The 70,913-nt window shown below is 44.7% G+C and overlaps 3 protein-coding genes across 3 annotated transcripts in view; 2 read left to right on the top strand and 1 right to left on the bottom strand.

The window, feature by feature from the left end:
* Nucleotides 1–550: 550 nt before the first annotated feature.
* Nucleotides 551–23,514, top strand: P2RX7 (purinergic receptor P2X 7). Its single transcript, XM_065417870.1, has 13 exons — nucleotides 551–675; nucleotides 1,714–1,846; nucleotides 2,481–2,552; nucleotides 4,577–4,649; nucleotides 6,802–6,898; nucleotides 10,087–10,167; nucleotides 11,219–11,348; nucleotides 13,462–13,592; nucleotides 19,077–19,170; nucleotides 20,295–20,360; nucleotides 20,456–20,569; nucleotides 21,764–21,862; nucleotides 23,023–23,514. The coding sequence occupies exons 1-13, from the start codon at nucleotides 551–553 to the stop codon at nucleotides 23,512–23,514; spliced, it is 1,707 nt and encodes a 568-aa protein (XP_065273942.1).
* Nucleotides 23,515–27,025: 3,511 nt separating this feature from the next.
* P2RX4 (purinergic receptor P2X 4) lies at nucleotides 27,026–43,119 on the top strand. The gene is made up of 12 exons (XM_065417871.1): nucleotides 27,026–27,165; nucleotides 33,266–33,413; nucleotides 35,015–35,086; nucleotides 35,241–35,313; nucleotides 36,224–36,320; nucleotides 37,319–37,399; nucleotides 37,562–37,703; nucleotides 38,727–38,863; nucleotides 40,762–40,855; nucleotides 40,964–41,029; nucleotides 41,121–41,216; nucleotides 42,146–43,119. Exons 1-12 carry the CDS (start codon nucleotides 27,026–27,028, stop codon nucleotides 42,176–42,178), a joined length of 1,179 nt encoding a protein of 392 aa, XP_065273943.1. The 3' UTR covers nucleotides 42,179–43,119.
* Nucleotides 43,120–47,600: 4,481 nt separating this feature from the next.
* CAMKK2 (calcium/calmodulin dependent protein kinase kinase 2) overlaps nucleotides 47,601–70,913 on the bottom strand; it is a 27,136-nt gene continuing 3,823 nt past the window's right edge. The window contains exons 5-16 of the mRNA XM_065417643.1: nucleotides 70,383–70,434; nucleotides 69,321–69,454; nucleotides 67,081–67,117; nucleotides 63,197–63,218; nucleotides 58,217–58,305; nucleotides 57,765–57,964; nucleotides 57,605–57,658; nucleotides 56,276–56,349; nucleotides 55,337–55,424; nucleotides 54,208–54,336; nucleotides 51,410–51,510; nucleotides 47,601–47,676 (exon numbers count right to left, since the gene is read on the bottom strand). Of these exons, the coding sequence (XP_065273715.1) occupies nucleotides 47,601–47,676; nucleotides 51,410–51,510; nucleotides 54,208–54,336; nucleotides 55,337–55,424; nucleotides 56,276–56,349; nucleotides 57,605–57,658; nucleotides 57,765–57,964; nucleotides 58,217–58,305; nucleotides 63,197–63,218; nucleotides 67,081–67,117; nucleotides 69,321–69,454; nucleotides 70,383–70,434 (1,056 nt within the window). The remainder of the gene's footprint in view (nucleotides 47,677–51,409; nucleotides 51,511–54,207; nucleotides 54,337–55,336; nucleotides 55,425–56,275; nucleotides 56,350–57,604; nucleotides 57,659–57,764; nucleotides 57,965–58,216; nucleotides 58,306–63,196; nucleotides 63,219–67,080; nucleotides 67,118–69,320; nucleotides 69,455–70,382; nucleotides 70,435–70,913) is intronic.

A 70,913-nucleotide genomic window follows, 5' to 3' on the forward strand; every position in this document is an offset into this window, starting at 1 on the left:
ATCGATATGAATAGCCAGGTTATTTGGAGGACATCACAGGAGTATTAATGCATCTGACACTTATGTTTTTGCTTTTTAAAAATCCTGAATATTCAAAATGTTAAAGCATATTTGCAATGTCCAATCAAAAGGAATTCCAGAAATATTCCTCCTCTGAAAACTGTCTTTGTCCAACATAGTGTGGGTGGCTGTGGACCATTGTATTTTAGTCAACAAATGGTCCTAATTCATCCCTTGCGTAATTCCTTTGATTTTAATGAAGATACAACAGGGATTAATATGGCTCTTTGTATTTTGTTTGCCCATAGGTAAAGCAGATGGCACGCTTTAACCCATTTTCTTGCTACTGATTAACAATAACGAATGATCTTTCTTTAAAGAGCATAACATACTCAGTTTCTCTTATTCAGCTTCCATGCTAGTAATGCAAACGGTTTTCTTACTGTGCCTTTAAGTGGTGTGGCCTGCCTAAGGGAGTTGTGGGGGTGGAAGTAGACAGAATCAAGTGGCTACAGTTCTGCAGAGGGAGATTCCAGAGGAAGTGATAACAATGGGTGCATTTTGCAGTTTGAAGAATTTGTGTGAATATGAAACTTCTAAAGTTGTCCGTTTTCAGAGCGTTTCCTATGGGAGTTTGAAATGGACCTTCCATATGGTTGTCTTCCTGTATGTTTGGTAAGTTAAAAGTGACTAGATGAGCAAATGTGTTTCTTATGTGGGTGATTGTCTGCATGCTTAGGACTCAGCCTTCAACAAGTACAGAGAACTTTTTCACTCTGTGCTAGAGGACCAACATAAATCAGTTGTTTAGCTGTTTTTTAAAGGCTGGTCAGTATTGTATGGTAACGGGAGGGAGGTGGGGTGAGTGGGGTGAGTGGCTATTTCTTTCTTTCCAAACAACTACACCTCTACCTCGATATAACGCTGTCCTGGGGAGCCAAAAAATCTTACTGCGTTACAGGTGAAACCGTGTTATATTGAACTTGCTTTGATCCACCGGAGTGCGCAGCCCCCCCCCCTCCCCCGGAGCACTGCTTTACCGCGTTATATCCGAATTCATGTTCTATCGGGTCGCGTTATATCGAGGTAGCGGTGTATTTAGCTGGAGTGTGATAGCTTTATATTGGCCTTAGATTTTATAAAAACTTGTTTTTACACCATGCAAATATTAGGCCAAGTTTAAGTTGGCGGTGACCCTTTAAGAATAACAGTAGCATACGGAAAGCCTGATTTTACTTGAAAGAGAAGCCTTTCAAATTGACCTTTTAACACATGAAGATGACAGTAAGCAATTTGAAGAGACTTGTAAGCTGCGATTGGTACTGCTTTTAATGGGTCCCTTGTCATGTGCCCTTTGCACGAGAGGGAATGCAAAGGGAGCTGTTTCAAGCCCCCTTGAAATTAGTGGGGAACTTTGCCATTGATTTCAGTGGGGCCAGGATTTCACCCTAATAGTCCACAACTACACTATACAATGTCTCTTACATACATCAGTGCAATCCCATCAGAGTCAATGGGATTGCGGTGGTATCACTGAGGGAGATGTTGGCCTAACAAATGCATTCAACGCATGATAAGATCCCAAATTCCTTGAACAAATTTAATATGGCTTTTAATTTACAGTACACTTTTTCTAATAATGATGCCAAGAAATGACTGTCATTTCAACCCGTTTCAGTGGGTTCATTTGTGCTTTCCATTTTGTTTGGTTAGTTATGTGCTTGTCACTGACAAACGGTATCAGAAAAAGGACTCTGTGATCAGCTCAGTTCATACTAAAGTGAAAGGAGTAGTTCAGACTGACTCAAGAATCTGGGACACAGCCGAATACACTATTCCCATGCAGGTGAGTCTCAGTTTAAGGTCAGCGCAGCGTCCGTCTTCCATTGATCAGTGCTGTTGCTTTGCTGGCATGTGTCTTTGTCCTACTGCACAGTGATTTTAACATATCGACGAGATGCAGTTGTATTTGTGAGCGTGAATTAAGAAGGTTGTAAATTAGAAGCAGTAACTTTTAAGCATGGAAAAAAATATTTAAAAATGTCTTTTATGGGATTTTAAGAAACTTGATGTTTCTACCACAAGTAATTTTTGATTTTAGTAAAAGAATGTGTAGGAAAAAATTCAGTCCTGGTGTAATTCCACTGAAGTTAATAGAATTATTCCTGATTTACACTAGCATCACTGAGATCCAAATATGGATCCTTCACCAGTTTTACAGTGGAAGAACTTTATTGAGTTCAATGGAGTTACTCCTGATTTACGCTGGTGTGAGTGAGATTAGAACCAGGCCCATGTGTCTTTAGTGGTGTCCTTCCGGATTAACACAGGGGTGACTGAGATCAGAACTAACAGACTAACACGGCTAACACTGAGATCAGAACTAGCAGACTAACACGGCTGCTACTCTGAAACCTGAGATCAGAATGTGGCACATAGTATTTTATTGAGACTTACTGTTTTCTTTTCTCTCTGTATAGGGAATAGACTCTTTTTTCGTGATAACCAACATAATTATGACGGAAAACCAGTTTCAAAGTGTTTGCCCTGAGGTAACTGCATTTTGTAAGTGATTTCCCACCTGCATAACGTAGCATTCTTTGGCAGAAGTAATCCATAGCAGCCGCAAATATTAATTAGTGGCTCATGACTATGGCAATTTTGCACAAGTGAACATTGCTTTGTCTTCCTCTGCTTCTTTATTTCGTTCAGCAACATGCAACAACTAGTCTAGTTACACTCCTTTTTTCCCCTCTGCTCTTTTGCTTTTCCTCAGTGAATCAACTGGCATTGGTGTGATGTACCACACCAAAGACCCTGCAGCTAAACGTGCGCCTGGGTCACACTCTCCCCATGCATTTGTGCCTCTTGTTCAACACAGTTGGATTCCCTGCTGGTATAAAGTGCAACTAGGAGGACCAGTGGGGTTAGAGAATTGTTGCCAGCTTCTCTGCAATAATCTGCTGTGCTGTAATTCTAAGCTTGATCATGCTTGGGTCTTTTTCTTTTATCTGTGGTCAAAATTTGTAGCCACTTGCAGTTCTCCTATGCGTTCATTCATATAGTTATTAGAAGAGACCTGAGTTCACAGCAATGAGTTGACTGTCATTGGCTACAGCGTGTACGTGCTCTTAACAAACAAGGAACTAAACAATCCACTGTCAGACTGGCTTGGTGAGACTCAGTGTTCGCCAAATGGAAAAGGATACAAATGATAGGGAAAGAAATGTTACTGCAAACCAAGGAAAGTTAAAAAATCAAAAGCTACCAGAGGCTCTTTACCTCATCTGTTCTGTTTTACAGTTTTGATGTATAAAACAAATACAGTAGTTAGTTAATAAATAAGGACCAAATTTGTATGGACAGAGACCTGAGGCACAGAGACACAAAAATGCATGCAGATTTAATCACTTTCATCACAACATAGAGACCACACTTGTCTTTGCAAATCAAGTATTTGCACATGCAACTGGGTATTTAGATAGGCAGTTGTGATCATTGGGTATGAAAATGTGGGCACACAAATGCATGCACATTTTTGAATGTGCAAGCTGGCCTCAACTATTAAATTTTTTTTTTTTAAACAAGCATACATAAAACCAGGGCTTTGGAGCGGAGCGCAGAGCTGGAGCGCGGAGCAGCTCTGGAGCAGTGGAGCTGCAGGTTTTTGCCTGGAGCTGGAGCGGAGCCGGAGCACAGCTCCAAAGCCCTGCCTAAAACACATATCAATCTACTCTTGATGAGTGTGAAACAGACAGAAATAAATTCCATGCCACTGATAGACATAGCAATATCTTACAGTACATGTCCAAGCTTGTCAAAAGATTATATTCTATTCTCTGTCTGTACCCTAAATCACTGATGCCAAAGCATCAGAGTGATACCAGAGAATTGCAGAGAGAGAGAGATGGATGATAAAAAACAGCCTATTTGCTATTTGTGCATTGAGGGGGATTTGATGAGGAGAACTCAGCAAACCTGCTTATGTTCTGCAGGTCTATATGGAACAGGACCATGAATATTTTCTTGAATTCTTTTGTGGCTGCAACTTGAATCCCTCAGAAGCCTTTGGTTTATTCTGATACTCAGTTTTTTAAAATATTTGATATGTAAAGTAATTAAATTGATTAATCAAAATCCTCAGCTGCAATCCTATTGGCAATGAAGGGAGAAAGTGGCATGGGTGTAAGCAAAACTGAATTTGATGTATTGTCCCAGAAACTCAGGGCGCTTAGGTACAACTTCCTTGCATTTCCTATATCATTGGTGTGTTTTTTTTTTAAATCAGATTCACTGGACAAATCAATCCATGGGCTAACTCCAGTGAAGCCAAGAGATTACACTTGAGATGAATTTGTCCCATTCAGTCTTTGCTTGTACTGACCTTCTCAAAAACTGAGGTCACATTAAGCACCATGCTGAGTGAATGGGTTACGGAAGAGGGCTGCACTTCCTCTGTTCTGCCTCTCGCTTTGTGATTTCATCTTACTGTTTGCCATTTCTGTGCAGAACATTTTACAATAGCAATAGAGAGGTAGATATTTTTAATGGTCTTTTATATTGATGTCTTTTTCAGTACCCCATTGCCAAAGCTGTCTGCTCTTCAGATGTGAGCTGTGAAAAAGGACACATGAACCCCCAGAGTAATGGTACATGGATTCCACATTCAGATTTTAAAACTCATAGCAGGTGGTGAAATGCAACTGTCTTTTAGTTAATAATTATTAGATGGTTAAAGAAATTATGAGGTACCAGTCTTGGAGAATTTGCAACTGTAGAGCCAAATTCTGCTCTGAGATATACTGGTGCAACACCCACTGGCAATTGTGTATGCAGATCTATCTGACTAGGGAGATGAACTTCCAAGCACAGTGGGTGGTGAGGAGGGAGGCATAAAGACAAGAGTGGGAGATGGAAACAAAAGGAGCAACAAGGAGAATGACATGACATTTGTATTCACTCACCTGGATTTTTTCCACCCTGTGGAGAATTTTAACAAAAAGGTGGGAATGGGCGGGGGGGGGGGGGGGGCACAGAAAGGTGGATGTAGGGGGGGATGCAAATCAGATACCACATATTGAGCCCACTCCTGCAGTGCTTTCTAGGGTGTAATTCACATTGCAGTCAGTGACAGTTCAGCATGTAGAGTGACTGCAAGATTGTAACGATGCTGGTTCTGGTGGGACACTTCTAAGAGTGTCAATTCAGGACAAATTGCTTAGAGCAGAGCAGTTACAGCCCAAAGCTGGAGTTCCTTTACTATTAAGGCAAACCAAACCAGCCAAACAGAGAGGACTTTGGTTTTACCCCACTGGCTAACCATAAGTCACACAAGCAATTCCCTTAGACACTCCAGTTTCCCAGTATCACCACCAGTACCACTCATTATGGGGATGAATGGTTATGAAAACCAATACCCCAGTAAAAGAAAAAGGTTCTCCCAATCCCAAAGGATCAAGCCCCAGACCCAGGTCAATACACAAATCAGATCTTACCCACAAATCACGCTGTTGCCAATCCTTTAGAATCTAAAATCTAAAGGTTTATTCATAAAAGGAAAAGGATATAGATGAGAGCTAGATTTGGTTAACTGGAATCAATTACATATAGTAATGGCAAAGTTCTTGGTTCAGGCTTGTAGCAGTGATAGAACAAACTGCAGGTTCAAATCAAGTCTCTGGAGTACATCCACAGCTGGGATGGGTCATTCAGTCCTTTGTTCGGAGCTTTGTTTTGTAGCCAAGTTCCTCCAGAGGCAAGAAGCAGGATTGAAGACAAAATGGAGGATTTTTCAGGGCCTTTTATATACTCTGCTCTGTGGAAGATCACAGCAGCAAGATGGAGCCTGGAGTCACATGGGCAAACCACATGTCCATGCATGACTCAGTTCTTTACAGGTGGCAGCCATTGCTCACATGCTATCTTGAACATCCCCAGGAAGACTTCTTATGTGTATTGGAGTCTTCCAAGGTCTATTGTCAGTTAAGTGTTTCTTGATTGGGCACTTAACTTGCAAATTCCTTTCTCAAGAAGCTGACCAAATGCTTTACTAAGGCTACTTAGAACCAAAATACAAGTACATAGCCAATATTCATAACTTCAGCTACAAAAATGATACACACATACAGCTAGCATAATCATAATCAGCAAATCATAACCTTTCCATAGACACCTCACACAACAACCTTTGTACAATATTTGCTGCAAATATATAACAGTGGTTGCAACAAGGATCTATACTGTTATACTTCATATTAATAATGTCACAAAGATCAAGCTCTATTTAAGGCTATGTTGTCTTTGATACCCTCAGAAAGGTTAATTAGTTCTAAACATTTGTCCTACCTTCTAGGACACTGATAGCTAATAGGAGTTGTCTCTGATGGTGTAATAGTTAGCTTGTGTTTCATTGTCTGAGTGACATCTTGCTGACAGTGCTGTGGGGTGAAGTTCTTGCTCTAATTTGCTCATATTGTTGAATTAAGCCCTACAAACTCTTAAATATTGTTACTCCGGCACAACTATGGAGAAAATCCTTCACCCACATCCAATGTGCAGTATTGACAGGGGCAAGGGGAGGAGTTAAGCACTGTGCTTGTGTAGTGGAAGCATGGATCTGATAACCCCTCCTACAGCTACTTCAGCCCACAAAGAGGTGCGAAAATCAAAACCTTGACTCTGAGTTTAAAGTCTCTGTCCTACCTGTGTGTAGAGACCCACCAATACTTTGAGACTGTTTATCCAAAGGACTCAGTCAAACCGTGTGTGAGCTCAATAATAGCAAACTTTTCTTCTGTTCAGGAATTCAGACAGGAAGATGTGTGAAGTATAATGCAACAATTAAAACCTGTGAAGTCTCTGCCTGGTGCCCTGTGGAATCAATGAAAGGTGCCCCAGTGTAAGTAAAAGTGTTCACATTTTTATGTAATCAATAAGGGCCGGATCCTGCAAGACAATAGGATCTGACGGTGCTCAGCACCTGGCAGAGGGCCCTTGGTACCTTTGTTTGTAAAACATTTGTTTCCAACCCAACTTTTATTATTATTAACTCTTATTTTTATAAATTAAGTACCATCAATTTGCTTGTAGCGGCTTCTCTTTCTCTCTGATCTTGTGGTGAAGTAATAAATCCAAGCTTGTGACATCACAGTCTGTTGCCATGAGAACAATTCTAGATGTCACAAATTTGTCATGGATTCACTACAGGCATTTTGATAATTAATGAGGATGGCAAGGAAAAATGTGGCAAACCTGATAAGTCTCATGGGAAACATTTGCTAATTCTGACTGTGGATCAGTCCAAGGGAAGTCATGAAAGGCCTAGTGCTGGTAACACGTACAATTGGGTTGAACTAAGCTCTATAAAATATACTGGAGTAGACTATAACACCTAGTAGCTCTCTTCCACATCTAATTTGTATGATCCCATGATTGTAAAGTGTTCTGTGATGTAAGGGTTCCACTTTAACATGTAGTTACCCATTTGTATCAGGCAAAAAATGTAAATATGGTTATAATAAAACATTTGATTTCATTCACATGTGCAATGCAAAAGTATTCTCCACTTGAAGCCCCAGGATATAATATTGCTTCTACCAAACCCTGATATGTAGCAGCTTTTGAACTATGTCTCTTGTACTAAACTAGCCCTTGCTGCTTAGAAAAGATATACAGGGCAAATTCTCTGCTAGAGTAAATTGGTGCAGCTCCTTTGACTTAAATGGAGCCGTGCCACTACACTAGCCGTGTATTTAGCCCATGATATGGTTTTGCTTTCTTCTCCCCTCACTACCACTGCATGTGGTTTGGTAGGCTTACCCACAGAGACTAGGCTAGTGTTTAATAGTCCACCTGCTGAACTGATGTGTCCACACCACAAAACCCAGCAGTCCAATGAATATTGATTTGCCCACTTGTTGGCAGTTCCAGCGGAGATACCAAGGACTAAATAGGCCAGGGAAACTAAACTAAAACTAAACATATCCCAAGGGGTCGGCCCTCCAGGTTGTGAGGCAGGCACAGGGGAAGCTGCCAGTGCTGTCTTTGCTCCATTGATAGAGGATCCCACGATTGGCTTAACTCTTCTCTCCTTGAAGTCAGTGGTAAAAGTCTCATTGGGGGCTGAGGCCTGAGCCCTTTTGAAAATCCCACTTTAGGGCTCCAACCCCGCATGCTGCTGAGTACTCTCAATTCCTATTGGCATCAATGGAAGTCAAGGCTGGTTAACACCTTGCAAGGTCAAGTCCCAAATTCACATAAAAAATCAAGAGATTTCTTGTGACGGTCATGCAGGGCAGCTTAATGAACACCCACGTTGTTAAACCTCTTGGTTTTGTTTCAGTGTAACTGCAGTGAATATTTAATATTTTCAAACGTTGCACTGCGCAAGCTGGTAGCTGCACACAGCAGTAAAGAGATTTTGCCTTTATTTACCTTGCACAATTGGCAGAGTGTCCATATTGTTGTCCAATTTTCCTCTAATGTATCAGCGATTGGTCAGTGCCAGGAGACCAAAACCGATGAACCAATATTCGGAGCCAGGATGGCAAATCACATGTATGAGAATTCTTCACAAAATCCACTGGCAAGAGTTCATGGCAGTCACTAAATGGGTAATATGAGTGTTTCTCTGCAACTTGAATGAATAAGCGAAACAACCTGTATGGAAGTCTGTAGCCTGGTGCCTTCAAATATCGACTTCTGGCAGAACAATGCTGGTTCTCAGCTATACCCGCAATTGGCTTTTCTGTGCAAGTTCTGTTCATTATAAAGAGCACTTCCCTTCCCTTCCCTTCCCTTTTGTGATGGTTGAAACTGAACAAAACTGTAAACTTCTTGTCAAGACGCTTCCCTTTCTTTTGTTTTGATTGGTCTCCAGCTCTGTGCAATGCCAGGCAAAGTGACCTGGATAAACTTACCTAAGGACAAATGTTTACAGCACCCTCATAGAAGAGGTCTGGAGAGATTCCCAGGTGTCTGTCCTGAAAGCATAAGCAGTTTAAAATTTTTTGATTAATCTGTTTTTAGTTTGTTAAAGTTCAACATACATTATTCATTTCTTGACCATTATAAACTGAAGACTGGTTAGAAATTCTAATTGTTCAGATGATGTCCCAAAATGTTTAAGTTTGGGTTGCAGCCAACACCTGCTTTTTCAATTTCCTTAGGAGACATGCTGAAAAGTCTGTCATTGACACTGTCTCAGCTTGCTGAAGTATTTCCTGTCCTTGCAGGTCTTTGGCTCAGAGACTCTGCTGCTAATACAATGATGTACTAAGGAGAATGCTCTGAAGTACTGTCCTTTGGATGGGTCGCTGCTTCAGGGACCATTTGTGCCCACCTGTGGGGGCTTTCTAGGTGAAAATCAAAGCTCTCCTGGCCCATTTTGAAAAGAGAATGGGAGAAGCCAGTGTCTTGGCTGACATCCTCTCGCAATAAGTTATTTTTCAAAGCTAATTTTGTGCTGGTGCCAGGTTGACAATGCTGGAAGTTGAATTCCTCTATTTTCCACCAAACAGGGATGACCTGGGTAGTAGCAGAGCAAGCTTTCTTCACATGGTCCAGCTGATGTGACTGAACTCTGACCTGGAGGGACACCTCCATGGAGGAGAATGTAGTTCAACATCTCATTTTTATAATCTGTGCCATCTGTCTACTGGGAACTGCAATGAACACACCAGCTAATTTCCCATAAGCCACAGCCATCACATGATAACATCAGTCACTACTGATCAATGACCAGATTTCAAATTAACAATCCCCTATTATTATTTATTTGTATTACAATAGCATCTGGGGACCCCAGTCAGAATCAGGCCCCATTGTGTAGCTACTATACAAACAAGTCTAAAAGACAGTCCCTGCCCCCAGAGAACTGACAATTTAAGTTTATAAGTAAAACCAAGAAAGCTATGTATTCTATTCTCAACCCCCTGAGCCATCTAACTCATTATTCTCAGTATCATGTTCTCCTACTGACAATTTCCCAGGTAATAGCAAAATAGTGTAGCATTAATTGATGTATTTAACTAAAGGAAGATAGTTGGTTTAATAGCTTTCACTGTACTTGATATGTTCCTCTTTTAGGCCTGCCGTTCTGAAGAGCGCTGAAAACTTCACAGTGCTAATAAAGAACAATATCCACTTCCCAAAATTAAATCACACTGCGTAAGTGCAAACATTCATCCATCTCCTCTTAAAGAGCAGTTCTACTCCAAAAATGAATGTGTAAATAAAGCACCTTCAGTCTGCAGCTTCTCTGTGTATTTAGGGCTGTATCTGCTATGCTGAGTGACAAAAATCAGGTTTGATTGCTCTTTATTTTTAACCTTGCAGGACCCAATACAGCTATAGGACAGTGAGACGGACTCTATTCCTTCTCATGCATTAGTAACAAAATTACTAAGTTCTAATTGGCTACACCAGGGTAAAACCACTGAAGGCATAGGATAACATAAGTGTCACTGAGGGCATAATTTGAAGAGAATTGGGTTGCACGGGTGTCACTGAGGGAATAATTTGATCTGCAAAGCCTTTGTTACTGGTGATGATGCCCAAGAACTAAAGGGCCCAGCTTGACTCTCAGACCCCACGTGGAATTTGCAGAGCTGATAGTTACAAAGTCCCCCCATATTCTACTAATAAACTGAGCACATTTGATCATAGGTGCCAACTTCTACTGGCACCAGTGGATGCTCGACCCCTCTCTGCCCCTGGCCCCGCCCCAACTCCACCCCTGTCCTGCCCTCTCCCACCCCCATTCCAATCCCTTCCCCAAAGTCCCTGCCCCCTCCCTGCCCCTATTCCAACTCCTTCCCCAAATCCCCGCCCCGGCCCCGCCTCTTCCCTGCCTCCTCCCCTGAGCGTGCCACGTTCCTGCTCCTCCCCCCTCCCTCCCGGAGCTTGCTACAGCTGTTTGGCGGCGGCAAGTGCTGGGAGGCAGGCGGAGGAGCGGGGACACGGCACGCTCAGGGGAGGAGGCAGAGGAGGTGATGAGGTGGGGCAGGGCAGCGAGCTTGGCTGCCGGTGGGTGCAGAGCACCCACTAATTTTTCCCCGTGGGTGCTCCAGCCCCGGAACACCCACGGAGTTGGCGCCTGTGCATTTGATACAGGTTCAGGGACGAGCAATGAGCAGGGAGCCCCTCGATAGCATTTGTAGATGCTTTTTCAGGGAAGAGCTCACGTTTATGTTTTCAAATAACTTGTGGTTCTTTGCAGAAGAAACTTTTCACCAAAATTGAATATTTCGTGCACATTCAACAAGATAACTGCACCAGCCTGCCCAATTTTCCAGCTGGGAGATATTCTCCGAACAACAGGAGAAAATTTTTCAGAGATGGCAATTCAGGTCTGTGGCATGATTTTTGTCTTCCATTCAGAATACCTCCATAGTATTTCTTGTTCATTTTAATTGTTAAACGTTGCAAACAATGGAATTGTTCCAGTTTTAAGGGCTGATCCTGGGAGGTACTGGGCACCCTCAACTCTGCAGAGTTTAATGAGAATTGAGGGTGCCGCAACATCTTCTAGGATTGGGCCCATATTGATTTAATACACGTTGGATTTCATTGTCAGTAGTTAAACAGTCTTCTCAGGCCAGTCAACTCTTCCTCTCCGCAGGATTCTGTTAAAGGGCACCTTGAGCCATGTATTCGGGGGAAAGATTCCCCCCCACCTCCGCAAATGTTAGGCTGGCACAAGAATTCTTCTGACGACCTAGCTCTGTCTACACTGGGGGTTAGGTTGGGTTAATGACGTCTCTCAGGGGTATGGATTTTTCACACCCCTGAGAGAGAGAACCATGGCAATGTAACTTTTCAGTGTAGACCAGCTTTGAGGGTCTGTCTTCGCTGCTGTGAGAGGTGTGACTGCAGCATAGACATAGAAATACCTGTGCTAGCTTTGATCCACCTAGCCCAAATAACAATAGCAGTGAAGTCCTGGCAGCACAAGGCTAGCCACATACTCAGGCTCCCATTGTGTAGCCCGGGTTGCTGCAGTGTCACTGTTGTGGTTAGTCAAACTAGCTAGATCAAAGCTAGCTTGGGTGTATCTACAGTCCCACCTCTCATTGCAGTGTGGATGTACCCTAAGACCATGTCTACACTATAAACTTTTGCTGCCACAAGTTATGTCGACATACAGCCGGTGCAGTTAGTATGTGCGCATGCAAAAACCATTCTGTGCACGTTAAAAGCAAGTAAATAAATTAATGGAACAGAAGTTAACAAGAGGAAGGAACATTCATGTCTATTTTCACTAAACTTATAGCTACCATGCCTCTCACAGGTCAGTATACATGAAGCAGTGGTGGGCCTTACAGTCCCCTGGTGTGGAGTGGTAGGGGTAAGGATGCAGCCCCTGATGCCATGTGGAATGTTGACGGGGGTTTAGGGAGCTGCTGTAATTGAGTTCTCCACGCAGTGCAAAGGGAGGTGAGCCTGTGGTTGGTGACGCTGTAGGTCCACAAGAGTCTGCAGCATCTGTGTTTGCTGCTGGAGAAGCCCCATTATGTCCTGGTGCATCTTCCTCTCCTTTTCCTGCTGGGACTTCTTGGCCTTTCTCCCATCCACTCTTCATTAATCAATATCATTAATACAAAATCTATAGATCAGGCTACGATTGTCACCAGAGTGGTCAGTGTCAGGCTTTGTGGGACAACTGCTGGAGGACTGTTAGGGTCAGTTGACATAGTGTCTACACCTGTGCTGCATTGACCTCAGTACATCTACCATGGCTCAACACCACTCTGGGAAGTGGTGTTACTGCGTTGCCATAACGGGGCACTTTACATCTGTGAGAGACAAATTTAAGTGTAGACATGTGCGCAACTCGGTCAATGCAAGGCGCCTTACGTCGACCTAACTTGTAGAGTAGCTTCTGCCTCACAACGCCTCTGTAAGATTGATAATTACAGATGGGTGAAATGGAGATACAGAAATATGAAGTGATTTGCTCAGAGCCAGAAACCAAACCCAGTTCTCCTGAGGTCCCAGTCCGCAATACCATCAAAGCTGCAACATTCAGCTCTGGATCCCAGATCCCCTGCAAAATTAATGGGAGTTTGCGTTTGGGATTTTAGTTTGAGCCCATCTTTAGCTTAATTGAATGAAATGGCAATCAGAAAGTGGCAATGAAGTTGGAATTTTTGTTGGTAGGATGAGAAATTGGCCAAAAAATAAGAGATGCCTTAAGAATCTGAATGAATTCTAGCTTGTAGCTAGTTTGATCTGTGCAGTTAATGAAGTCACTTAGAAGGAAGTCTTTGCTAGAGGTAGAAATACAACTTAAGTATAAGTGTATTTATAGGTGTGATCCTGCCATTGGGCCACGTTCAAATCTCCTCTGATTTCAATGGGAGTTTGGTGCACAGCAATTTCAGAACCAGGCCTGGCACAGTCTTTTTTTTTTTGTCGTGCTCCTGAATGCATTTAAAGTGTGTTTTCCCTTTCTGTGTCAAGGGCGGAATCATGGGCATTGAGATTAACTGGGATTGTAACCTGGACAAATGGTTCCACCGCTGCAGTCCAAAGTACAGTTTTCGTCGCCTTGATGACAAAACGACGACTGAATACCCTGGTTACAACTTCAGGTAAAAGATATTTTTAAAATCATACATAGAAAAGCAGTGTATTGTCTGTATTGCTTGAGTGATATGGATGTGCAGGTGGAATCAGGTAGGTGGAAACCGAGGGGTTTGTAGCTAGAGTGCTGGAGCCCTGGCTGTTATTCTTGACTATGCCACAGGTTTCTGCTGTGATCTTTCTTTTTTATAATAGCCAATGTTGTACTGATGAACCTAACTTGCATGCACAGTTACTACAGTTGCCTGTGCATTATCAGTCGGACTTGTCACACACACAAGCAACCACTCATGCATGCAACTGGTCATTTGTGCTTGCATTTACCGAGGCTATGTGCATAGTTCTAGTGAATGTATGTGCAACTTAAGATCCGAATCCTGCAAGCTGTTCCATGCAAATGGATCTTTGTTTCCGCATGGAGCTCCATTGAGTGAGGCTATGTATAGCACAGGAGTCTGCCTGCCTGCCTGAAACAGCTCATATGATCGGGGACCTAGCTGTGCACACACTGTTCTGAGCCTGACCCCGAAAATCCCTTCTCTTTCCCCCTGGGTTGTAGTCTTCCTTTATTTGACTTGTGTGTGACTTTTATTACGTTGTGGGTTTGAATGGAATTACCATCGTGCTTAGGAGCCCCAGCCATGGGCCAGCACCCCGTTGTGCTGGGCGCTGTACAAACAGCGGTGGGGAGGGATAGCTCAGTGGTTTGAGCATTGGCCTGCTAAACCCAGGGTTGTGAGTTCAGTCCTTGAGGGGGCCATTTAGGGATCTGGGGCAAAAATCTGTTTGAGGATTGGTCCTGCTTTGGGCAGGGGGTTGGACTAGATGACCTCCTGAGGTCCCTTCCAACCCTGGTATTCTATGATTCTATGAACACAAAACAAAAAGAGCTTACAATCTAAGACAAAAGGCAACAAGTGGATACTGCCAGACAGACAGATAGACAGACGGGGGACCACAAGGAAACCATGAGACAGTGCGGATCAGCATGGTGGGCAAATGGTTTCAGTGTGATGGAATGCTAAAAGTGTCTTATAACATTCAATCACTAGATGGTACAGTGTGTAACATACCGTACCTGAGCAGGTAACAGCCATACCTGGCAGTGCATTAAAATATCTTAAAGAGAATACGTCTTGTGTATCGCTCTCCATGATGGGCCCTCTGTGGCCAGTCCAGATCTAGGACTGAAGCCTAGTAGCAGCTTTCCAACCTACCGTGTGCAAGGAAGACATGACATGACATGAGTAAATGACACCAGCGCCCTAAGTGTTGTCAAATTTTTGTAGACATCACAGAAGGGTTTTGAAGGACAGCAAGGTTGCTTTGTGAATGTTTATATTTGTTATCAAATGAATGGGCAGTGCACCTCGGCAGGAGGGCACTTTATAAAGAACATTATTTGAATATATAAAAACACAGATCTGTAGCGAGATCGTTTTGCTACAGTTCAGCACAGTTAGCTCTGCTCAAGGGAAGCCCAGCCCTGGCATTGTGGAAGTGTGGCCAGTCAGGGCTTAAGAAACATAGAATGGCATGCCTGTTTGGAGAAGTCATGTGATGACTGGCTAGTGCTACTTCTGTTCATCAGTTGCTTCCATGAGCATTGAAAATCCCCCACCCAACCCCCACCACTTTCTCAAAGAATAAAAAGAAAGGAAGAAGAGCATTTGTGTGCAGCAGTTTAACATCAACAATGTGTAATTTAAAATTACAAAGCAGGGAAGTGAAGATTAATGGGCAGTGAGTCCTTGGATTGGTTAGATCCTAATAGCAAATTGGCCCATCTGACAAGACTAATTAAAACAAGAAGAAAAAGAAACCCTGCACAAAATCCACTTCTTTTCGGAGCATGCTGTTTTTTCCAAGCACATTTACAATTTTGAAGGAAAAAGTGCCATTGTTCTTCTGAGAATAACTCAGCCCAGGATTAATTTTTTCCTGGTGAAGGGGCTGAATTCTGCTCTCAATTACACTGGTGAAAATTGGGAGTAATTCCACTGACTCCACTGGAACTCCTCCAGATTTGCACTGGCATAATAAGGGAGACCAGAGTCTGTCCCACAGGCACTCTTTTCCTGTGCACATGTCAGGAGAGCTTTTTCTGTAAAGATGCTGCAAAACCGTTGCACATGTCAGTAAGATTTACTTATATAGTGTAGCTGCATTGACTTCAGTATGACTACTCGGGTGAGTAAGGGTTGCAGGATTGGGCCCTGCCCTCAACTGATTGTGACTGAATCAAACTAATTTTATATGTGGTAGAATGTCACATGGCAAAGTGCAAAATAAAACATATTAAATATCTTGTGCATTCCTGGGTAGGTCTGGGGAGCAATAGGTCCTTGTAGGATGTCCAGGGAGCCTTTGTCACAGGAGAGTGAGGCTACGTAAGGGTAATCCTAAGGGGAATACATTTCAGGGACCTTTTTATCATCTGAGTGAGGATAAAGTTCTGGAAGTCAAGTTATTGTCCAAGGCCCTGACCATGCAAACTGTTCTGTGTGGGTGAACATCAGCGCCTGCGTGCAGCTCCGTTGACTTCAGCTGAGTTTCAAAGGGAGTTTTGCCATAGACTTAAAAGGCATCAGGATTAGGCTACAAATGCGAAGCACCATTTGAGGTGCAATGGGCCACTGCACAGCAGGTCATCAATGACGCTCTTAATATATCAAATCAGAGCACGAAGCTGCTGCAAAGGAGAAAGTTTCTGTGACGTCCTCAGCAAATGTAAAGTGACTTCTCCTCCTGGGGATAGAACACCTGTGTGTGGGGAATACTATCTGATCCTGAATACATAGGTAAAACCTGAAAATAGAACGTCACAGAGCTGCAGGCATCAACGCAGGCTCAGCCAAGTGCTGGCCAGGAAAACATGCCTCAGCTAGAGATCATAGAAACATTGAACACAAGATGTTTCGTGTCTGTGCAGCCAGGAAAAGCAGAACCTATTACACTGTGCGTTGCTGAGTGACTCACTCACTGCCTTAAGAACAGATCTCAGCAAAGGGGAAGTTAATGAACACAAGCCATGGAATGCAGATTAAAAGCACTTCAGAGTTCTGCAGAACTGAGATGGGAGGGAGCGGTGCTGCAGCAGGTGGGACTGAGTGAAAGCTGGCTGATGGCTGATTTGCTGGTATCAAGGCGATGACAGAGACACTCACTGCCTGCCATGTACAGCTTTAGGAAACATTGTCTTTTTGGGTCCTACCCCAAATAGGAGCAGGTGCTCTCGACTCCCACTGACTGCAGGAAGTGGGTGGCACTCAGCACCTTGCGGGAGCGGGCCCAGCAGTTACAGGCAGTCCTGAGATTTCTGACGAGAAACTGCTGTGCTGGGTAAAATGCTCCTCGAAGTGTGGTGCTTGAATGCTCAGGAGCGTTGGGCCAAATCCACTGCTCCTGCCTCAGTTTTTGTTCAGGCCTTAAACTTGCCCTGACAGCCATTTGCCTGACTAAGGATTGTGTAAAAACTGAGCCCAGGGGCCAGTTGCCTCCCTCTGAGGGAAGACCCATGGGAGGGGCTAAGGGAAGAAATTTGCATAGGATTCCTCCCATGAACAGACCACGGGGCCCACACATCGATTCGAGGGCATTAGCAGGAGGCCAGGGGCACCTGTGCAAAGACCCTTTGCCTCTGTGTCCACCTAGCAGCCCTGTGTCCCCCTCACCCCAACTCTCTGGCACTGGGGCTCTACCGGAGCCATGCTGACAAGGCTTCCGTAGCCAGCAGCTGCCCTTGGGTCCTGCCTTTCAAGGGGTATCCCCCACGTAAAGTGGGAAGCAGGAATGACAGGAAGATAATACAGGCTGGGTGGGGTTGTACTACTTCTCTCTCGGGAACTCCTCCTGCCTCAGGTGGTTGTTCTTGCTTGGATCCACAGAGACTAGGGTGAAGGGGAAACAATGCTGCTCAGCCGTCCTGCTGTGTCCTTGGCAGCATAGTCACTGCAGTGCAGCATGAGTCGCAGAGCAGTCTCCTGATTGGATACGTACAAGGAATTGAGGGAAGCATACTGCAGAGTTCAGCGACTCCCTGGTTTTGGTGCCAAATCCAGCCAGACCCCCACCTCCGCAGTGAACCCACAGAGGGGCTTCTATGAGATTGGGCACCAAACCATGGAGACAGCCCCCCTGCCCCTCTTTTTGCTAGCTGTTTTTGGGTTCCAGTGAGTTTGCCTCCTCTCGGGTAGAATATGGCCCGTGGAGAGCAGTTCCAAACTGGATTGTTGGGTCGTTCAGTGGTTCTGGCAGACGTGGCTCTGGATACTGATGAGGGGCAAGATTAATTGAAACCTGGGAAGGAGGGAAAACTGTATTTCCCTCGATGCTTTCATGCCATCTGTGAGATGAGCAATTAGAGAGCAGAGGACTGAGCTGATGGCCTGGCATTTGGGGCCATTTCCCATTGAGCACCACCTGTTTTTACCAGAGATTTTGGTTACTACACAGGAGACTAACCACTAAATAAAATCGGCATCCGCAGTGACATTGCGACCTTGAATTACTTTCTCTCCACAAAGCTGACACCTGTTTACCCCACTAAAAAAATTACAGTCAGAATTACTAGGCTAAATGAATCCACAGAGAACACACATTAGAAAATACTGAAGTAAACTGATCAAGAACAGGACAGTGCTTTCAGCAAGAGCCCAGCGCACTGACATGAGTGATACGAATGTTAGTATTGGAGTTAAGATTTTAATGTCATTGAACATTTCTCAGTAAGTCTCTCAGCATCAGGTGGGAGCGTTCTCTTTGTTCTATGTTCACAGTGTCCCTGTTTGCTGATCCTTATGCTGGTGTTATCAGTGGAATTTCTCATGGTAATTGACTTTGGGGATGAGGAGAAGGAGTGTTGTGTAGTGAGTAGAATAAGGGGCCGGGTTTCAGGAGTTGTGGGGTCAGTTTTCTCACTTCTGCAACTGAGGTGGTGTGTGACCCTGTCCCAGGCAGCTACATGAGTTATAAAGCTGCCCTTTATCCCTGCAGCTAATACTCTCATAGATGCTTTGAAACAGAGCAGCAGAAAGTGACTATAAAAACCAGTGGAAGAAAGGGACCCCAAGAGCTCAGAGTAGGTGCAGACAACACAGCGGTAAAAGCACTGGTGCCTGGGAGACACTAGTGTTCCCACCATTGCCAGCTGCTAAAATCTTCCTGGGTTTTTCTTTCTGCTTTTCCCGTAGGTGACTGCCTCTCTAGAGCCGCTAAAAGTAACCCTTTGATTCAGGACAGCAGATCCCTTCCTGGGCATTGCTCTGATTTTTCTAAGCTGGGTGAAATGCTGTTCATCAAAGTGACCCACAATCTGTGGCAGCACTCCTGGGTCCTGGGAGAGGAAGAGCTTTGACTTCTTGACTGAGGGTACAATACTAAACAGGCAGAGAGGGGAGGAGGCAGTAGAACCAAAACCCCATTTTATTCTCTAGCCCAGAGGCATTGAATTCCCCTGACATGATGCATGGATCCTTGTTTGGTTTTGACAGATTCGCGAAGTACTACAAACGGCCCAATGGGCAAGAGGAGCGGACGCTGATCAAAGCCTATGGGATACGATTCGATATCCTCGTCTTCGGCACAGTAAGTGCAACCCTGTTTTCTCATCACCGCTGCAAACCTGTCTGCTTCCAAAAAGAAATGAGAATTTCTGGCCCTTTGGCAAAAATAACTCCAGTAATAACAACGGTGTAGCCCTTCCGGGAGGCAGCACTGCCTAGTGATTACAGCATAGGACCGTGGCAGGGACCTGGTTACGATCTTGGTCCTGACAGTGATTTTCTGTGTGACCTTGGACAAGTCTCTTCCGCTCTTTGTGGCTCAGTTCCCCTGCCTGTAAAACGGAGGCCGTGCTTGGTGCCTACGGCAGGGTGGGGCTTGTGACACTTGCTGTTCGTAACATGCACTGAGGTCACTGGAGGGGAGGTGCTGTAGAAGGGCATGGTTTTATGGTTACGTACTGTCCCTGGTAGACAGTGTTTGACATCTACAAAGCACTACGGAAATGAAGGGCCTGATTTTGCCAGTGGGGGTCCCAGTGGGAGGGGAGGATCCTGGGCACTTTGCAGGATCGAGTCTTATCAAATGAATCTTCAAACAAATGGCAGGACTTGGCCTTGCCATGCTGTGGGATCAGAGATCAAGGCTTGGTCCCTCATTCCCGGCCTGGCAGGTACCACCCTCAGCTCCGAGGATGAGGGAGGAGGGGGATAATGCCCTGGGGCCCTTGTTAGGGTGGAACGATGTACCTGGAAGGGAGCGCTGCTTCTTTCCTGCTGTTGGAGGCGGAGGGGAAGGACGCTCCTGCTGAAGGGAGAGAATAGGTGAAGTGGGAGCCTTTGTGCCATTGCTTAATATTGTACAGATGAGGACTTGCTCCCTGTCTCTGGTTCCCCTTTCAGCTGGGAAGGAGAGCTTGGGGAAAGCGACTGGCTCTGATTGGAAGAAGACAAGGGATCCTTCCAGCAGGAGCTAGCACGGCTAAAAGGGAACCCTTAGTTCCCAGCTGGGTGCAGCAAAACTACCCTTTAATTTAAACACATTCCACCTAGTTAGGTGCTTTAAGTCGGATCATGTCAGAAGAGCTAGAAATCTTGCACATGACAGCAATTTGGCTGGGCCTGATCATGCAGCAATTGTTGCCGTTCTTCTGCAAACGGAAGGAAATTATCTGAATTCTCAAATGACTCTCTTCTGCTTTGCCTAAGGCTGGACGGTTTAACAACTTTGAGCTGCTGGTGTACATCGGGTCTGTGCTGTCCTACTTTGGCTTGGTAAGAGATTTATTTCCTGTACTGATGGAGCTGCTTCGGGAGACGCAGTCTCATTAAGAAAATGGAATCACTGCTCACTTTTGTTTTGCATGCAGGCTCAGTTCGTTATTGATTTTCTTATTACTTCATACACTTATCCCTGCTGCAAAGCATCCATCAAGGAATATTACTTCAGGAAGAAGTGCGAGTCTGCTCTGGGGCCAAAATGGGTAAGGGATGCAATTAGCTGCTTAAAGTAGTAGGAGAATCCAGTGTATCGGGCCCTTCATTGTGTCTTTCATCAGCTCTCTGTGGATTTGTTCCCAATACACCGCTGGTCTGAGTTCTCCTGCCCCCAGTGCGCACCTTGCAGGAATGGGTTGCATGCTGGGGAGTGGTGTGAGTGCAGGAGCGGATCTTAGCACTGCAGGACTCCTTGCAGCTACACAGAAAAGTGGCCAATGGGTCCCTATAGTTATGGGTCCACACTTCCTCCCCCAGCCAGCCATTACCCAAAATCCTTCAGGCAGGGGCCTCTGGGAAACCCCACAGAGCTGTGCTCTGCAGTGCATGGAAGCTGTGGACCCAAGGCCTGAGCCCTCTGAATGCTGCTCCTCTGCACAGGTCTACTACAGCCAGGACCTTTGACAGCTGCAGGAGGCGACAGCTGCAGGAGGCAGGTTTCACCCTTTAGAGAGCAGTGGAAAGATGCTGTAGAGCAGTGGTTCTCAACCTATTTACCATTGTGGGCCACATATGCAGCTCTCTATGTGTTATGTAGGCCACATGCACACAATATATATGCGCTACCTGTATGGGCCTGAGGATGTCACATGGGCTGCAGCTGTGTAAGGATTGGGTCACGGGTTGAGAGAGAGGCATTCCTCAGAGCTTCTCCCCCTCCCCCCCACGGTTGAGGGCATTTGCATGAAAATAGTTTTGTTTCTCTCAAGTCCATCAGCTCCAGTCCACATTCAGCTCCAGAGTCTCCTTCTCTCTAGAAATTCATGCTGCACACATCACTGTGGCATGCTGAACAGCTGAACTTCTAGGCTGGGATTTCAAAGGAGTCCAAGGGAGTTAGGTGTCCAAACCTCAGCTCAAAAGCTTATCTCTAAAGCCTTGTACAATCCATCTCTCTCCTACAGCTCCAACCTCCTCTCTTCCTGCTCCCTGGGCTAACACCTGACTGTTCCCTTTGTCTCCCTCACCTGCTCCCAATGCCCGGCCTTCCTCCATGCTGCCCCCTATGTCAGGAACAGCCTCCCAATGAACATGCACCTTCAGAGAGATTTTTATCTGAATAAGGAATGCAGGATCTGGGCCCTGAGGACCCTAGTTATGGGTCAAATCAATACAGTGTAAATCCTGAGTATTCTAAATAAATACTCCAGCTGAGGATGCTAATGCCTTTTGTTGCACAGACCCTGATGTACGTGTCATATGTTGATGACCCGCACATTATTCTGGTAGACAAACCGTTGAGCACAAGTCTGCAGAATGTTAAAGGCGAGATTGTTCAGGTAAGTTCAAGTATTTACTGTTATGACTTTTTGTGGATTTATTTCCTGAGTGACTTGATTTTGTTCTTCCTAAGTTTCTAGCTAGGTTTTGGAAGGGCCACGCTTGTGATCCTGGGAAACGCCTGAAGTTGACTGTGTTGGGAACTCGAGACTGTTTTTTCTAGAGTAAAACTAAAAGATCTCATTACCGCCCAGTGGGTGTCCTTAGGCCTGCGTGAAACAACTTGGGGTACATCTACACTGCACTAACAAACCCATAGCACAGAGTCTCAGAGCCTGGGTCAATTGATTCGGGCTTGTGGGGATAAAAATAGCAGTGTCGACTTTCAGGCTCAGGCTGGAGCCCAGGTTTTGAGACTCTCCCCCCTTGAGGGGTTTCAGAGCCTGGGCTCCAGCCTGAACGTCTACACAGCAGTTTTTAGCCCTGCAGCCTGAGTCCTGTGAGCCTGAGTCAGCTGACCCAAACCAGCCGCGGCCATGCCACAGATCTTTTATTGCAGTGTTTACATACGTAGCCCAGCTCCCATTGGAATGGGTGTTCCCATCACAGAAAGACAACCATTATAATTGGCACTCATTGGGTCCCTTCTTGGCTGTCTCTGGAGACAAACCAAAGACCATGAAATTGACTTACCCATCCAGTGCTAAAGATACATAATACAAGGATTAAGGAACATGGGCAGGGAAGTATGGGGGAAGTTTCTATTACTATTGCCTGTGCTGTGACTGCTATGTGGAAAAAGGACTCCTGTCACTCACCGTGTGTCTCTATTATCCTGGGACTGACACAGTTACAACTACACTGCATAGAATCCTGTCACTAATACAGTCGATCACGGGGTATAAACTTACAAAACAGATTTAAAAGAATATTCTGATCCTGTCCCATATAGAGTGGGAATGAACCAACAGCTCCCTGGGTTTGTTCCGCATTAGGATTCAAAGCCAGTAACCATTTGTTTTCCTGATCTGCCTCTTTACTGTTGTATTATACGGTCCTGCTGCATTAAATGTGAAGCTTGAGCAATTAGAATCAAATCGGGGAATACAGAGGGATTCTCTAATGACAGATAAGTGCAGATGTAGACACAGAGCAAAGTAAATGCTACATTTTCTTGTTTTCACCCTGACTCCTCTGATTATGTGTTTGGAAATTTTAGTTGCCGAGAGACAATGGGGCTTTTACTGACACGACCAAGCTCGCAGCACAATGTTCCAACCGGGTCCCTGTCTTAGCAAAAGCCCATGAGATGCAACCCCTTAAAAGCGAAGGGCAAACTTCTCCATCCCACGACCGCCCTTCTTGGTGCTGCTGTGGGAAATGCCACCAAACACAGGCTTTCCGGGAGCAGCTCTGCTGCCGAAGAAAAGAAGGGTCATGCATTACAACCTCGGCTTTGTTCGAGCAGCTCGTTCTTTCCAGATCAGCACTGGAGTTTATCCTGCTTTACAAAGAGCCCTTGTTGGACTTGAATTCTGAGACCCTCAATAACCAGCTTCGTCACTGTGCTTACAGACAGTATATTCACTGGCGTTTTGGCTCTGCTGAGGTGGAGAGCAGTGCCCTGATACCAAGTTGCTGCAGGTGGAAGATCAGAGAAACGTATCCCAGTGAGGACGGCAAGTATACTGGTTTAGAGAGGAAGAACTAACCTTTATTAAGCCTCTATTATATAGCTCCAGAACCACAATGCAGCTTATTTCTCACAGTTAAACCCCTTCATTTATCTCCGGAGACATTTTTAAAAGAAAAGCATATGATTTCTCAGAATCCACTGCCGTATGACTGAATTCCGTATTCTGTGTTGTTAATGAGGCAGTATTAGCTAATGATTAGTGCAGGAGGCTGGGAGTCAGGAGTCTTGGGTTCTGTTCCTCACTCCACCGCTGACTCTCTCTGTGACCTCAGACAGGGCACATAGCCCGTAGCTTTCAAATCTTGCCCCAATTTTTGCATGCCCAGTATTGGACACCTTGTCCCTGATGTTCAGAGGTGCTGAGTACTCAACATTTCAGCTGAAAACTAGACTGCACCAACAGCTACCTCAAGGTGAGAACCCAAACATTCAGGGAACCAAAAGTAGAGGACATTTGAAAATTTGACCCTTAACTTCTTGGTGTCTCAGTTTCTCCATCTGTCAAATGGGGATAATACCTACCTACCTTAGTAAAAGGCTTTTGAGCCTTGGATGAAAGATGCTTTAGAACTGCAGAGTATTCTTGTTTGCTCAGGCTCAGTCCTGCAAATCGTTATTCATGTGAGTTGTCTGTAGTCACACAAGCAGTCCTAAGGTCCGGAGAACGGTCTTGCAGGATTGAGCCCCTTGAGGGTGTATTTCATGGACAAAGTCATGCACAAACGGTGTGGCATTTCAGATTCTTTCAGCTTTGTGGTTGATCAAATCTGTTACCAGCGGAAACCAGCTCACTTTGGTAACACAGGAAAAGCATTTGTAACCATACAGTTATTATGTAGATAGTGCCCCTTTAAGCATAAACTCAGGAATTGAAATGGACAACTTTTTTACTGCCTTTCTACCTTCTTTTCAGAAGCCTTGGATCAAATTCTGCTGTCATTTACTCTGGTGCTAATTCATGATGTCATCGGGATGGTATCTGTGTAACTGAGAGCAGACTTTAGCCTCATGTTTGCTCTAAGTTCATGTAGGGCTACATACCGTCCAGGATGCTCAGTTAGCTTCCCAGTGAGTTGCATAGCAGTATGCAGTCTCAGGGCAGTATATATGGCCCTGAGACTGCAAATAAATGATGGATTAACTTGTGCATTGATTCCTATTTTTTTCTTGTGCTTTGACTCAAACTCACTAGCTGTTTTTGTAGCAATGCGGCAAGAAGGATATTAATTAGTATATACTGGGCCAATTTCAGCTCTGCATTATTGTAAATCTGCGCAACTCCATAGTTTGTGGTTTTAATTTTGTACATATTTTTAAAACCGGTGTCTGGAAAAATATTCCAGCTCTAGTTGCATTTCCAATGGCAGTATGTATTAATTGCACTGCCATTCATGCGGCAGCATCTCATTGCAGCTATGGCTTGGGATTGTGTTATTTTTGTAATGTTGGCACTGATACATTTCTGCACTAATATATATTGGTTAGCACTCTTTCTTTGCTTTTGGAAATACTGATGTCAGAACATGGAGTGTTTGTTTAGGACTGTCTTTTTAAGGACCTGTTAAATACATTCTTCTGCTCATTCTGCAACCCTTTTATCTTGCAGTCAGTTTTGACTGAGTTTTTCCATTAATAAATACAATGTTTAATCAATCCATAGCCGAGTGGAAGACTCTCTTTTAGTGATTTTGCAGTAGCATATACATTAAATCCCCAGCCAATCCCCTTCCCCTCTCTAATGCTTTGTTGGACTATTATGAAAATCATTATTATTGCTACCCATATTTCGAAAACCCCATCGCCATAGTATCTGGGCAGCCAAGTGTCAGAGCTCTTTGTCCTTAGCAAATCGTGGCCACTTTTAAAGCTCATAGAATCATAGAAGATTAGGGCTGGAAGAGACCTCAGGAGGTCATCTAGTCCTCATAGCTTGGTATCACACTGCAGTTCAATTGTTTGGAACATCTGATCAATTTTGTAGGAGAGAAAAAATACAGTAAAGGATTTGATCTAAGGGAAGAGATAAATGGTGAGCCAAGACATCTAGGGCACAGTTCTGTCCTCACTGTAAATGGGAGCGGAATTGGGGCCTTGCTAGATATATGTAACTACTGGGCCAGATTCTGCTCCCAGCAACCCTCTGACTTCAGTGTGCTGGCATAGGGTAGCTGTAGGGAGAATCTGACCCAGTGGGGGGTGGGGCGGGCGTTGTGTGTGTGTGCGCGCGCCAGAAGCCGTTATGTCTTGGCTGTTTAAAATTCCATCAGCAGCAGTTGAAAACTGAAGACACCACTCCATTAATCTTCTGGCCTGATTTTCTACAGTCACCTCCTCCCCCACTTACTCTTTAAACCTTTGATACTGCCCTGGTCATCTGACCCTAGTGTGTAGTGGGGTCCCCTTTGCCTTCATTGCGAGCTTCCCTTTTGCATCTATTTTCATGCTTGTGGTTGCTAAGCCCTCTGGGGGCTTCTAGTTGAGTCTTTTCTTGGGGTAGGAGGTGGCCATAACATGATACAAATTCCTCAGAAAAATTACCTGCACTAAAACACTGGTAGTACTCCCACCATCTGCCTAGCACAAGGGGAGGGCTAGTCCTGATGAGATTTTTGGGTTAAATAATAATAATAATTAGAAATTAAGGTCATATCCACCATATTGTGCAGGGTAGGCTCTATGGATGACGGGAGGATGATATCAAAGTCATCGCACAAGTGAAACCCAATTCGATTGAAAAGGAAATGATTTTTGTTCAGACGATGAGAACTCTGTTTTTGTTTGTTAATACAGCTACTTAACTCAAATGCTTGGGATTAAAGTTGTCTGTGTTAAATCAGTGTTGCCAACTTTCGTCATTTTGACGTGAGTCTCACCGTATTCAGTGTTTATCTAAACTCCCCAGCTGCTGGAACCCGAGGTTGAATGGAGAGATCAGCTTTCATGTTTTTTAAAAGTGCATTTCTAGCCCTTGTGGTTGTAGCGAAACGCTTGAAAACACGTAGTGCCCCCTAAAGGCTCAGAAGCCAGGGGGCAAATCAAGAGGACCCAAATTTTTTTTTTTTTTTTTTTTTTAAACTCATGATTGTTGAACATGAGATTGCTTGGCAAGCCATCTCTCTCCCCCTGCCTTCATTTAAAGGGCTGTGAACAGCGGCGCTGGAACAGTTTGTATCTGGGGGTGCTGAGAGTCACTGACCCAAACTGTAAACCCTGTACAACCACTTCCAGCCAGGGGGCGCAGCAGCCCCCCCTCCCGAGAGCCCCAGGATTAATGCACAACCACCACAACAGGATCCTGCCCCAGGGCAGCCGGGCGGGAATAGGTGGCCCAGAAACGCCCGCCGGGGGCTGGCCCGTGGCGGAGTTGCTCCAATAGGGGGTGCCCGCGCCCTGTCAATCCGGGGCCGGACAGCTGTGGGGGCGGCCGGGGGAGGGAGTTCCCGAGCCAGGGCTCGGCGTGTCCAGCAGCTGCCGAGCCTGAACCCGCGGCCGAGGGAGGTGCGGGCTGCAGCCCCCAGCCGGACTCATGGCCTCCGGGGCGTGCTGCGGGGCGCTCCGCGGCTTCCTCTTCGAGTACGACACCCCCCGCATCGTGCTGATCAAGAGCCGCAAAGTGGGGCTGGTGAACCGGGCGGTGCAGCTGGCCATCCTGGCCTACGTGATCGGGTGAGCGGGGCTGGGGGAAGCCGGCGGGTCCGCCCTGCAGAGCCCCTGCCCCGGGGCTGGCACGAGGAGCACCCCACCCCCCGGTGCGATCCGCCCCCCCTTGCAGGGACTTTCACTTTCATTTGTGTTGACGACGTTGGGAAAACAGCCCCCCCCCCCCATCCCAGCTGTGTTTTGCAAAGGGGATTCCGGGGAAGAGATCCCCCCCCCGCCTGATGGGGGGCTGCTGACTTAGCAGCGGGGGCGCAGTATTCTGGGTCCCCTGGCCAGGGATCAAGCAATGGCTAGCGGCAGTGGGCGCATGGGACAGGTGAAGTTGATACAGAGTTGTGTAATTACGTTTCTGCGTTCGTGTCTTCCACCCCTTTGCACTGGGAGTTGCCTGGGGCAGGGAGCGAGCTTGGCCTCTGCTTGTACTGCTCCTGATCAGGGTCTCTGGGCGGTGGTGTAATAGCACGGGAGCACCCCAGCGCTGCCTCCAAAATATTTGGACTCAATACTTCGGGTGCCAGGATGCGCAGCAACAAGGAAAGTGACCCTGCCCACAAGATAAAGGAAATATGCCTGGCAGGTAGGTTGTGGCACAGATGGCTCCGGATCCCTGTGTTGTAACTGACTCTAAATCAAACCAACTAAACTCTGGGATTCTAAGGCAAATGTAGGGATTTAGCCAGAAGGAAGATCTTGGTCTCTTTAGTTTCCTGTAGCAGGTAGGTATGTCTGCAGTGGAGGGCTCTTGCCTAGAGAACTTATCCTTGCTCAGCTTGTCTGTCACAACAGAGTTGGTGCCCTGAAGTTCCCCATTGTAAAGCTCACCTGATGGGTTGGGCCTTTGACCAAGTGATCTTACAAGCTCATGCAGATCCTGGAACTTAATGCTTACAGAGTTGTCATAGTAGCTAGTCGCCCAGGTCATCAATACTTGGGAAAACAGTTAATAAAAGAAAGTATCTTGACTTGAGTACTCAGCAGGGTCTGAAATATATTAAAACATGGAGTTCAGACTTCAGTGACTATCTTTTTGGGGCAGTTGTAAGTCCCAATAAATGAGGGACATAGCTGTTGTGGTTTTTATCCCCTAGAAAAAGTTCAAGGGAGTAAATACTAGGAACAGAAAAAGAATTATTTAGAGACCAAGGTTGGTTTTTTTTTTTTTTTTTGGGGTGTAATGGAGTGAAATCAAGCTAGGAAACTTAAGGTGAATATCAGGAATTACTAATAATAGTGACAGGTTTCAGAGTAGCAGCCGTGTTAGTCTGTATCCGCAAAAAGAACAGGAGTACTTGTGGCACCTTAGAGACTAACAAATTTATTAGAGCATAAGCTTTCGTGGGCTACAGCCCACTTCTTCGGATGCATATAGAGTGAAACATATTGAGGAGATATATATATACACACATACAGAGAGCATGAACAGGTGGGAGTTGTCTTACCAACTCTGAGAGGCCAATTAAGTAAGTGAAAAAAACTTTTGAAGTGATAATCAAGATAGCTCAGTACAGACAGTTTGATAAGAAGTGTGAGAATACTTACAAGGGGAGATAGATTCAATGTTTGTAATGGCTCAGCCATTCCCAGTCCTTATTCAATCCTGAGTTGATCGTATCTAGTTTGCATATCAATTCCAGCTCAGCAGTCTCTCCTTGGAGTCTGTTTTTGAAGTTTTTCTGTTGTAAGATAGCCACCCGCAGGTCTGTCATTGAATGACCAGACAGGTTAAAGTGTTCTCCCACTGGTTTTTGAGTATTATGATTCCTGATGTCAGATTTGTGTCCATTAATTCTTTGGCCAAACCGGACAGTCTCTACGCAAATGTACATGGCAGAGGGGCATTGCTGGCACATGATGGCATATATCACATTGGTAGATGTGCAGGTGAACGAGCCCCTGATGGTATGGCTGATGTGATTAGGCCCTGTGATGATGTCACTGGAATTGATATGCAAACTAGATACGATCAACTCAGGATTGAATAAGGACTGGGAATGGCTGAGCCATTACAAACATTGAATCTATCTCCCCTTGTAAGTATTCTCACACTTCTTATCAAACTGTACTGAGCTATCTTGATTATCACTTCAAAAGTTTTTTTCACTTACTTAATTGGCCTCTCAGAGTTGGTAAGACAACTCCCACCTGTTCATGCTCTCTGTATGTGTGTATATATATATCTCCTCAATATGTTTCACTCTATATGCATCCGAAGAAGTGGGCTGTAGCCCACGAAAGCTTATGCTCTAATAAATTTGTTAGTCTCTAAGGTGCCACAAGTACTCCTGTTCTTTTTAATAATAGTGAGTCTCACATGGACAGTGATGGAATCCCCTTTACTTAAAACTGGGCTAGATAAAGCATTTCAATATGCCACAGAGCCTTTTGCTACTGGATGGAGAGAATTAGACTAAATGTAATAGTTCTTACATATCTAATATCTGTTATGCTAATAGATTGAAAAATTCAGGGTCTTGTATTGAACTGCTGACACCTTATTTAGTTGTGACACTCTGAGAATCTTTCCCAGCCCTGAAGAAGAGCTCTGTGTAAGCTCAAAAGCTTGTCTCTGATCAGCAGAAGTTGGTCCAATAAAAGATATTGCCTCACCCACTTTGTCCCTCTGATATCCTGGGACCGACATGGCTACAACAACACTGCATACACCTTATGGAAACATCAGTGTCGTCTTAACTGGCTGTTCTATCATAGAATCTGCATTTCTCTCTGTCATCTGTTGTGAATTTTGGTCGTGTCACTTGACTGCTGTTGAAATAGCTGATATCACAAACAGAAAGATGGACATCAGATGATAACGAGAAATTTAACTTAATGCGGATGTCACAAGCCCTCAAAGGGGAGAAATAAGATATGTAATTGGAATGTCTTTTTAACAGTATTGCCTTAACTTCCATGGGGCACCAAAAGGTCTCTGGGTGACTTGACTGCATAACAGAGGAATGGTAAAGTGGCATTAATTTGTGACTTGGTTGGATTTTTCTGCTGGCAGCCTGATTCTCCTCTCTACCCAGTCTTATGTGTGTAATGCTATTGACTGTGCTGGAGTTACTCCTGATATGCGCTGGACTGGGTGAGAGGAGACCAGCCCGTTTCCATGCACAAGGAAAAACGCCGGTGCTGTCATCTCTGCTTTTTCTTACAAAAACTTGAGGTCATTTCTTACCTGGCTTCTTCCTATCTGGTTTCTCACTGTGCTCTTCTACTCTGAGATTTTTGGCTTGTTGTCAGCTCTTCGTTTACCACAGCTCAGTGGTTTTCTCCACAGCCATCCTCCCCAAAGTCCTTTCCCATCTGCCCACTAAATGTAAAGAGGCTGAGGTTTCTTTCCAATCTAGTTCCTTTTTCAGCTGAACAAATCTCCAAAAATAGAATGGAGAACCTAAGGCAATTAACTTAAGGGCCTGATCCAGTCCCATTAAAGCAAATGGAAAGACTCCCCTTGACTGTACTGGGAGTTCAACTGGAACCTAAGCTTGTTTGGCTATTGCTGGTGTTTCTGTCTTCTGAGATAAGGTAGCTCCTCTTCATGGATAGTGTCACGTCTAGTGCCAGCTCCCTTTAATGGGGCTGTCCTTAGCTGTCAAGGCTCAGACATCCAGGGAAGTCATCAGGTCTTTTGAAAGGATCTTAAACTGGATTTCCCTAAATAAGTGGCTCAGCCCCATAAGATGGCTTCCAAGTGACAGAGCAGAAACTCGCTAGAGAGAATGGCCTTGTGGCTGTTCCGAATTGTGGGATTTCCGAAGTGTTGTGAATGGAATGCCCCAAGCTGCTCTCAGGGGCTTGAATTTTCAATACCTGACTCGTAGGCTAAACTGTTGTGCAGGACAGAAGCATATCGGGCTGAGGGATAGCTGTCTGCCTTTTACAGTATGAGAGTCTTGGGAATTGGCACTAGAGGCTGGACCAGGAGATCACTGACCAGGATGATCTCATGTGTTTGTCTTCAATGTGGCTTGTTACTTGTAACTTCCTCCTCTCACATGTTTGAGACATTTCCTGTCCCCGAACTATCTTCATACTAGTCAGTAACAGTACTGCCAACCTCCAGTGCTCAAAAATCACGGGGGACCTCCCACAGATCATGAGATTGGTTTAGAAATAATGAAGTTTTTAAAACAACAATGTGGGCTCTTCATTTGCTTTCTGGGTTTTTTTAGCTCTTAGAGTTCATGGTTTCAAGCTTTTCTCTGTAATCATGAGGGCTAGACTTTTCTCTAGAATTTTGAGATTCTCAACACGAGTCCAGGAGCTGGGGTTTTAAGAAACTCCAAATATCCCAAGGCTAATGACAAACGTTGGCAACATTAAAATTCTCAAACTGCAAGAGAGATCAAATTTCCTGTTACCTTGATGTACTAAGGTAATGTCAGTATCAGGATGGATAAAAATCAATTTAAACAAAAAACCATCAAAAAAATTGGATTTTTTTTTTTATTTAAATCGGATTTTTTTTGATAAAATGCTTTTTGAGGAAAAAACCTATCTAAAGATAGATCCATTATAGCTCAAAGATATCTCATCATGGAATAGGGATTATAAATTCTAATTCTATAGTATGAGACAATATATTCATGTAATGTTTAAGAAAAGTCTTGTATATGAGTTCCAATAGTTCATGGATTAGGGATCCAGGCTTCTGTATAGATTATTTAGGTTAAACTTTCTATCTGCCCAATTGGACTCAGTGCTCAGTCTAGAAGATACCATCAGAGATGCTTAGTTTTGCCGTTCTCAAACTGTGGATTTGTGTATCCGGAGATAACATGCCTGTTAACAGCAAAAATGTTTTTAAATAAATAAATAATATATAGAGGGGAGAAAGAACAGACCTCAACCCTATTGTCCCTCTGCAAATTTGTGTACACAGAGTCAATCCCTTACCTCTCTCTAAAAGTGCAAAGTTTCAAAAAGTTCAGTGAATAGAAGATTGTTGGGGCAGAATAGATCTGGACAAGGAGAAGAAGTCTGGAGATAAATGTGAGAAGGGAGGGACAGGCAATAGAAACAAAATTGAAACTGTTTGAGCAACATATTCCAGAATGCACTTTTATGTAGAAATCCATGATTAAATCAAGTCTTCCTGACTAGTGATTTAAATCAAATCAAATCCACCCTGGTCAGTATTACTTTAAATGGCCTCCCTTAAGGAAAAATCTATGGGCCTGACTTTTCCACTGCCTCATGCATTCACGTACCCTGTGTGAGAGCATCTATGCATGTGTGAGTGATTTACCACTTGTATAAGTGGATGGAGAACTCTCAGTTGGTAGCAGTCCCGTTTTATACCCACTTTTCATGGTTGGAAACACAGCAAGGCCCAATACAGGGAGAACAGGCCCCTACATTGCCTGAATGGAGTTAATGGACTGGTCAAACCAGGTAGTGACATCTGTAGATGGTGGAGCAATAAAAGGTAAATGCAAGCTGCTCACTGGGGCTCTCCTAAAATAGATGATCCTGTCAGATAACAAAAGCACATGGGACCCATATGTATTGTCAGCCTGATTCTGCTCCCACCCTTACTGGTGTAAAGCAAGAGTAACTCCACTGATGTCACTATACCAGTGTGAGTAAGAGCTGAATGGGGGATGGGACTTGTCTAGATACAAAAGCCCACAAGTGTCTGCTGTTCTCTGCTTCAGTCTTTGCAGCTGATTCTCATTTGATGTTGTGAGTGTATCTGTCATTTCCACCTCAAATAATGCCTGGCGTCTGCCAGATCACCCTTCTCATTTCAGATCCTAGCCCTAAAACTTACCTGTGAAAACTTCCAGTGCAAACCCACTGCTGAAGGGATCCAATAGTTATATAATACCCCACAAAGCAGGTGACTGGGGGGATTACAGCGTCTTTCAGGTGTTTGAGAAGCATTAGTTAAGGCTGTCCTTCCAGGCGAAATGGGTCCCTATTAGCCCCATTTTACAGATGGGGGTGGGAGGGAAATGAGTCACATCTTAAGAGACTCTCCCAAAGTCATCTAAGGAACTAGAAATAGAACCCAGGCCTCCAGGCTCCCAGTCACACTGCTGGGATCTCGAAAGGTGTCTCAGTGCAGAAGCCATGATAAACTTTCCTTCTTTTGCAGCTGGGTCTTTGTGTGGGAAAAGGGCTACCAGGAAACCGACTCTGTGGTCAGTTCTGTTACCACCAAGGTGAAGGGAATAACCATGACAAACACTTCGGAGTTGGGACTCCGGGTCTGGGATGTGGCTGATTATGTTATTCCACCTCAGGTATGGGCTTTTCTGGCACAGTTTGATAGGGCTTTGCCAACAAACAGACGTCTCTCGCAGACAGGTGTTCAACTCTGGAACGCCCGTTCTCTGTGGCTGCAGCAAAACTACTGGTCTGAAAAAGGCATGTGGCTATTAGCCTGGTTTCCAGAGGCACTAAACATCTGCAACTCCCACTGACTTCATCAGGGTTTAAGAGTGCTCAGCACTACTGTGTCTTGAGCATGAAGCTTGTCTGTTTGTATGTATCCAGCCTCTGGATAAAGCTGCAGTAATGACCCAGGTATTCTCTCCTACTTCTGTATTGCTTTGTTTGTTTAAAAGCCAATAGACCAAAGTTAAACACTGTATTCTCTCAGGCTCAATGGTCCTAACAGTTCTCAAATAACCTGATCCGGAACTAAACAGGAACTGTTGGAAGTTACTGATTGACAGAGGAGAGCCTGCTGCCATTTTGATACTTGTATGTTCTGAGTGAGCAGTACTTGGCCTTCAACCCTCCCTGGACACCTATAGCCTGCCAGCCTTTGAATGACTCTGTCCACAGCAAACCTGGTGGAGAAGTGCCAGAGCCTTCTTAGTGGGAACTTGCCAATTAAGTAATTAAGACTAGTTTGCTGGTGCATGAACAAGGAAAAGCATCTGAGCCTGTTGGGCTTGTGCCCTAAAGAAATGCAGGTGGGAGATCAGTGCCTGCAGGTGGAAAAGTACAAAAGCACTAAGGCTGGAACAGGCTCCACATTAAGAGATTAAAAACGTAAGCTCTGATCATGCCAGCTAATCCATGCAGTTGGGAGCTTTCTATCTGCACCGGACCTATTGAAATCAATGGTGCTCCATTCAGGAGCATTGTGCCTGTGTGGATCAGCTTGCAGGACTGAGTGGTCCTCTTTGCACACTCGTATGAAAACCCCAGCATGTTCTAGCAGTAGCTGCCTCTGGCCATGTCACAGATCTACATACTAATGTTAACGTCCCTCAAGGTGTTCAGCCTGGTGCTAAACTAATATCTAGGGCAGTGGTTCTCAACCTGTTTACCATTGCTGGCCGCTTATGCAGCTTTCTATGTGTTATGTGGGCCGCATCCAAATAATATATATACACTACCTGTATGGCCCTGAGGATGTCACATGAGCTGCAACTGTGTGCTGATTGGGCTGCAAGCAGCCCATGGGCCACAGGTTGAGAACCACTGATCAAGGGTGACCTGTCATCTCCTTGTTTCATTACACCTGACTTGAGCTGTTGCTTCAACTGCTGGGAGCCTTGTCTGTGCCAGTGCCACCCCACTAGAGCTGCACCATTGGAGAGTTTTATGGAGGGGTCCTTCACTTTCATAGTGTGGATTCAGCGAACCTCTGGACAGAGCACAGTAGAAAGGGTTATACTCCTTCAGGACTGTTCTGTCCTAAGGAATGAGGATTCTTCAAGTGATGCCTGAGACACCCTATTACAATAGCAGTGCGTGTGCTCTCCAAACACTGGCTTTCTACAGCGCCACCTGAGAACCTGTCAATGCAGATCAAGTGAGGCTCTTGCTTTCCAGAGCATCGCTGCTTAGAACTAACCCATACATCTCATTGATTGTCTTGCCTATTCAGGGGGAGAATACGTTATTCATCATGACAAACCTGATAATCACACTGAATCAGACACAAGGCTATTGTCCTGAGGTAGGTACGGTATCTGGCAGTCTCCTTTATACTTTATCTCCAGAAGAGTCTAATCCTTAACTGGGAGGAGTAACTCCCATCTCGTGGCGGGGAGGGAAGGGGGGAGGGTGGCGAGTCATCTTTGTGACTTATAGTAACAATTCTTCCCCTCTAGCTTCCAGATAAGACAACTGTGTGTAATTCCAGTAAGGACTGTACTGCAGGATACATAGGCACTCACAGCAATGGTATGAAACCAATGTACACTGTATTGGGACACCTAAGAGGTTGTGTTGTCACTAGTACAGGAGGGGAAGCAGCGTTTCGTCCGATTACCTTGGCTTTTATTCTGTAAGCAAAGTGTGATACAACTTTAGACGAGAGGCCTCACAAAAGGGAGCACAAAGGGATAACTGTTCTAGTACCACATGAAAATAGAAACGTTACTGATCTGAACTCCATAAAGTGAAGTTTATTGGCAGCTGTAAACCTCTGCTGTGCTAGTCATTCCCCTCTGGTCAGGTTAGATTTCCTTATGCACAGCCTTTCCTTTCAGAAGTCAGCATCCACTTACCAGGTTAACAAGATCTGTTTAAATGGCGGGAAGTTATAACGCTTCATGTCCCATGTAAACAGTAAAATACCCTGGAATTTGCTTCTAGCCCTTCAATTTCAGTGTATCAGACTGATGTTCTTAAATGGCACCATAATTAATCAGACTCTTCCCATTATGGGCTGGGATGGAGACATGACTGGTGGTTTTGGGTTGGCCCTCTCACGATTTTGGCAGAGTTTCTCAAGGGCAGTATTGAGGTTTCCAGGTTAGACATACCATAGGAACAAGCTGTTACCAGATTCTCACCAAGTGGCAAAGAAGCCAGTTTTCCTGCTGACTCTTTAGAGGCCACCCACTGCTAATGTTAACCCCGCTGCGGTGGGCGTTAGCCCTCCCCTAACAGGCAGGTTTACACTGGTGCTATCCCTAACTAGTATAGTTACCAGGGGGTTCTGTTGTTGAACTTTCCCTGTGATGTGGGGATAACCTATCCAGCCTGTTAGCGCCTTACAGGGTGATGAGGTTGTGTGTCAGAGCCTGTGTGAATGTTGCCATGCTGTTCTCGATGCCCAGGTATTAACTCTGTTCCCATGTCCTTCCAGGAGTCCAGACTGGGAAGTGTAGGGAATACTCCACCTCTGTCAAAACCTGTGAGATCTATGCTTGGTGTCCCGTGGAGAATGACACACGTTTACCTAAGTGAGTGCTGTCTATTGCCACATTCTATTTACCACTGATGGGCGGGCTGGCGGCCCGTGCAGTCTTGAACCGGAGGGGTGGTCTCTGGCCAGTGGCTCTTACTGTGTGGTCCAATAATGGAAGTTTGAAAACCATGGCCAAAGGAGGCTTTGGTGCACTTGTAGCAGGAATCGGGGAGAGCTGAGAGCAGTCACTGCCTACTGAAAAGAATTGTCAGATAAGCCCTGCGGCATCTCGGAACTGCATGGCAGCTGGTGTCACCTGCCGGCACAGTGGGCTGCTTCCTCAAGGTGGATGAGTAACATGGAAAGCAATGGCTGACGCTAACTTCCAGCCGGGTGGCAATACAAGCCAGAGGTGTGAGTCCCGGCTGGCATCGGAGGTAGTGTGCTAAAGAGAATAGCGTAGCTTGGGAAGCAGTGGGACCATTCTAGCTGCCCTGAGTACAAACCCGCTGAGACCTCGTAGGTACCTATTTGGGGGCTGCTAGCACATGGTACTGCGGCTACTGTACCGTTTGAGCGTACTAGTCGATGAGAGCTAGCGCAGTACGTCCACTCGAGTGGGGAGTCACACTCCTAGCTCATAAGTGTGGACGTAGCCTTAGTTGCGTACTGGCCACTTCCCAGTTTTAGATTACAGGAACTGTCCAGTGCACTCTTCTACCACAACATAAATCTAATACTAATACATCCCCCTATGTAGACTAAGGAGTCTAATCCAGTGCTGCTAGAAAAGTAAACCAGGAGTCAAACTCGTGACGACTATGATCCCCTATTTCACTCCCACTCCCTCTGTCTAGCTTTATAACGTGCACACTGCTATAGGAGCTTTGGGCAAGTGCCTTCACTCCTCTATCTCAATTTACCCACCAGTAAGGTAGGTGTAACTTACCTGCCTTACAAGGGTGTTGGATAACTGGCTTCACAAAGTGCTCTGAGATGCTGTGTATGGACACTGCAAAGGTGAATGTTTTTAATCTTCCAATTGTTTCATAGGCCGGCTTTCCTAAAGGATGCTGAGAACTTCACCATTTTGGTGAAGAACAATATCTGGTATCCCAAATTCAACTTCACCAGGTAAGTATCCCATAGAGGTGCTAGTGTGATCACTGGGGCTAGTACTTCTCTGCTGAACAGGGTGTTGAGAAGCTCGGTGAGCTGCGGGCTGGGATGGAGGAGGATGTGCAGGAGCACAGGGCTGCTGTAACACATCTTGTCTCTTCTTTCGTGCCGCTTCAGGCGAAATATTCTGCCCTCTATCAGTACCACTTACCTCAAGACCTGCATTTACGACCCTAAAACGGATCCCTTCTGCCCAATCTTCCGAGTCCATCGAATAGTTGAAGCTGCAGGACAGAATTTTCAAGAGATGGCTGTTGAGGTATGTGGAAATTCTGTCCTCACTTAGGCCAGATCCACACTATAAACTTACATGGGCATGTCACTCAGTTATCCACCCCCTTGAGCGACAGTTATACTGACCTGACCCCCGGGGGCGACAGCGCTCTGTCGACGGCAGGGCTTCTCCCCCTTACATAGCTACCACCTCTCTCAGAGGTGGATTAACTACGCCGACGGGAGAAAGTGCTACAGCGTTTGAAGTATAGACCTGCCCTTTCGTGTTTGTTCAATGAAAGGACGCAACAAAGGAACAGGAGCTATTGTTACGCAGCCTCTTCAACTGCCTCAGAACGTAATACTTGCTCGTGCTGGCAGCCATCTAACAAGTAGCAAAACGACTGCTAGTTAGAAGGCTTTTTTTTTTTCCCCAGGGCCATAGGGAATATTTTAACTTTACTTTGTAAATATTTAACTTCCCTTCTGTTTGTCTTGCGTGGCACTCGTGAAAACGCTTATGCAGTATTATGAACAGGGGCTCATTCAGTATAGGTGAAGTAAAGCTGGTAAACAATTCAGCTGGGGTCTGGGACTGTGCACCACTTACAGTGGAAAGGGTTTGTGTGTCTGAGACCGTTCTAAAGTCTTGCGTTTTCAGTGAAAGACACCATGTGTAAGTAGTTTTTGGTTGGTTGGTTTGTTTTAATAAACTGGATCCTGGTTTCTCTTGCTGATATATTTTTTTTTTTTTTTTTTTTTTTTTTTAATGGGCTGGAAAGTAACAGCTTGTTCTATGGGTAGGAAGTTGGGGGACACGCCACGCACATCACCCCTGAATTACAAGTTTCACATTGGCAAATGTGTGAGCTTAAGTCTAGTGGGGTATCTGCAGTGGGATGAGAAGCAAATCTTGATGTGTACCTCGAAACCAGATATGCTCTTCTCTAAACTAGCGTGTCCAGGTCAACGTGAAGAAATCCCTTTGACAGGTTGGCCAGCAATTTTAAGCTACCCCCTCTGATGCATTTGCTCTGTGTGCGCCTTTTTGTTTGTTTGTGCTGTGCAGGGTGGAGTAATGGGGGTGCAGATCAACTGGAACTGTGACCTTGACAAATCTGCTTCTTACTGTGTGCCAAAATACACCTTCCGTCGCCTTGACAACAAGGATTCTGACCACACAGTCTCACCTGGATATAATTTCAGGTACACGGTTGAGTAGCGGAGTCTGCGGTGTCATTCTGGCTCACTCCACATTATTAGTACAACTACGGGGGTTCTTGGGAACCAGGTTGTGATGCTCTTTCTGCCCCAGTTCATGTCGTGATCTAGCTACCAAAAACCAATTTGTCTTATGACCACCGAAGAGTCCCCCTTACCGTGGACCAGATCCTCAGCTGCTATAACTCATTGTAGCAATGCTGAGGTCAGTGGAGATACGGTGACTTAAGTGGCTGGGTCAGAGCCTCAGCTTAACATGCACTGAATCATGGCTGTAGCAGTGCAGCCTATGAAAATCTGGGCAGCCCTCCCATCATGTTTCATAGGAGGATAGAGTGCCCAGAGGATCTGCACGTGGGGCAATGAACTCTGGCGTCCCCTATTGTTTAGAGTTTGGGTGCAGGGAGAACTAGTCCACTGCACTATGTAGGTACAGCTAGATGATAGTGTTTCACTCTGGTTACAAGATGACAACTACTAGAAGCACTTAACCAATATAGCTCTACCACTCTGCTGGCAAAGCACTCCTAGTGTGGCTGCAACTGGGAGAGCTCATGATGAGAAAAACTGTGGCTTGCTTCAGCTGCTTCTCCCTCCATTTTGCCAGTGTAGCTGCGTCTACAGCAGGGATGTTTAGCAGTACAGCTGTATCCGGGAGATCACAGCCCTAGACCTGGCTGGAGGGCCAGCTTAAACCACCGGCAAGAGCAATGTCTGGCTGTCTACTGTGGTTACAGCACTAACCATAATGTGTGCTGGCTCAAGTTGTGTCCACTATGTCACTAAGGTTACAAAACACTCCAGCTAGCGTAGAGGGCATATCTGATAGAACTTGAAAATTTGTGAATCTTAAATTCTGGCAGAAGGTCGACTGCCTAAAGACTATGATGTGACAGCCCGAAGGCTAAGACTCTTTATGTAAACAGAAGACAGTGTTTCATCCAAAGTCTGTCACGGGAGGCTGCTTTGCTGTGGAAAGCTGATAGGGTTTGTTCACACTTATCCTAAAAAGCCTGCAGGCCTCTATGTCTAGCAAACTCCAAATGCTGTCAAGACCTATTACACTAGCCTATTTGATTAGAACAGGCTGGTCCAACTATGCAGAGCGTAAACTGCTTCTAGACTTGGCCATTGACACTTACCATTGTGTGTGCTTATTATGGAAAAAACGTGTAGCCAAATAGCAGTCATTCCTCTTCTCTTCCGTCCTTTCTTCTCTTTCCACTTGAAGCAGCAAATCACATGGCACAGTAAGTCTGATCTCCCTCTTTCTCCCCTATTAAATGTCTGCATGCAAGTAGTGTTGCTTGAGCTAAGAAAATGACTTCTGTGGATGCAACCTTGTAGCTCCAAGTACTGTCACTAAGCAAGTCTCATTCAAGTCTGAAGTACTATCTGTTCCCTTTAGCAAACCACATACCTGCAAAAATCCTCTGTACCTCCCACATCAGACTGTATATAGCTTGGTGGATCCTTTGGGTGGCTCTGCTATAAATCTGTAAACTAAAACCCTCTTGATATTTTCACTCGCACTTTGTCCTGTTGGAAACTAAATTACTCATCTGAAATGCTCTGACTGCACCAAGAGGTATCCAAGGTTGGTTATAAAGAGCACTCACGTGGATTTCCCCTCTTCCACTCCTCCCCTGCCTGTGCTTCAGAACTCTTCCAAACCCAGGTCTTCTAATCTAGCCACTAACTACTTCTGTCTAAGGCTCTCTCGACTTCTCCTTGATGGATATTGCATGGCATGTGTAATTGTAATAATACAAGCTCATCCGTTCATTGGCCAGTATGAGTAAAATAATGGCAACAGTGGGATCGGGGTGGAACAGAAAGTAACCCCTAATTTTTTTAAAGTCTCTAAAACACTTGTTCTTCAGGTTTGCAAAATACTACAAGGACGCAAGTGGCACTGACTCGCGGACACTAATTAAGGCTTACGGCATCCGTTTTGATATCATGGTGTTTGGAAAGGTAGCTCTTTGTTTCTTGAGCAGTCTCATGGTTGACTCCTTTATTCACTTCTAAATGTTTTCAGAGTCTGCAAAAATGCTTATAACTGTCACTCTGTGTCTCTGTTAGGCAGGAAAATTTGATATAATTCCTACAATGATTAACATTGGCTCTGGGCTAGCACTGTTTGGAGTGGTAAGTTACATTGTCTTTACTGAGAGATTTTTAAACTAATATCTGTTTGCCTTGAAGTAAGAACAGTTACAAGATCTTTGATCTCAACTAGGCAACAGTCCTGTGTGACATCGTGGTTCTGTACTTCATGAAGAAGAGATATTACTACAGAGAGAAGAAATACAAATACGTAGAAGATTATGAACTGGTAAGCAGCATGGCTGTGTGTGGTTAGTCATCGTTGCAGCCAAGTTCACCCCCGTCCTCCCCCCCCCCCCCCCCCCCGACATTGTGGCTTGTCCATGAATACATGGAAATGATTATCTGCAGCCAGATGACCACTAAGTTAGCTCTATCCAGATCCCAAATGCAGAGTTTCATAGATGAGGGGGTGGAGAAGGACAGGACTTTTCAAAGGGGCCAATTTTATTTATTGGTGGAACCCAAGACCCTAGGAACCAGTGTCTGTCCTCCATGAAACATCTTGTTCCTGATGCAGGGATGGGAGAAATTTCAACCTGCTCTCACTGTATTTCAGTCCTGACCTGTAACCCCAGCACCTGCCTCTTGTGAGCCGAAGATGTTGGGATAAAGACTAATACTCATCTTCCCCAAACCTTTCCACTGGTGACCTAAGTGTGATCCTGCTCTGAAAAGTGACTTTTAAAAAAAAAGTTATTCCTGTTGATCTGAATTCACAGGTCAAAGTGTCTGTTTGTAACTGACATTAGCTTCCTAACTGCCAGCACCATAAACAATTCTGGGATCTAGATGTGAGGCTGGGCTGTTCCTAGTATCTCTTGGAGAATAGAGTGTCTGCCCTCTGCTGCCTCCTTGGCTTCAACAGGACTTCACCCAAGCTGCTGAGGGCAGGATTTTTGCCCTGCAGCTGAAATTTGGTTGGAAATGCTTATGCGTGAGCTGGACTCACCTGTGAAAAGCCACAAATTAATTATCTAATACACACAGGGAGCAGATTTCTTGTGGGAAGGTTCCTTTTTTGGCTGACTAGATCAAGGCAGGATTCCAATGCTGGTCTCCAGGAGTGAGCTGCTAGTGCACTACCCTAAACTAGGGTCTGCCCATTTTGCCCTCCCTGTAAGTGTGATGATGGTCTACCCTCTGTCCTTTTTAAAGGGACCCAGTGAGACCTATGGAACACAATCATGACAGCGGTGGTGCGGCAGCATCAACTGCCCAACATGAAGAGCTGCTGTGAATGTTATTCTGCTTCATGGAGAGACAGTAAGATGATGGTGCTGCAGGCTTCCCTTCCTGGAACTGGGTTAATCAATCTGCGTTCTCAAAGTGGAAAGAGAAACCTCCCTCATTACTTTAGGGCTGACAAACAGTGCATTCTTGTTCCCTGTCACTGACAAACTAGGGAAAGTTCTGAAGTTACTAGTTGTTCGAATTCTGGCCACGGTAAACAAATGTATGCCAAACTTTCATGGAAAGCATCTCAAGATAAGTAACAGTGGAGTAAGTCTCCCCTTCCCCCTTACTTCCTGTATCCCCATATCCTCTAGAAAGCCCCCTGGAGGGGCCAGCCACCCAAAGCCTACCTCTTTGCTAGAGGCTTAGGCAGTTGGGCCAGGATGAGTGTTGAGATGAGTGACATCAAGGGAGGGCAGCTACCCTTCCCCTACTTAAGGTTACTTGGTGGTGGGAGAGCCAGGCCCCTCTTAAGAGGTGAGATCCCTTCCCCAGCTGTGGTGAACCTGGTGGCTAATCTTCCCCCTCAGGGCTGGAGAGCATCTAGCTACAGCATGATGGCAATAAAATGTATTTCCTTAATGTGAGGGCAAGTCAACAGCTAACCTGCAGGTTACCCCTCATGTATCTGATCTTCAGGAGCCCAGAGTCAGAGATGAAGTGCTCTCTAGGTCTCCTGCATTTGAGTAAGTGGCTGATGCATTTATAAAGAGGCTGCTGCTTTTCTGGTCCTCTTAAAATTCAGTGTTTGTAATGAAGGGAAAAGATGACAACGGTGATAGCACTTCACAATGAGTGGAGATGCCCATATTCCAAACCCACAAATTAACTATATTGAATACACTTTCTTCTAAGTGATTTGATATAAGAGGAGAATCCATTCTATAGTGAACCAATAAAGCCCTTGCAAAGGTAAAGCATGCTCTCTTTTCTTAGAAATGCTGCAGCTGGTGAGGTCAGGGCAGAGCTGAAGTGTTCTCACCAGCTACTGACACTGTTGGAAAAGCGCTTTTCCTATGTTGGTGCTAGGGCAGAGGTGTACACAGCCTAGAGGAGGGAGCAGACTCTGACCACTCCAGCTGTGAACCAAACTCGCCCTTCCACAGCAGGATTTGTAGGTGGTCCTACTACTAGCTATGATCGATCCAGTGGACAGATGCAAGGACCAGTGCTCTATGAGCTGCAGCCTGCCCCTGTTCTTCCCCTCCACAATCCTAAACTTCAACATGCAACAGTATAGCTGCTGAAGTTAGCTTAGATGGGCCTGTCTTAAATGCCAGGAGAACAGGCTTGGGGGGGTTGAAAAATCAGGCTTTCACAGGAAGCCAACTGTACCTAAGTACAGGATACAGAGGCTAGCGGGTAAAGCCTCCTCAACCTTGTCTGAAAGTCACTACACTTCTTCCATTGACATGGCTAGACCTACATCTGGGGAAATGGGTGGGGGGGGTTACCTTGTGGACAGGGGCCAAGCTCTGTTGTTTGGCTCTTTGCATAATGCTGTTATCAGGTGCTCTCAGCAGGCTGAATACTGCAAAAAAGGGAAGAGGTACCCTGAATATTTTGCCAGCAGTGGAAAAGTTTTCCCAAAAGAAGTGTCAGAAGTTGCCATCCATTAGCACACAACCACCCACAAAGGCAGCAGTAGGAACGATCTTGCTTTTGGAGGGCTGCTACTCATCTCTTCCACTTAAGTTGCACATTTAATACTAAGCCTAGTCCACACTGAAGATTTTTCCCTACCATCTCCTGCAAATAGGCTGAGACAGTTGCACACAATGGTTTAAACAAATGGCAGCGGGCCTGCAGCAATACTCTCACCACTGCTAACATGGGCACCATGGTCTCTTCCCCTTGCCACTAAGAACTGTCCATCTCATTTAGCAGCACAAATGATCAAGCTCTCAGCTATGCTAGCAGGTTCCTGCTGTTTCACCATTTCTCTAATGCAGAATAAAGTTCTCTGGGTCAAGCAGAATAAAAGTTGTCCAATAAAGAAGCTAACTGGGGGTTGACGTTTGCAGGCTATTTATTTCAACTTGTACAGAGAAGCTTAAACATCTGTGGAAAAACACCTACATTTATTTTATTAGTTAATATAATTTAAGTGATAAATACACAGTATTTAAACTTTATACACTTGATGAAGTAAAATGCATAGTAAACAGGGAGAGGAATAAAACAAGCCTTAGGCATTAAATACGGTATAAAAGTCAGCAATATCACAGAACTTTGAAAAAACAGATTGCTTATCCAGTAGATAATAGGGAGCCACCAACCAATAACAGCTTTACTGTGCAATTTCAGAGCCACGTGGCTCATCAGTCAGCAGCAATTTATGGCCAGTGTTGGGTTTTTTTTGTTAAAGGAGTTTCAAGGGGAAAACTAGCCACAGCCCCGTTCAAAGGCACAGGTAAAAGGTTTACTTCACTACAGCAAAGATCGCTTGACTAGTAAAGGACGGTAGGTACAAAACTGAACAGGTTTGTATCTATAGTTTCTCTAACAGCTCATGCATTTAGATAACAGATCTTCCTCACACTTTGTACACTTTATACTTTGACAAGGAAGCCCACATAAAACAAGGAGCTTAATTCAGAAAAGTATATTGGGCAGAGAGGTCAGGCTGCAGACTGTTACTCAGACATGGAGCTAGGTGTAGCAGGAAAATAAATTCCTTGGGGAGTTTGCTCAAGGAATGTCTTAGGTTTTGGATGCTTAGGAGTCAAAGGCCAATGTCCATAAACTGTTCTACAGCTAATCTCTGGTGCCGCGATACGATGCTGATAGACCTGAGCTTGTTTTAGTAGATGCATTACTCCCTGCATTGCACCTCTCAAGGCCCTGATCACTCCTGTTTTGTAAATTAAGCTTTAATTATATAAAATGGCATGTACCAAATCATTAATGTAATTGGAAAAATTCAGCACTATATCTCCATATCGCTCACAGACCTTAAACAAAAACACGATACACAAACTACCAGGAAGAACAATTAAAGAGAATTTTCTTTTAAGCATTTAGATGCATTTTTTTTTGCAAAACAACAAATCCACTTACAAGCGCAGGAAACCAACTGGCAGCTCTTTATCAGATCTGTATTTCCACAAAGAAAATAGATTGGGGAAAAGAGGAAGGAGAAATTGTGAAGCTTGAGTTTACTGTGGTATTCCTCCTGGTATTCAAAAGCAAAGACGCAGAGCCAACAATAGCAGTTCACAGCTTCAAATTAAGCAAGAGGAAGAACTGAGTGTCCTTTTCACTGCTGCGGATTCATTGTTTCTGCTCTGAAAACGTTTACTGAAGTTGTGGTTCTTGTATGAATCATGTCATCAGTTTTGGAAAGAAGAGGACTATACCATTCCAGTACCAACTTGGGAACACAGGGAATCTTGGATTATTGGGACCCAGAAGGTTTTGCCAACTATACACACTATTATGCTAAAGGGAACTTGCATAAGTAGGACTTTTCTTGCTAATTACCAAATTAACTTCCTAACTCTTAAATAAAGGTCTGTCATTTCTAGGGTGATGGGATTTGCTGTACCAGGTCAGAACATAGAGACAACAAATCCTGCCTCTTGTAATGTCCACTAACTGATGCTTCAGAGGAAGGCAAGAATATAACTACCTCATAATGGCTCTGGCCCAATAAGCCCTCTGTAGGGTAAGGGGTGGGGGAATCACTAGTGATCAAAATAATACTTGACACTTCTATAGTGCCTTCCATGCAAGGATAAAGAATTCAGCCTCATACGCCCCTTACATGGTAGGGAAGTTTGATTCTCCCAGTTGCACAGGCCGATTAAGTGACTTGCCCAAGGTCCCACACCAAGTCAGTGGGAGGGCTGAGAAAAGAATCAGCTCTTCCGCCTTTCAGTGCCATGCTTTATCGCAGGACTATCCTATCTATTTTGACCCTTCTCCAATCAAATGGAGAATCTCATCCCCACTCATGATTACCTCAGTTATTCTGCTCTAGCCACTAACAGAGCATGCATGAGCTGAAAATCTAATGAAGAAGCCAGAATCCCACCACTTGCCGTTTAGATTTTACCACCACCACAAAATCATTCCGAAGCAATCTCAGGGACGATGAAAATGCTCTTAGTAAGGAGTCATCCGTAGACTAGATGTGCATTTAAATTACTGAAGTCTGCTAACTAGCCTCTGATCCACAGGGATTTACAAACTATTGGCTACTAGTCTGCAGAAATAGCTAGCCCCAAAATCCAAATTAAGAGTTTGAAAAAAAAAAAAAAAAAAAAAGCTTCTTTGAAAGTTACCAGCTAATCTAATATTTCAATAAGATCTTAAATCCTAAATGAGCCTTAAGTCTATTTAGATACAATTTAAAAAAACAATTTATGCTATTTGTACGTATTAAACCATGTGATGTACACGGAAGTGAAAGATTTTACCCTGAATTTAACATGTAACTATATAGCTACCGAGCTCAAGTAAAAGATTTAGAAAAAGTTAGTGCTTCTTTTGCTATTCAAAATTGGAGTTCACTTTCCCACAGCAATACAGGTTTTAACTCATATTCTAACACAAAACGCCCATTGCTGTAAGAGTTCAGACCAAACTTCAAGCCCTTAGATACATTTCCCATCTGTACCCTGAATACTTGGCCCAGCTAGTGCACATCTATCCATGCTAATGTCAAGATTTTAGGAAAAGTGGTGTCTTCAAAACACGGTAATTAACATTAGTTTGTGAACTACCTGAAGATGCTGTTTATTCAAACTGTTAAAACTTTGCTCAAAAAGACAGGCATTGTTGAAAAAAGTGATGTGGTGGTTTTTACTTTGCTTCCATGCAATTAATATGTGTCAATTAGAAAAACAATAAAAAATAGATGCAACAATATTTCCGGTAGGTTGTGAACTCTCAAAGTGCATAATTCTGGTTTTTACAGCTGTGTACGAAGCTTCACACTTTCACATGCCTGCCGACCTACCTTGTACAATACCTTGTGGCATTAGTCTCTGTGAAATATTTGGCATTAAAACCACTTAAAAGCCATTTCCAATTGCATCTTTCTTTCTTTGCTTTTTGCAAATCATCACCACTGCCCCTCACAATCGTCTCACCCTTCTGATCTCTGCCAACATGTTTCCAACAATAAATCAAGCCGTCCATTTAGTTATGTATTTAACAATCAGAGATGTTCAATGTTTATGACAAGTACTGTAATCTGATTTCTTACAACATGCTGCTATGTAAGCGCTACATGCAGCGTATAATGCTGTATGAGTGCCGTGTCATGCGGTGTTTATTTGGCTTAGGCTCTGTTACATCTCTTATCCTCAGATGCACATTGTATAAAAGGAGCCATAGACCAAGTTGCTCATCATAACCATAATGTTGGATTTCACGAAAGAACTTCATCTCCTCCCACATCTGGCAGGTCATTGCACTTCAGATTATCTTCGCTGCCTTGCTTCCTGCTTTAAAATGAAATAAAACACATTAGTGTCCTTAAAAAGGAAACATTTTTTATGAGGAGGGGGGAAAAAAACCCTGTATATGGTCTCAACATATCATCTAGTAAACAATTCCCACACTGCCAATCACAATCATGGTTTATTTTTGTAAGCACAACAAACCTAAATAGGTAAAGACAGAGCAGACTGGGTAAAAACTAGCATTCTAATGGCTGTAACAATATCCCAAACCACTCGAAAGCAACAGTACTAGCTATCAAAGATTAGACCGTAACACACATGGAAGCAGTCTCACATGAAAGACTGCAGGATAGTGGAGGCTGGGGGGAGGTTAAAGAAATATGGGAAGATTCTGGGCCACATAAAATCAAATGATAAAACACATATATGGTAAAAGAGAGAACAGATCACCTCCTTACCCCCTCTGTCTAGCCCTCAGCCACTTACTTCACTTCACATGACTGATTTAACCAGTGTTTGTGGGGGGTGGCAAAAATAAAACAAGTTACTTTCATCTACTGTGTTTGACAACCGCTTCGGTAGTTGATCAGTGATGGAAGAGACAGGAGCTTGCTAATCACAGCATGTAAAATATTACGGCTCTGTTGTAGAACAATCAAATCACCAATACGAAAAGGATTTGAGTGTCAGATTGTCAGCTACAATTCGGAATATGAGAAAAAGACTCAGAAAATACACAGATAAATTCTTTTATCTCATAGTTAATAACATACATTATGGGAAGATGTCTTCCATGCACAACTCCATCTGAAGTCAACAAGAGTCACATGCATAAGCTGAAATTCACCCCTCTGCAGGCCAGCCTGAGGTCTAGATACAACTTAAATCCTACTTAATCTCTCAAAATAGGATTCAGTTGGCTGGTGCATAGGCCTTGTTCTGTCCCTCTGCACATGGTGAATTTTACTGATTGAACACATCTCAGGACAAGAACTTATATAAACCTACTCCACAATGGATAATTGGGGGATTTACTTGCTTAAGTTCCAGGCATGCCCAGAAAGGAATCGAGCATTGGCTATGGAAAAGATTCCGATTACACACACATCTGTCAGCTGAGCCTCCTGTAATCAACGTAATACAGGGTCTGTGGGGAAAATTTAAGTAAATTACCATGCCCTTTAGATACTGCTAGAGAGAGGAGCGTGAGTGGTGGAAGCCAGTGTCCAGCAACAGCACGTTCAGTGGTTTGTCAACCCTTCCATTCAGAAAGCTCAATCCCCCACGGTGCATCTGTTTTAAGATTCTCCGTAGAAAAACCAAGCAAATGCCCAGGCTACTTTGGGAAATTAAAACAGGATACAAGAGTCTCAAGAAACTGCTGCTCTACCTTTGTTAGACACCGGTAGAGCAGCAGAATCCAATAACGTGTTCTTTGTATTGCAACCTTAAACTGAGACAGATTGAATCGGCCAGGATGCCTTTCAACTTCAGTAACTTGAAACGGACAATGAATATGAGCTCTCTTTATTAAGTCTGTGATGATATTTCACTAGATTGATCTTCCAGTTTATCCAGATGGAAAATGCCTTATACAGCCTGAATTACAAATGTAACACACCAAAATCACAGGCATTAGCAGTCTTTTGGGTTCAAATACAAGGGCTCTGGTTCAAATTAAAATCAATTTTCTGCACCAGGCAGTTAGGTGCTGAATATACACAGGACTGACCCAGACAGGAGCTTTCTGCTTAAGAGATGTTGTCACTTGAACTCCCATGCAGATGCAGCCCATTCTAAGCACTAGCAGGCAGGACACCAAGCCCTCATCCATCTGGGAACCAGTGGAGCCGGGCATACTATAGGCTGGTTAGGAAATGGGAACTTCACAGTAAGCATCTACAAGCTCAGCAAGGCCCTTAGAAAGCCTCATTCCAGCTCAGGAGCCCATAGACACGTGGGGTGAAATCCCGGCTCCACTGAAGTCAGTGAGTGTTTTGCTATTGACTTCAGTGCTGGCCCACATACAAGCCCTTGGGATCTTATCATCAATGGAATGAGTCCAGGTGAAAAAATCTGCTTCAAATGAGGGGGAAAAGATGATGGCAAACAAGAAGTCCAACGTTTGTTTTCATTTATTAATCTGTATTTAGTACAAAGCAGATCCCAACACAACGGATCAGTTTATTAAAGTGAAACCTTTATTCTAAAGGTAACTTATTAACGTTTCACAGCTGCAATGCAAACAGAAAGAAAAACAATGCACCTTTAATCTGCCTGATTAGTTTACTGGCAAAATTCAGTTCTGTGTCCTCCATTTTAGCAAGGAAATCCATACAAGACCATTCCTGTTATCAGAAGAGCAATTCATGCAGGTCTCTCATCCACTGCATGCAGCCAGAAGAGCTTTTGTTATTTACCAGTTATTTACTAGTAATGCGTGATCCACTTTCTGAGAAAGCTCCATTAATGCTTTAAAGGACTATCCTATTTTCAATGTAATTTTCCTACAGTTTATGGGCTTCATTGGTTGAAACAATGGCAATCGGTTACTGGGCTCACGCACTCTGGTGAATGGACAGCCCCCGATTCTGAAACCTTCATATGATAGCCACTGCTTGTAGCACTAACACTGCTTCCTGGTGTAAATGTGTCCCCAAATTGTGCTCCCTCTCCTTGTACCTAGATCTCTGTACGGAGACAATTTTGAAGGGAACACAAACCCAAAGAGATAAACGCTTCTCTTGAGTTGCATCACACATTATCTGTGAATGTCCCAGAGCTCCATGGAGTATACGTTGCATACATGAATGGACAGGCAGAAGGCACTGCCGGGTAAGTCTGACTGATGTAATATTTCACATTTACTGATTTGTTTTTTCTAGAATTGTGGGGAGTGGGAAAGTGAAGTGAGAACGAGCACAAATCAGGTCAGACGACCACAGTGTCCGAGGCCTTTTCCCCACCTCCCCAATAATGAGCTGAAAGGAACCAACGTGGACTAGAATCCAGCTTGCAGTCTCTTAGCTGTGTTGGTTTTCCAGGAGCAGCTTTGACTGAATACACACAAGGAGCAGATGAGATGCATAAGAAGGTGCCAGTTTTACAATCACTCTGACACTCCTCCGATGGGAAGGCTCCATTCCCATTCACATGCAGGAAGTGAACAGCAGAGCTAGCCTTTTCATATGTCTCCTACTCCTCTTTATTATAAGGCTTTTTGCCTTTAGGAGACTCTGTGCCTCTAATCCGCACAAAAGTGGCAGCAGTAAGGACAAATCCTGAGGGACGTCGAACACTTTTCCTGCAACTACAGTTCTGTCTCCTGGGGGAGTTCAGGATCTCAGAACCTCTGAAAATTTGGTTCTAAATCAGTATTTCCACTCATACTTGCGTAGGGAGCCATGTGTCCTGAACTGGCTCAGGCTACAGTAGAGATATAAAACAGAGGCTGAGCATTCTTTAGGGACAAGGATTTGATTTCATTCGGATTTGGTACAGGATACCATTTGTGTAGTATCATAGCACTGTGTGCTTCAGTTACAAGTAACTTACAGGAACCACTTCCCTTACCACTGAAATGCAGTCTTCTATGGGTATAAATAGAGTTGAGATTAGATTCAATACATACAGCGTATCAACTAAAAGCCTGGTTGTAGTACAGGATTCAAATAAAAATTCTCAGGCTCTGCTGGTGTTTTGCACTGTTTCTATTCACTCACTGTAAATCACTCTGGAAGTATCCATTGCGCCTGAGTGAGATGAAGACACTTACTTCAGTAGGTTCCCTGGGACACACAGCGATCGTTCTTCTCTCCTGCTCCCCTCAAATGGATTCCCGAAAGATCGCTTCCTGATCATCGTTTTAACCAAGATCTGCAGGACAAGATTGATTTCAGTCAGGGCTAACCCTTTCCAATAGCAGTGCATTTCCACTCAAGAGTAACAGAAATGTTTAAAGTTTATACTGAACCAACAGAGTTTGTGCTTTAGCAAACTATTCAAAACAAGCCTAGACTGGGCAAAGTTTTCATTTAACAATAACGACGATTGCCAGGTCTCCAACTGCTTAGTACAGAAGCTCATTTCTTTATCTGGAACTCCTCAGAGCTACATATGCATACTTCAAACCACAGGAGACTGGATATGAAACCTGAGCGAAGAATGTGACATTTTCTCCTCCAATAATCTTTCCAATTCAAAAGTGAATTTTGATTTGCATGTATCTGTCACCCTGCTGGGTTCACTTTCTGTGAATTTCCAGCTGCTTGGTCTTTAATGGCAAGAATACTCATTCAAAGCACAATTTGCTGGGGGCGGAAAGGGGGGAGAGAGAATGCTTTAATACGTGCCAAAACTGAATTGTGATTGGAAACTCTATAGTTTGTACTGAGCTAACTTTAACTGTGAAGCACAAAAGTTACCAAAAAAAGAATTTGAAATTCATGTTACCACTTAGTTTCATAACTTACATGTTATTGCACCAGTTCCCTGATTTAATTAAGGATGCAGCTAACCACCACAGAGCAAACTATGAGTATTATAATTGAGTGTATAGTTTGAATGTACTGTCAGTGGGTTACAAAGTCACTTAGGGAACAGAAACAATACCATGTGATTAACGTAAAAGCCAAGAGTGTGTGACTCTTATACCTCAGTGTAACATTTGCAGCTTGACAGGCAGACTAAGAATTATTCCCTGGAGAAATTTGTGAATAATTTTGAAGAACAAATCAAATTTGAGAATTCTGCAACCTGTCAGTGGCCAATTCATGAATAGAAAAAAAAGAGAGAGAGGCAAAACAAGTTGAATAAATCATTAATTTTGCACTCAACTGTGCTAGACACACATTGATGTCAAATGGGGCTGTAGGTATTCAGCACTTCTGGGGGGAAAAAAGTCAAAACTTTTTCAAACGTTCTCCTTTGATTGTAAACGCTTCAGGATGGGGACGATCATTGTATTTGCATCTCGTACAGGGCAACACACAACGTTAGCATTTAAAAACCAATCTATTACAGGGACGTTAAAGCGGATGAGCTATTCACAAATAAAGGCAGAAATAAAAACGCAGGCCGTTTTTTTCCCTTCTTCTAAATAATGACCTAAATTCAAAGACGTGACAGCAGGACAGGAAGGAGGTTGCTGCTAATGAATTCAAGGCGTAGGAGATTTGGGGTTGGGAACACAGAGATTGTCTGATGTGAAGCTGAGCCCCGTGAGGAGCAGATGCAGAGACTATCCTTGCTGGGCCTGATCCTGTCTGGATCAGAGTGCCTCCTGCAAAGTGCAGAGCACCCTCAATTCCCACAGAACTCAGGACTGAGCGTGCGCTGTGCTGGGCAGAATTCAGTTCTCTAAAAGGAAAGAGGCCGTGGAGCACAGATTGCTCCATTGTCTGCTCAGCAGAACACATGCACACACGGTTGCCAACAATCATTGTTCTTCCTCCCAGATTTGTTCCCTCTCAGTAAAGTGAGAGTACGGGGCACAGCGGCAAGAAGGGGAAGGCAGCACAGCACCTCTTATGACACCTTGCGGCGCACAGTGAAAAAGCAGAAGGTACAAACTAAAACTATGACAACGCCACTGAGTAGCCATGGCTCCAGTGGTGGCCAAAAGAACATCATAACAGGCCCAGGGATACCTGCTTGAAGGCCTGGTCTCTGTTGAGTGCAGCCCTCCTCTCCATATGGTACAGAACTTTAAATATGGTTCTGCTGTGGAGCTGGGCTTTGCAATCGTTGGGAGGCAACGTACGAGAGCTTTGAAATCTGAGAGCGAACCACAAGTTGGCAAGATGGGAAAAAACAATTTGTTTTCCTTTTTTCCTCCACAGCACCATATTACAAACAGCCACATGAAAACCCTAAGGCAAGTTAAGAGACTACAGCATTCAGTATTCTTCTGCTAACTCCCACTACAATACACGGAGATTTCCCTTCAGTGCAGGACACGGGACAGGCGTGACCAAAGGCCCAGAGCTGCCAGGTTAAAAGCAAGCTGGAGTTTAGAAGGTCCAATAGAAGCCACAAAATCCCACTAAACAGCAGTTGCAAGATGGCAGCCACAGATGCTCCAATCAGATGTTTTTTAGAAAGGGGTTAAAAGTAACAGGGGAAGGGGAAGCCTCAGCACTAGGAGATAAGAGACTCAGATCTGCGGAACGGCGATAAGAGAGCAACTTCTTAGACAACATCCCGTCTTAAGGGACTACTCTGAATGATCTCCAGACATACAGAGTTCAGTTCCACTCCAGCTTGAGGGGAAGGCTACCTCCACCAAGCAACTGACTTTGTGGTCTTTTTAGCAGCTGCTTAGAAGGGCAGTGCTGTCCTAGATCTAATTCGGGAAAAGTTTCTGACACAGAGATGCCACATGCTGCTGCATGGTGCCCAGATGCCACCCCATTGATGGGTGCATTAGAAACAGAGAATACAGGAGTCCTGGCACCTAGTGCTCAACTCTAATCATTCATCAGCACAGCTAGGTCTGAGCAGCGATGCTGGGGCAGTAAGAGCAGAGCATTTTCCATGCACCCACTGAGCCAACAGTTGTCCTGTGTTACTCACCACTGTGGCCAGGCTCGGGATGTGTTTGACTGAGTTCTCGACTTCTTCTTCGGTCACCTCGATGAGCGTGCAGTTCTCATCCTCCGTCGGCAGCGGCTCCGCTCCGTTCTTAGTGACCCACGGGTGCAACTTCAATTAACAACACAGCCTGTCAGAAACGATTTCCTCTTTTTGAAAAAATTAGAACAACCCAGACCTGGCAAGCGCACCGCACCTCTCCGGCTACAGTACTCATAGGCCTGTGAGTTATTAAGGAGCCAGGGATGCTCTGCCCTTTAACCTAGTGAGCTAGAGGAATGAACGATCTCAAATCATTAGGACTAGAGATGAGCCTAAACCAAAACTGCAGATGCACACACCCTCAAACTTTGGGGAAGTGCAGCTCTAGATCCAAACTCTGTGGACCAGGCCTATAGTCACGTAGGAGGGGAAAGTATAAATAATAGGTAGCACATACAAAGCACTTTGCATCCATGGAGCTGTATATGCTTTACAAAGATGGGGAGTCATCATTACTCTTATTTTACAGATGGGAAAATGGAGGCACAAAGAGGTGAAATGACTTGCCCAAGGTCACGCACAGAGACAAGTGGCAGAGCTGGGAGTAGAATCCATGGGTCCTGGCTCCTAGCCCCAGACTTTAAACCAACAGACCACAGCAGAAATGGGAGAATAAGGAATCTTTTGCCCAATCTCCAAACACCATGAACCATTGTCCATTTCTCGAGCCCTTTCTGAAGGTTCAGAAATAGCTCATTAACTCCCCCTGGTTCCTGCCTTTCCCCAACCTTATTTGCCATTTTCACAGCTGCTCAACCCTTCTGGGCTCCAGCAGGGAGAGAGGGACAGACGTCTCCTGGGAAGGCTGTTTTGCAATATTATCCTAGAAGCCCAGGAAATACCGGACTCAGATGATTTCTTTATGTGGCCTAGTCTTGCAGGCACAAGAGGTCCTGAGATGGAGAAGGCTCAGGAGGGCCTGAAAAGGAGGCACTGGGGGGAGGGAGCAATGAATGATAAACTGACTCCAGACAAGACTGAGCAAAGAAAACGCAACAAAATAAAAACAGCCCGGACAGTAGCGAGGCCGCAACTCACCAACAAGGCTTCATTTCCAACTGGCAAGTACCTTGATTTCCGGGACTGAAATCCTGGATTCAGGGTTTTTATCCAGCATCCGCATGATCAGATCCTTGAAATCCTCGGTAATGTCTGGCCTTGGGAAATTAAGTGAGCCACGGGTTAATTTGAGAGAGTTCACAGCCACTTCTCATTGACAGGTTTCATCATATCAGCTTATTTCCAAAGAGGTGTTTGGGGGAAGAGCTAGGTCTGGACATAGCACCCTGGGTTTAAATGCCTGTGCTTCTGCAGATTGCTTAGGCTAGTGCTAGAGAATGACCATGCTGTGTGCACACGCACTTCTACTCCACCGCGGAGCTGAATCCTGAGGCCCATGCTGCCCAGCACTCACTTTGGTAAAGCTCTGAGTGGAGGTGACAGTGTTTGGGAATGGGATTAAAATGATGGAGAACCAAGGATTAAGGAGTAGCAGAAAATTTAGAAATCCATGGGATTACTCAGATCAGTTACTTCTTCATTTAGTCACTGCCCCGGGAAGGAGGGACCCACTCCCATGTAACTGTCCCCAAGGGAGTTTCCATAGGAGAAGCAAATACACACTGACATGACTTGGAGTCAAATAAACAACCGTGCTCAGAGCGGTCAGGGATGCGCAGGGTATAAAAAAAAAAGATGGAGAGACTGGACAGAAATCCACCACGTGGCAATGGAAGAGGTTAATTCCCTTTGGAGACTCCAGAACTTAAATAACAAACATTTTTTCAACAGCTGTAGATCAACAAATGTTGACCCCATGTCAAGTTTGAAGGGAGTTTTCCAGGGATGAGTGCAGCAGAGAAAGGGAAGTATTGGTGGTTTGGGTTAGTTTTGTAAAATCTCATTGGATCAGGTCCAGTTCCATTGACTCAGTGCTTTCTGGGATCCTGGGGAAATGGTGTTCACTTTCCAACGTGCATAAATAATAAAAAGCCTTCTATGTACTCACTGATCTGGGAATTCCAGGGGTTGGGTCTTGATTTTACTGTGTAAACTTAGAATCCTCTCATCCATAAAAGGGCACTAGTCACAAACAAACAAAAATAAACAACAGGATTTGTTAAGCAATAAGCCAATTTGGTGGAGTCAGCAGAACGCATCACTTGCCTTGGGAAGAATTTTGCAGGATTCCAAAGGAGAGGGAGAAAGAATTCGGGGGGAAATACAACATAGGGCCGATTTTCTCACCATGTTATTTTGTTCAGCTTCATTTAAAAACAACAACAACAAAAATGACACCTTTACATAGTGTGGGCTCAAAGGACAGAATAGAACAACAGCTCCTGGCTGAACCATCTGGACAGGCCCAACCCTACAATCCTTGAGCATTCTGAAAGCAGTGGAGCCTCTCACGAGCAAGCACTGCTGGATTGACCCCATGGTTTGGAAGAGAGCCAGACAGGGTCATCCATTCTCCAGCATCATTTATTAAGCCATTTCTCCCTCTACGTCCCATTGCATCAGATCTCTGCTGGATGAGGTCTTGCTTGCCCAGGACTGGCACAAAGATGGTCTCAGCAGAGGTGCCCTCTGCTGGTCAAATGGATCTACTGTTTAGTAATTTGCAAGGTATGGGAGAAGCTCACCCATTTACTTGGGCTTTCAACTAATGAATCCATTAGCATCACAGCAGGCATGGGTCATGTGCAATTTCACAGAGTCACCCAAGCTTGTGGTTACTGATTTTAAGCTGAATGTGAAATGCCAGATGTTCTGATAATATAAATGAATCAGGGCAGGAATTACTTCATTATCACAAACCATCCCCACTCACAGTGAGAAAAACCACTGCAGTAATGTCCAGACACCTTAAGAATGAATGATTAGACATTCATAAAAAAACCCAACACTTACAGAGCTGTGGGTTGCACAAGACACTCTACGGTAGAGCCTGTGTGGGACTAGTGTAGAGCCCTGCAGTGGAACTGGGATCCTGTGGGTCCTGCAGGACCCGCTGCCATAATAGTGGGAGCAGGATTTTAAAAAGTCCCACGCTGCAATGAAGCCCTGCAGATGGGCGACGCAAGGGGCTGGGCCTTAGGAGGAGCAGCTTCATTGTAAGGCAGGCCTCTGCACACCCTTTGCGCTGGAGGAATGTTGGCCCAGCACCAGCGCAGCAGGCAGCAAGGGATAGGTTATGGGAGAAGAAGCCATGACTGATCAGGCTTTTTTGTGGGGGAGGGAAGGGGATATAAATTTCACCCTATGAAACACCACACACAGCCTTGTGTAGAGATATGCTGACTCACTGACCAGACTCAACCAAGAAACTCATTACCTGTCCAAACACAAAACAGAAGAGCGTGATTCCCATGGCCCATACATCCAAAGCCTTGGAAGAAAGGAGAATACAGTATTATGGCTAGTTCTTGCACATGGAGCCCGAAAAGCGTGTATATATTAAAGAGACAGTTATAAAAATCCTCACTACAAAATACCTTGCCAGAAAAGATTTTTCTTATTTCTGAGAGGGTTTCCGGTGCCATGAATGCAGGGGTGCCCACAGTGTTGGTCAGGAGGGCATCAGTTCCTTTGAACTCATTACTCACTCCAAAGTCAGCGATTTTGATGTGACCATCTTCCCCAACTAGAAGGTTGGAAGGTTTAATATCCCGGTGGATTATCTTTTGATAGTGCACTGTGTGTTAAAGAAACAGCAGGACATTAATGGCAGTGCATGCTTGTAACACAACTAGCAGGTGGTAGCTAAGAGCAAATGACCAAACACACAGGGATTGCAAAACTCAATTAACAAGAACGTCAAAACTATGGGCCAGATCCTGAGTTGGTGTCAGTCAGTGTCGCTTTGCTGGAGCCAGCTGAATTACACCAGCTGCGAATCTGCCCCCACGTTGTTAAGAACGCCAGTGGTTTCTGTTTAGAAGCTTACAGTATTCGATGCCTTTGATCAGATCTTGAAAGTAGAACCGAGCCTGATCTTCAGTGAGAGGTTTAATGGCAGGGACTTCCATCACAGGCCTGGAAAGGCAACAAAGCAGGGCTAATGAGGAAGAGGGGCACAGTTTAGAACCCACAAGATGTCAGAGGCTTCTTTTTCCGACTGATATTTAAGAGAACAGGTAGCAAAGCTCTGACCCAGTGAGAGATAATGGATTCTTTAGCTCATGAGCCTGGCTATCCTATAACTCTCCTTCCTGTCTTCAGCAAATGCTGTGAATTAACTCACTATAATAAACCAGAACGTTGGCATATTAGGCCCTGTCTACACTATAAAAATAATCATGTTGCATTGTTGTGGCTCAGGACGTTGACACATGGTTTTTAGTTATCTATGGGTATGTCTACACTGCAATGGAACACCCGTGGCTGGCCCATGTCTGCTGACTTGGGCTCGTGCTACAGGGCTGTTTAACTGCAGTGTTGATGTTTGAGTTTGTGCTGGAGCCCTGGCTCAGGGACACCCCGCGGGCCAGCTCCAGGTGTTTAATTGCAGTGTAGACACATCCTATGTCACCAGAAGAAACAAGCTGGGGAACTCAATTTTAATATGGTAGATACAGTGGCACCTTTACACAGACTCTGCCTAGGAAAGGCAGTGCCAGACATTCAGCCATCCCTGCTGCTCCAGGGGAGAGATTTTATGTCCCTGATCTTTGGCTGCATTAGGGCCCCTTTGCCGCACTACACTGTTGCAAAGCAGCCCTAAAACCGCTGGAGCCAGCCACAATCTCAGCCGGTGCAGAATTGGAAAATGGCTCCTACGCTAGCCCTCCTCTTGGTGGGTGGCTTAGGGGACATAACTGGGGCTCCCCTAAAACCCAGCAATTCCCAGCTACTGTAAGTGCCCCTGAGCTTGACAGCTTGCCTATGTTACAGCAGCCCCCAGGCTACTCCGAATTACCCTGGGGGGGGAGGGGTCAGTTCAGAACACAATGGCCCAGGACGAGGACCAGGGAAGTAGAAAAGTGGCTTAAAGTCACCTTTGCAGCCTTGTGAGTTGCGCTGCATGTTCTTTGGCTGTAGCCAAAGATGGAGGCCTACACCTTACCTATCCCTCTATATAACAGGTTCCATGATTTCCCCTCTTGCATGGGCACCTGGATGGATGTCACCCCAGAATATCCCTCTGGTTGTGATACACACAAGAGCCCGAGCAGCAGGGCTCTGCTGCCCTCAGTGGCATCACGTTCATGCACAAATGCTACCTTGGCAGTGACAGCTCCTCCCTTTAGTATTAGATGGCCAAATCCTGAAGGACTTAATCAGCTCTGAGTCAGGCAAAACTCTTACTGAAGTCAGTGGGAGCGTTGCTTGAACAAGGGTGGAGTGAAGAAATTAGGGTCTGGTCCATTAGAATCCAGGTCATTAACATACATAGCATGGTACGTGCATATAGCACTGGATAAATTATTGGATTTTGGCCTTATAGATCAAGTTTCCCTGTCCCAAAAAGCTTGCAATCTAGAGGCATTGATTAAGGCAAACATTACAGGAAGGCAGAATGTACAAAGGATGGGAAGCAGCCATTACAGTAGAAATGCTTCCTGGACTAAGTGGTGTTTAAGAAGCAGCATGAAAGTGGAGATCTATACAATTAAAAGACTGAGAGAACTAAAAGCCATTTCAGTGCAAGATGTCTCCTACAGACATGAAAGTGCTGAGCTGCCCTCTCTTAGGTCTGATTCTCATTGAGGTTTAGGCTTGTGGGAAGAGAAGTTTCCAAGGATTTCCAGTGTGGTTTACTCCTGTCACCCAATTGTGTTTCAAGTGTCTTCAAACCCTCTTCCTCAGCACAAGCTTGGAAAGCGGCACTAGCGGGCTCCACTCCAATCTCCCCCTACACAGTCACACAGCACAAAAATGAAGTGGTGTACCGTGGCTCTCTCCCATAAATAGCGGTGTCCCCTCTCGACCCCAGAATCTGGTTCACGTCACTATAAAAAGCCGAAGTGGGACAGGGGAAGGGATTAACTGAGTCACATTAGAAAGGAACAGGGCACAGAACTTGGAACAGCACCTTGGCAGCTGTTTGGCTTGCACATCTGGACCTTACATAGTTCTTCCGTAGGTCACAATGGCTGGCTGTACTGGTCCATCTATTCGTCCTTTCAGAACTGTCTCCTTTCTATATGAGGGACAGATGGAATTTTCTTCAATCCCAGGAAAGTCGGTCTCCTCTTTTTACTCATTATTTCCCTCAAACGAAGAGATTTAGGGACAGATCCCAACCTCTATTACACCAGTGCCAATCTGCAGTTACTCCCTTAAAGTCTATGGAGTTGGATTTACTGGGACTGAGAGCAGAATCTGACCCTTAATGTGGCCATTGCAAGAAAAATCTCCCTTCTCCACTACAGTCTTAGTTCCCCAGTATTACACCCCCCTCCTGTGGTATCTCAGAGAAATGCTGAAGCACAGGATCTGGTGCTACGCCCCCGTCTATTTAGGATCCATCGAGGTTTCTAGTGTTCCAGGGCTAACTGCAAAGTTCAGATTATTCTTTTGCCATCAGCAGTGCAGGAGTGTTGTTTTTTTGGAAGGCAGGTGGGACTCTCAGAGGAAAGTTAAACTAATAAGCTCCACCTTGAATATGTGTCTCTTGTCTCCTTGCCAGAGTCTGCACATTTTCCCAAAAGCTGTGGGAGATGCTGCTGCCCATCTTGAATCTCTGAAGGATCCAGCATCTAACTGAAGTAGACAGAGCTAAAGAGATGCTAGAGTGCCTTGCTCTGTCCAAGAGTCCCCTTTTGTTCTTCACGTTGGTGGAGGATGCCCATATATTTATCACTGGTATTATAACAACAGCTAGAGGTCCCATCCAAAACCAGGGACCCACTGTGCTAAGCACTGTAATGAATAGGAAGAGACAGTCCCTGCCCTGAAGAGCTTGAAATTTAACCAGAGAAGACAGATCAATGGTGGGAGGGGGCAGAGAGATGGATGTGACTCGACCAAGGTCCCACAACATGTCAATGATATAGCCAGGAATAGAATCCAGGTCTCCTGAGTGCCCTACCCACTGAACCATGCTGCTTGCACTGCCCACCCCTTTGCTGTTCCCATAAATGGTCATCTATATCCTCCTGAATCCCATCTCACGCTAGCACACGATGGTGCACTGCAGACACTCAACAGGCTGAGTGCCAAAGATAAGACTCATGGATAACACAGGAGATGGCCTCACAAGTCAAGAGGATCAGAAAATGACCCATTAGCGTCTATTATCTGTTGCACAGGATTACCCTCCACTAGCACTAATGGAAGCTGCCTATGCCTCTCAAGGGCAGAGGAGACTCTACAGTACACAATTATTTCTCAGCTGGATACATGGGCTTCCCCACTGTAAGATGGGGGGGGGAAGAGAGAAAGAGGTGAGGAGGACTCAGCATTTCATTCTCTCTCCAAGATGACCCAAGCTAATTCTCAGTACTGAGGGAGAAGATACATATCAACATAAGCTCAATGGGTGTTTAAATTCTCATGCTGGAAAATTGTATCATGAATCCACAAAGAAACACATTGGCTTACTGTGTTTTCAGCTTCTTGCCCATGATAATAAGGGAAATCTTCAGCTCTAACAATGTTATTATTTGAATTATTATAGCACCCAAGAGCCATAGCCATGGACCAGGACCCCATTGTGCTAGGGGCTGTACAAACATAGAACCTACCCAAAGAGCTAACAATCTAGTTTTAGTTACAATTACATTGCTACTGCTGCTGTCATGAGAACTGCAAACAGCCCTTACTACATTCAGAGATACTTTTTCCTAAACGTCTCATGCCATTTAAACCCTATTTTATTTTTCCTAGAATTTTTCATCTGTAAATCTCAAAGCACTTGACAAAGTTCAGTGAGCATTATTATCCCCAAGTTAAAGATGAGGAAAAAGGTTACATGATTTGCCCAAAGTCACACAGTCATCAGCGGAGTCTGAACCTCAGATTTCTTAACTCCCAGTTAGAGTCCTGTCCACTAGGCCATGCTGCCTCTGTCCTCTGCTGATGTAGCAGGTTGAAAGGCAACAGAGTTTAGAAAGGAATAAAATTCAGACAAGATGTTGACATCCCAGAACAGAACTGAGACAGTCTGAATGTAGCATACTGCACACATGTGCACAAGCCGACACAGGTATCTGCAGTTGTAGATCTGTTGTGCCATTTTCCCAAGACATGCAATAAGGTGCTGGATTGGACCCAGGATTCCACATCTCACAATCATTTGGGCTCATTCTGCACTCTCATGGATAAACTCAGAGCACATCAGAGAGCCTCAGTCAGTGTAACTCACATACACAAAGGCAAGAAGAGAGACTGCAGCAAGAAAAGCAGCTAGCAGGAGGAGGTAAGAGCCCACCTTACTTTAACTTACACCTCTCCAAACTCCTTGGCATGTCAATTATAACAAATTAGACTCCCTTATTGATCAGTAAGGGGTGTACATAGGTTATGGGGCATCTGGGTCTCAGAGCACGTCTACACTACAGGGGCTACAGCAGCACAGCTGCAATGCCATAGTGTAGACACGGCCTACATCGACTGAAAGGTTTTTTTCTATCAATGTAGGTAATACACCACCATGAGCCGTGGTACTTCGGTCCACGGAAGACTTCTTCTGTCAACCTAACCACATCTACAATGGGGGGTAAAGGTTGGCTTAACTACAGTGTTCGGGGGGTGAGAATTTTTCACACCCCCGCGTAACATAGCTAGGACAATCTAAATCGTAAGTTGCAGACCAGGACATAGGGAGACCTACTTTTAACACCTTCCGCATCACCACTGTAAGGAATTTGGCCCACTGTATGCACTATTTCAACCAAACTACACTCACACACAGTGCTTATGAAATACATTTGCTTCAATATTCACTAAGTTTGTAGACCTAATAACAAGGTTCAATACTTACCCTTGTTTTACCAGTTCAAACACTGAAACACAAAGGAGAAGGTGATTAATGACAGGCTGAAAGCTCTGCAAACAAGATCCCAGCAGAAAAGCAATTATTTCTATGACCAATTATGGAAATAATAATAAACAACAACATGAAACTGGCCGGGTGAAGTGAGTTCAGAATGTGGAAGAATCCCATGTGCTATTTTGTTTTTTAAAAATGTACATTTTTACATGACGTCGTCACTGTATTTATCACAAAGATCTGTAGTTCATGCAGAAATTAGACTGACAATTCACGCCGCTACTTCAAAGAGCATATTACTATCTTCCTTGTTAATAATCTATGAACTAACATATTTGTTCAGTACTTCAGAATCATTATAGTTTATCAGGCTAAGAATCTTCTCACTATGACCCTGATTCTGCATTTCTTACATACCCAAGTGTTGAGTGTGCAGAGAATGCAGAACTAGGGTCTAAGGACACTTTAGCTCTTTGACCCGAATACTGTGCTCCATCATCAGTTAAGTAAGGTACAGAGCAAAATACGCACCATCAGGAAGGTTCCACCAGGGACCAAGTAAAAAGTTTCCCCCCAAAAAACGTTCATGGATTTAGCTTAAACAAACTGCTTATTTCTTCAAGAAAAGCTGGGAAGGAGCCAGTAAGGGTCTATCTATACTGCAGCTGAGATGAGCCTCCCAGCCTGGGGAGACATATAGCGGGACTCTCACTAGCACACTAAAAATAGCAGTGTGGATATTGCGGCACCAGCCTGGGCTCAGACTAGCCACCCACGCTTGGAACCAGGGGCTCACCCAAACCTTCACTGGGGCTGCAACATCCACATAGACAAGCCCCACTAGCACAAGTGTGTCTACCCATTTACTCCCAGCTGCAGTGTAGAGATACCCTTAGTTCCTCTGCTAAATAATGCACATCTTACACCTTCTATGATGTTATATTTTTAAACTAAGTAAATAACGTTTTTGCGCCTAAGCTGAATGTGGAAAACACACGTCCTTTGTACAAAACGGAGAAGTGAATATATTCAGTTATTTGTACGTTCACAGATACACATTCAGGCCCTGATCCGGCCAAGTTCATGCGGAGTAAGTACTCTGAGAGTTGCCCCACTGAGGTTTATGGGACTAAACAGGGAGTAAGGTCCTGCATAGCATGAGAAAGGATGACAAATGTGCCCCTTCGTTAACATGTGTTTTCCAGGCACAACAGCTGTTAGCCCTTGAAAACCTGGCCCCCAGGGGGTAGATTAAATTAATAGAAATAAGGCAGATTCACAATGAGACCAATATGCTAATGAACTCAGATGATGATTTAAAAAATCATAGTGGCAAGAACGGTGATTGGAACATTGGTCTTAATTGGTCATTGTCTTGGCCTTTGTTCATCCCCTTTGTTATTGCAGATGGGCATTTGTATTGAAATTCTCAATTTTTAAGGGTAGTTTTGAGCAATATTAAGCAACGTATATCAGGGAACATTCTCAAGGCTGATTAGTTCCCTTAAACTGGTCTATTTTAGGGAACAAACTGCTAAACAATTCTAGAGAGACGGGGAAAAAAGGTAGAGGCTGTGCTAATCAGTGAGCTCTTACAGGCTTTGCTGACATGACTCCCCAGATCTCTGTGAGTAGTTTGCTCTTTACAGTCATTACTGCCTAAACCCCCCCCCAAAAATCTACAACTCCCACCAGGAGCCAACTTCAACAGCTCTGAAAGGAGCTAAAATTAGGGTACGAGGAGGAAACTCCCCCCCCCCAAACCCACCATCTGACAATAAGGAAATGTTGCATTTCCATAGTATTTTCAACCCAGAGTCTCAGCATGCTCTGCAACCATTTATTGTTTAAGTAGGTAAGTTCTACCCCATTTTATAGCTGGGATAACTGAGGCACAGAAAAGTTAAGTGACTGGCCCAAAGTCACACAGTGAGTTAGTGGCAGAGCAACGTATTAAATCCAGGTCAGACTGTCGACACCCTGCTATAACTAACAGATAACACTACTCTTCAGTTCAATCCCAAATAGGGTTAAGCAAGAATGAAACTGCAGGAAGAGGTGTCCATAATGAATATCCAGTTTACAATCCATTTTAATTTACTTCTATTGCACCTTTGATTCAAATCAATAGATGTCCAGCTAGTGCAGGGAGAGAATCTGAGTCTGGAAAGATATGCAATACATTAGTATGTGGGTCTGGTACTGGCCACTTTCAGAGTCAGGGTACCAAATAAATGGGATCATTGGTCTGAGCAAATATGGCAATTCCTACAGTGCTATTCCTTGCACTACCACAGGCTTGTATGCTCTTGGGTAAGTCACTTTAAGAAAAAGGAGGATGTTGGCACAAGACCAAAGGGGCATAAACTGGCTATGAACAAATTCACGCTGGAAATTAGAAGGTTTCTAACTGTCAGAGGAGTGAGGTTCTGGAACAGCCTCCCAATAGGAGTTGTGGGATCAAATAATTTAGCTAGATTTAAGAGAGCTGGACAAATTTATGAGTGGGATTGTATGACGGGATTGCTTGTGACTGTAGGGAGCAGGGCTTGGCAGTCCTGCAGGTCCCATCCAGTTTGTGTCTTATGTTCCTAAAATCTCACGTTTCAGGGCTTCAGCTGGTCACCTGCAGGAGTCAGAAAGGGATTTTTATCCCCCAATTATTACCTGGTTTCCCCCAACCCGTGCCTCTTCCCTCTGAAGCATCTGAGATGGCTAAAGCTGGAGATGGGAAGGGTGGGTGAGTGCTCTGAGGTGGCATCAAGCATTCTTTCTCTCAAGTGCTTTGCTGGCTGCTTCTTGTTCACATGCTCAGGTCTAACTGATCGCCATGTGTGTGGTTGGGAGGCAGTTTTCCCTCAGGTCAGATAGGCAAAACACCCCCAAAGTCACTGCCATTCTCTGCAGCATGGGGGTGCAGGTCACATGCCAGGATCATCTTAGGATCTCTCACTTAATCAATTTCCTGCCACTGCAGGGAGCTCATACATCGGTGCAACTCAGTCCCTCCTATTCTTTGCCTGTGACATGCGATAATTTAGTTTCCTGGGGGCTGTAATGTTTGGTCTCATTTGGTTGTTGGGTTTAGTGTATGAGTGCTGGGAGGTGTTGATGGCCTCTGATATGCAGGAGGTCTGATTAGATGATCTCATGGTCCCTTCTGGCCTTAAACTCTATGATTTACTGCTCCCCTGTGCCTCAGTTTCTCTCACTGTAAAATGGGGTTGGGAGAGGCAAGACAATGTAAGCACAACTCTTTGCAACCCTCGCTTGGCAGGATAGCTACGGAAACAAAATTATTATTGAACTCTGCTCCTCTTTAACCTCAGCGGGAAGGGCAGGGGTTTCAACATTTGGGGAGAGAATGCAGATAAGACAGTCCCTCTTTCAAAAAAGGAACTACAGCTTATACAGCACTTGGGTGAGATGACAGGAGGATAGCAGTTAAGAGCATTACAGGTTACAGCTGGGCACCTGGCTCTGCAAAGTGCTCCCAGACATCTAATTATAACCTAGTGCACTGCTGAGTATAGGCTGACCGGGTAAAGTCCTGTTTTATCTCTTTCTGAGCCCAGATGTTGGATCCCACATGTCTCTGTAATTAAAGGGGACCTGTTCCTCTGATATACCCATGCCATGAAAATTCTCACTGCTGTAAGCCCTATTCTATTACTTTAAGTAGCATAAAAGGAATCTCCATAGTGATCAGCTACTTTGCTGGCATAACTCACTACCTCAGTCCCCCCTGCAGACCATGGGAAATATTTTATACAGTCATCCAAAAGTTTGATCCACGCAAACAGAGATTGCATCCAAATACTGTCACTGTCATGTGGCATGCATAGTGGGGCAGAAGGGAAGAGTGACTTGTTTACCCATGTACAGATGGTCCTCGCTGGGGTCATCTAGCACCTGTCAACACAAGTTAGAAGGATAATAAAGTGACTGCACATGGATAAAAAGTATTCTATATTTCCACAGGTCCATATCACCCATCAGAAAATACCAAGAATAAATATACTGACAATAGGGACATGGTATCAGATATTTTAGGCCCCAAATGTATAGCTAAGGTTTTATTTACATACACACACGCACGTGCACACACACGATATAAATCTACAGCCACTTAGGGTTTCATGGTTGTCCCAGTAGTGCATACCATGGTCACTCAGAACTTCTTGACAACATCAGGGACAGAACTCAGATGTTCCTGCTCTAAAAGCACAGGCCTCTAACATTTGATGTCAGGGAGAATTACTCCATTAGTTGTAAGCAGTACATGGCATGAGACTCAGAAGTTCTGAATCTATTCAGAAGAGAACTATGGTATGCACATCAGACACTGCATCCCTCTGTATGTGTATGTTTGTAGAATAGATAGATTTTAAATTTTTACACACACACACACACACACACACACACGTACGTTAAATACGTAAGTGGTATACGTGGATTCATGGAGAAATAAAGCAAAATGTGTTTTGTCTGGTTGATACCAGTTTAATTATGTTTTAAACCTACACCCCTGATATACCCATATCAGGTCAGCAGCTTCAATTTTAGAACTGGTACTTTTCGCAAAGCCATTTCCCTTTAGGAATTCCAGTTCCCAACATCTTAATTTAAAACAGACATTTTTGCTTTGCTAATCTCACTAGTTCCTTCCCTCAAGGGAAAAGATAAGAGGGAAAAAAATGTAGCTATAACACAAAGGAAATAATACTTCTGGTATGTTTAAATATTTTATCTCACTTGTAAACCAGCAAATTTGAGTATGCATATTCATAGATCTTGATACTTTTTGCATGGTCAGTTTCATTAAGCCAATATGTTTCCTAGGAGACGAATGTGGAATCTAGCATTGGCATTACTCAAACTTTTCATAATTAATCTTTAAAGGATAAAGCATTAAAAGAACCAGAAGTGGGATTAAAAAAAAAAAAAAAAAAGTCAGAGAAACCATCCAAGGGGATAGTGCAGACTGCGATTCCACAGCCGATGCTGAAAGAGCAAATTGGAGCATATGGATTATTCCTCAACTCAGAATGAAAAACCCCTGAGACGTAATTGGGCATATGGCTTTAGAGGACCATTTACACTCTCTCAGCATTACAATCAAATTGTGCTATCTGTAGGTTCTGTACACAGAGCTTGCAGGTTTCCTTCCACTGCTGAGTGCAGGGACCAAATCAAACAGACGCCTTTACTGAACTAGATATAGGTAAGAATAAAAATGATTCTCTCTTTGAGCCCCATCCGGAAAGATCCTCAGCACACTCCGCTCCCCCTGAAGTTAATGCGTTCAGGATGCTCAGCACTACACAGGAGGTGTGCAGCACCTTGAAGCTTCAGGGCCTTTGTACAGGGGCTGATCCAGGAGTATAGAACAGGGCTGGGATTGACGGCACTTTATGCAGACAAGGAGAAGTTACACTTTTTGCTGCCTTCCTAGAGCAACAACAAAACAATCACTTCGAGCATACATGATCTCTCGCACAGAACCCCTGGAAACACCACTCCCCTCCTCCCCAAAATGGACTTGACTTTTTACATTTCCCCCAAAAATCTGATTGTTTTTGCAGTCAGTCACAAAAACTAACATTCTTCCAAAAATCACCATTTTAAAATGGAGGAAAACAAGCATCTGATTCTGAGATATAGGAACCAGACCCACAATTCCATCTCAACTGGTACACAGAGATGCTCCTAGGTTACCATTTCTCTTTCAGCTTGATGCATACTGAGTGCCTTGCAGAACAGAGATCATTTTATTCCTGGTGTCCAAGCATGACTAGATTGCACATCCAGTGTGTGTGTCCACAAAACAGCCCACAGAAAACCAACTGCACATGCATCCCTCCATGTAAATCTACAAACAGGCATTGCTCGAGTCAAGCTAGACGCCTGAATGCTCTGAAGATTTATTATTATTTATTACTTATTTATTTTAAAGATGGCCCTTCAACCACACTGGACAGATCAATATAGGAATGGCTTTCCGGATGACAAACGTCCTGCCTTTCAAGGAACACCTGTATTCTGTACTGAACGCCTTCAGGCCCCTGCACACCCTAATATTGTAATTGCAAGTTAACATTTCAGCCAGTCTCACCTCCACCAGTTTCACTACATTAGGATGGTCCAGCTTTTTCAAGATGGCGATCTCTTGGTACACCTGTTCAATGGGCCCTTTTGGTTCCAAACAGCCTTCGGATGTGGCTTTGGCACCTCGAGGAGGTGGGCGGCCTGTTTAAAATGGTAAAGATACAGGAGGCAGGTAGCACAAGACAAGTAATAAAAGCTGGCAGCTGATACATGTGGCTGAGCCAAGGTAGCACCTCATCAACAGTCACAGGATAAAAGGCCTGATCTTCAGCAGTGCAAAGATTTCCCCTCCCCCCCCCCCCCCCGACTTCTCTGGGCGTTGCAGGTATTGGGCACCTCTGAGGAGCATGCCATGATGCATGTATTTGAATAACCCTAGTGCACCGCAAAATGCTCTAACAAAAAGATCATTTAAAAGAGAGAAAGGCCAGATCGTTGCTTAATACACATGGTCACTGATGACCTTACCAAGACAAATATCTACATTTAATTTCAATAGTGTTTGAGATACAGTCTACAGAAAAGCACAAAATGCAGCTGATCAAAATTCCCAGCCCCCCCATTTTTGCAGGCAAGAACTTGTTTATTTTCTCTGATGAGTTTTTACAGTCATGCCATCAGTCTCTGGCCCCAATTCCACTCGGACGCTTCTTCTTCGCAGATGTGCAACATGGCTCAGGTGACACGTGACCAGGATTCATCACCGAATTTGGTCCGCGGGTTGGCTCATTAGCTAGGCACAGCACAATTCAGTGACTAGCCCAAAGTCACACAGGATGGCTGTCAGAGCCAGGAACAGAACCAAGATCTTCTGGTTCCCAGTCCACTGCCCTAGCCCACAAATGAACCTTCCCTCTATCATTCCAGCCCTCGTCCCAAACCTCCAACATCAATATACACAAAATTCAGCACTGCCACAAAGCACTTTCCAACCAGGATATCTGCCTCATACATAGAATTCTGCTGTCAGAGACCGTGAGGCTATATGTTTCCCCTACCCCACCGTCTCTGCTGCTCAGCTGTAGATCTCACTAGTTCTCCACACATCAAACAGCCATTTGTCACTTACGTGGAAACCCTGCTTGTCTCATGAGCTTCTTTTTGGAAAGAACTTTCATTGCCTGCAATACAATTAATATGTAAATAGATTCTGTCACTGCTATTGCAAAGAACTCACATGTGTAGGTTGAAACCTCGCTCTTGGGGGCAGACGCTGGACCTTTGTGCAAAGCCAAATGGGCCTGGTGTAGGGGATGAGAAGGGAGCGCAAACCTCATAGGACAAAGAAGTGTTTTTGATCCATCTTCAGAAGCACTGGGGAGACATTGTTCTGCTCACATACAGCATCTTCAGGGGCAGCTCCCCCATGATATACCTGAGGGGGATCTCTTCCCCTCTCTTGTGTCTCCCAGGCTCTCCTCTCCCCACATCCCAGAACTTTCTCTCCCCCTTCCCCCAGGTTCTCAGCCCCCTTCTGGTCTCGCCACCAGGTTCGCCCACCTAAGATCTTGACTCCACAAGGGCAGCATGGCTTTAAGGCAGGTCTTGCTCCTGCTTGATGCCCTTGGGCCAGCTGAGAAACACTCCTCCCACACCTCAT

Source organism: Emys orbicularis, chromosome 16 (assembly GCF_028017835.1).
Source record: "Emys orbicularis isolate rEmyOrb1 chromosome 16, rEmyOrb1.hap1, whole genome shotgun sequence".
NCBI lineage: Eukaryota > Metazoa > Chordata > Testudines > Emydidae > Emys > Emys orbicularis.

What these genes read in the sequence shown, in the direction of transcription:
- P2RX7 (XM_065417870.1), top strand. Translation starts at nt 551, where the DNA reads ATGGGTGCATTTTGCAGTTTGAAGAATTTGTGTGAATATGAAACTTCT. An exon ending in TCAATGAAAGGTGCCCCAGT is followed by an intron (nt 6,899 to 10,086) that starts GTAAGTAAAAGT and finishes TTCCTCTTTTAG; the next exon opens with GCCTGCCGTTCTGAAGAGCG. An exon ending in TACCCTGGTTACAACTTCAG is followed by an intron (nt 13,593 to 19,076) that starts GTAAAAGATATT and finishes TGGTTTTGACAG; the next exon opens with ATTCGCGAAGTACTACAAAC.
- P2RX4 (XM_065417871.1), top strand. Translation starts at nt 27,026, where the DNA reads ATGGCCTCCGGGGCGTGCTGCGGGGCGCTCCGCGGCTTCCTCTTCGAG. An exon ending in CATAGGCACTCACAGCAATG is followed by an intron (nt 35,314 to 36,223) that starts GTATGAAACCAA and finishes ATGTCCTTCCAG; the next exon opens with GAGTCCAGACTGGGAAGTGT. An exon ending in TTCAAGAGATGGCTGTTGAG is followed by an intron (nt 37,704 to 38,726) that starts GTATGTGGAAAT and finishes TGTGCTGTGCAG; the next exon opens with GGTGGAGTAATGGGGGTGCA.